At 38.4% G+C, this 71,799-nt stretch overlaps 4 protein-coding genes across 5 annotated transcripts; 3 read left to right on the forward strand and 1 right to left on the reverse strand.

The window, feature by feature from the left end:
- Positions 1-2,479: 2,479 nt before the first annotated feature.
- Positions 2,480-8,870, forward strand: LOC140935719 (mannosyl-oligosaccharide glucosidase-like). Its single transcript, XM_073385291.1, has 3 exons — positions 2,480-2,821; positions 4,666-4,921; positions 6,751-8,870. The coding sequence occupies exons 1-3, from the start codon at positions 2,532-2,534 to the stop codon at positions 8,623-8,625; spliced, it is 2,421 nt and encodes an 806-aa protein (XP_073241392.1). The 5' UTR covers positions 2,480-2,531; the 3' UTR covers positions 8,626-8,870.
- Positions 8,871-9,261: 391 nt separating this feature from the next.
- Positions 9,262-29,772, reverse strand: LOC140935720 (small ribosomal subunit protein mS39-like). The gene is made up of 31 exons (XM_073385293.1): positions 29,680-29,772; positions 27,176-27,231; positions 26,963-26,990; positions 26,256-26,301; positions 26,087-26,155; positions 25,817-25,912; positions 25,108-25,171; positions 23,884-23,946; positions 22,022-22,119; positions 21,205-21,312; positions 20,747-20,805; positions 20,271-20,358; positions 19,840-19,900; positions 18,598-18,677; positions 18,167-18,215; positions 17,731-17,838; positions 16,784-16,870; positions 16,131-16,232; positions 15,777-15,805; positions 15,202-15,302; positions 14,723-14,804; positions 14,486-14,576; positions 14,213-14,295; positions 12,975-13,039; positions 12,716-12,784; positions 12,237-12,281; positions 11,762-11,825; positions 11,518-11,612; positions 10,970-11,010; positions 10,472-10,533; positions 9,262-9,804 (listed from the first exon to the last, which is right to left on the reverse strand). The coding sequence occupies exons 1-31, from the start codon at positions 29,748-29,750 to the stop codon at positions 9,796-9,798; spliced, it is 2,169 nt and encodes a 722-aa protein (XP_073241394.1). The 5' UTR covers positions 29,751-29,772; the 3' UTR covers positions 9,262-9,795.
- A 72-nt stretch (positions 29,773-29,844) lies between these two features.
- On the forward strand, positions 29,845-36,855 carry LOC140934843 (copper homeostasis protein cutC homolog). Of its 2 annotated transcripts, none has more exons than XM_073384402.1 (8): positions 29,845-29,925; positions 31,144-31,203; positions 31,604-31,772; positions 32,012-32,052; positions 32,426-32,461; positions 34,026-34,159; positions 35,104-35,131; positions 35,435-36,855. In XM_073384402.1, exons 1-8 carry the CDS (start codon positions 29,874-29,876, stop codon positions 35,653-35,655), a joined length of 741 nt encoding a protein of 246 aa, XP_073240503.1. In that variant the 5' UTR covers positions 29,845-29,873; the 3' UTR covers positions 35,656-36,855. The 2 variants fall into 2 exon arrangements, with proteins under 2 accessions (XP_073240503.1, XP_073240504.1); XM_073384403.1 differs by having other exon boundaries at positions 29,852-29,925; positions 31,144-31,207.
- A 1,902-nt stretch (positions 36,856-38,757) lies between these two features.
- LOC140934844 (uncharacterized) lies at positions 38,758-40,431 on the forward strand. Its single transcript, XM_073384404.1, has one exon. It carries the CDS (start codon positions 39,094-39,096, stop codon positions 40,189-40,191), a length of 1,098 nt encoding a protein of 365 aa, XP_073240505.1. The 5' UTR covers positions 38,758-39,093; the 3' UTR covers positions 40,192-40,431.
- Positions 40,432-71,799: the final 31,368 nt, after the last annotated feature.

Genomic DNA, 71,799 nt, shown 5'->3' on the forward strand with positions numbered 1-71,799 from the left:
GATTGACGTGTCGAGTGTTATGTCAGGTGTTGGTCCGCCATTTTTAAAAATGTGCCTTTCTTGTTTTCTTTTTGGTGTTGAAACCAGAAAAAGAGTGTGTGTCTTTTGGACATATTTTTCCACATCCTGACTGAAAATATGAACCCCAAAAGACCTGATGACCGAAACTTGGTAAGCTTTCCGGTTTTTTTAAAAGAATCCTTTTTCCTTTTCTAAACTTAAGCTTCAACTTGAAAAAATTAAGCTTACGTTCACGAAATCTTAGCGCTGATCAAACGGTATTTACAGCGGACTTTAATACGATTCCATCCTTATAATCCTGAAAGTAACTTTGCTCTAAACTTGTTTTAATCAAATTTTAAACAGTAAATATTAGCGCCATCTGTTGGTATTGATTAGAAAAAATATGTCAGTTTCAATAGGAAAAATTCTGTTAAAATTATCTTCTCTTATTCACTTTGCCCTTAAGCTTATGAAATTTGACTTAGTACTATATATAGTAAACGTACTATATGGGTATTTTAGACTTGAATATATATATATTTTTGTCAGCTAACCTTTTTACAGCTGAGCGCTTGACTCTTTCTCTTCCTTGAGTCCTCAACTTCTTTCACGTAGTTAGCGATTTTCGCTTTCACTAAATGGGAGCGATTGCTCGGTGGATCCTCTGTGCTCTTATTATTTTCATCCAACATTGTTAATATGTTGAAAAGTTAACTCAATACGTTTTGAACAAAACTTCCACACTGCATGAAACAGCAAGTCTTTTTGTAACTAACGGTTTCCATGGCAAAAAATTGGTTTCTATGGCGAATTGTGACGTTATTTTTTATTCTGTTGCACGCGCTTGTTTGAAATAATAAAAGCGTGAGCGATAACTTGCCTCGAAAGTAAAGAAAAATGAGTGCGACTTTTCCTCTCTCCTAGTTTAAAAGAGCATATGTTTTGCGGAGTCTTAAAAATATCTAATATAACGCAAATGAAAAAGCTTGCAGAAAATACTACTTCAGTGTTGCCGTATGTTTGGATAAGGCCTATTAGAATTTATTCTGGAATGAGAACGTACAATAAGAACAGAATAAAAAAAATGACGTAGGATTTAAAGTGGCAGAATGAAAATATTTTTTGTTCGTGTGTGTGTAGATTGTGAGATGTTCCTCGAGCTCTTCTAGTTTTTTTTATGAGAATACTTTTGGCACCCAGCGTTTATATAACAATTATTCACCGAAGTGGAGGTGGCTAGTCCTGGATATTTACCGAACTGCGAAGCAGTGAGGTAAATATCCACGACTAGCCACCTCCACTTCGGTGAATAATTTTTATTTAGTATATACTAAAACAGTGAGATCATTGAGCACAAAAATGATGATTTTTAACTCAAATACTGTTGCCAACGATTACAATTTTGGCGCGTAATGACCGGGCGGCTGCGGCCGTCGCTTTATTCTTGCCGACAATTAAAACTTTTCAAGGCATTTGTTTAGCTCTTGCGGGGAAATTTCTTCAAAAGGAGTTGTGAATTCTTTCTGTATTTAAAATCATTCTATAAAAAAAGATTATTAAATTTAGTTTGAAGCTTATTTATGAACAACTCAACTAAATAAAGTAAGCAAGACTTAAACTTAATTTGCATTTGTAAACAAAAACTTTTTCACCAGTTTTATCGATAAATTAGTGTCAAAAAGACAAAGCTTTACCTGTTAAAACTTCCAATCCGAACTTCGTCACCTTCTTCGTGTATTTCGGAAACAGCTTGCTTGATTAGTTGTGAAATTTGTTTGTTTGTTTACGGCAGAAAACCGGGAAGGCATTTTGCTCGCAACTTACGCGAGTTTGGCGTTGCTCGCTCGGAGGAACTGGAGGTGAATCAGTGAATAGTGCAGGATATTCACTGATTGGGTAGCCAATCAAAGCGCTCGAAAAACACTATCCACTGTTTTAGTATATACTAAAGAGCGTTAGCTCTGGGGTGCTGGGAGAAAGGCAGACTAATGGCTCTTATTAAAGCTGTATAACTGACCTGCTGGACCGGCTATTTTGAAATACTAAGATACAGTCTTTTTTCGAGGTTACGCTATATCCCTATCATGTCCGTACAGAGATTTAGGAATAGACTCATTGGTCTAGTTGGGCACAACCTCGTCCCCAACCCAGGGCGCTTTTCCCTGGCTTCACCTCCAAAGCCAGGGAAAAGCGCCCTAAGGACGAGGTTGAGTTGGGCAGTGCTAATTAATAAGTGACATTGTGTTTACAACTGGACTGGTCTGGCGGGCCAGAACTGATTTTAGATCTCCAGAGGTTGGCATCTCTGTACAAAGTATCATCCGTGCGAATATTCATGAGAGTGACAAGTTAGTTTACTCTCCAATCTTCATGTACATGGGAATATGGGTTGCCTGTGCAGAGCAGTGTCCAGTCCCTTTCAGCCCTAAGTGCACATGGTGGCAACACGGCGGATTCTTTGTCGCAAGCGGAAGTTTTGTAGTGTTTTACAACTCTTTTCTTTGTTTTGGTTTTGGATCCTTGCAAAAATGGTCCGGCATAGGAAAGGAAAACACGCCCTAGATTCTTCTAAAGATCATGGTGACAGATCTAAATTCACACGGCGCCGAGGAAAGCAACCTTCATTGAAACCATTTCTGCTGTTGGCAGCTGTTTTTGGAATTCCTCTGTGTATATTCGGAGCGTTTAAACTTTGGAATTACAGATTATCTGCCCGTCTTTACACTCCACTTGACGCACCGTTAGTTGTAAACAAATCTGAGAATGACATGAGCCGCTTCTGGGGAACTTATCGTTCCAATTTGTACTTTGGCCTTAGGTGAGAATCAGAAATTATGTCAATTTTAGTGAAATTTTCAGGGCCATTCTAACAATAACCCCATTTGCTAAGGGGGACTTTGAAATTTATAACTGAGCGGGTGGCTAGACTTTGATATTTGGAGTATTTCTTAGGGATATGGCAAAAAATTCCCTTTTTTGTGGTTGGAAAGAAAGAACAAGCTTTTTTGAGGAGGGGGGATGGAACAGTGCTGGGACTTTCTTTGGGCTAACAGTAGGGTCTGGCTATTAAATGGAATGGACATCAATAGTTTAATGCAAGATAAACTTAGGGTGTGTTCCTTTTGGTAGATTCGACAATAGATTTTTGATATTAAAAGCCATAAAGGGACTTCACATGCCTTTAGGCAAATGCAAGTCCAGGATTTCTAAACTTGTGAATCCATGCTGGATTTGAAATCCACAATATTCACAAATTGGAACTGGAATTGCTCTACAAACTCACTTGTTGACATAGTCGGTACTTGATTGTGTTAGTACATGAAAACTCTATTTGCCACAGATGGAAGACTTATGAAGATCTTAAATTCCGATATTCATTGATTAAGAAGGATCTGCTTTTAAAGTGGCGTAAAAGGTCTTCCACATTATTTCGGCTCATGCAGTGAGATGGGTACCACAGCGAAAAAACCTCCCAGGAACTTAAGTGCTTGTCTTAACATGGCACACAAAAGTGGCTTTGACACTTATCTATTATGCTGTATTGGTGAACAACAACCTTTGCATAGTTTTAAACACTTATGCCATCCTTTCTCTGCAATTCATGTGTTACTAGTGCTAGGACTATGTTGGCACTATTTGAGTTCCCGATCACAAAATTCTCCACATCATTTCTTGAGAGGCCATCATGTTGAAAAAAAAGTTAGTAAGAGTTTCCAAGGTTATGGGTCCAGCTTTGGATTTTGTGTTTATTTTGGTTGCAAAAACTGACAAATCTACAATCCTCGCCAAAAATCCTTGAAACACCAATATATGCATGCCCCTTTCCCTCTGCAATGTTGACATGTGATTGCAAAGTTACGTGGCTACAACAACATTACAAAAAGGAGGGGGAAACAAAAAGGATCAAAATTTTCCAAAGTGTTTCAAGGTTTTTGCTGAGATTGTAGGATCAGACAACTTGTTTTTGGTTCCATCAAAAGGAACACACCCTAAGTATTAATATGATTGAAGCCTGAATAACAATAATGATTGGATGAAAGTATGTCAAACTAGAAAATCCTTTTTCAGTATGATAAGTCGATTCGATTTGATTCATCAAATGAATGTACCATATATGAAGAAAATAGGTCTTAGCTCAACGAGATTTATTTGTTGGAACTTAATGTGCGCATTAAGATACCAAGAGATGGTTGACCATTGCTACCACAGTACTACAGCTACTGAATAACGATACTTGGAATGTTTCATAAATGTAACACATGGTGAAATCTTCTCTAGCAATAATATTGATAGCCATTTGTTTTCCTACAGTAAAGTCACTGTGCTAGCAAGCATTTTTTCCTCATCTTTTTTCGCATGAAAAGATGCTCCTCAATGATTTTCTTTGTTTCCATAACACTGCTTTTCAAAACATACATACTGGTTGAAAAGTTAGACCTATTTTCACTGTTGAAGAGAAACTGGTCAGATTTTTTTTTTTTAAAAAAAGGAAATTCTAAATTTTCTAGGGATGGGTGACTTGGTTTCCCTGTAGAAGTTGTTGCCTTATTGCATTATCAGGAAGCAAATGCATTTCGCTATTGATCCACGCATGAGATGTATCTTCATGAAAGAGAGATGTTAATATTATTGTAACTCATTTTAATAATATTTTTTCACTAGAACACGCAGTCTTAAGTCCTTGATGACAGGATTCATGTGGTTCCCTCAGTATGCTCCCGATGGACAGTTAACCATTCGCCACACTTGTGAACAGTCTGATGGGTTGCTGAAGTATGGTTGGCTTAAGCATGATGGCACTAACTTTGGATCTCAAGAGATAGTCGACAAAGATTTTGCTTTGGTGACAGACTTTGTAAAACGATTAGGTGGAGATCATGGAGGGGATTGGACTGCAAGAATTTCTGGCAAAGAAATGGTTTGTCCAAATTTACTATTAAAGTATAATATCTGCTTTATCCCAGAAGTATTCCTGTTGTCTTTTAATACCCGTTATGTACATGTGTATGTATGCAACAGGGATAAAGTAAAGTGGAAAATGGTAGCTTGAGAAAAAAGCCAACTTTTAAGTTTTTGCCATATCACCACTGGTTTCCCCACAAAATAATGCCTGAAAAACAACTGCAGAAATCCATACTAATGAGGCGTAACTACCCAGATCTTTGTAATGTTCCTGATTGGTTGAAATTTGCTTCAACCAATGAGAAGCACTACCCAGATCTGGGTAGTGACACTTCATCAGTGTGGCATTTAAGCGGACGTTTCTCTCAAATTATTTTGTGGGTAAACCAGTGGTGGTGTCACAGAATGTCAGTTATTGTTTTCTCAGGCCAAGAAAATGGCTGCCGGGCCAGAAAGTGATGGGGGTAATTTCTTTCGGAACTTTGTGGTAGTCAATTATGTGGGTGTTGGTTAATATTGTTGGTAAACAAATAAATCTTACCCTTACAGGGTAAGAACTCTGTCAGTGAATTTTAAGATCAAATGGTCATGAGCCCAAAATGTTAAAATTACAACTAAGTCAGTGTCCAATAATATCTGTGTCTTATCCTGTTCCAGGCATTCAGATAGCGGAATGTAGCGCAAAGTGAGAGAATGGGGAAAAATAAGAAGGGAGAGAGAGTGAACACCCCCACCCCCTCACTGTTTTTGCTACTCACATCTTTTTGCACCATCCCCACAATCTGAATTCCTGGCTATCTGTGTCTCTGCCTCTTGTTATTTTAGTTCTGGAAACATATTTCACATTGCTGTGTTTTAAGTTGATGTCAGTTCTGATGGTAATTAAGGACCAAGTGAAGTAATAGCAATCTCAGGCTATGTTCACACTATAGGAGCTAGATCTTCATGCCAACATGAAAAGCTATCCTGTATAGGATAGAGTGGTCTCTTATTGTTCTTTTGAGTCACAGTGGATCAAGAACATGCGTAGGGGACTGGCGAGCAACGAAGTAGCAAGCAAAGAGTCTCTCCTCCTTTTTACCATTAATTTGCATAATTTTACTTTTTCTCTCACTGCACGCGGCTCTGTGGAAAGAAGGATGACCGCTCATGGTCTATATAAACACCTATCCAATATCTGAATCTCAACTTTAGAGACTGGCACAGCACAGCTTTGCTCTATTACAGAAATGGCACCGAAAATCACCATTCTTGTGTGTCAACAGAAGCTCTATCCTGTATGGTTTTCAGTGTTAAGGCTGATTTAGATGGTATGATTTTTGCTTAGGACTATTGTGCACGACTAGCATATGAAATGACTTCAAGACAGATCTATCGTGTAAATTTAATTAGACCCAGGACATTCATACGACACATTGCTGGATGTCGTAATGAAAATTGGGCATGTGTGCTGGTTGAAAGTCATGGTGTATGCTAGTTGCACACAATAGTGGTAAGCAAAAATCATACCTTGTAATTCGGCCTTTAGGAGTTTTATGCTTTTGTTGCCATTTCACCCACAACGTATAATTATCAATATTATTTTAATATTTATTATTAAATTATTATTATAAATAAATTATGACAATATTGATTAATTAATATTTTCATATTACTTACGAAAAGAAATTGAATACCACCTCCAAATAGAAAAAGTTACTCAAAGTTAATATGGGGTTTTGTGAAGAATATTGTCCTAAAGAATTTAAAAGGCCACAGGGTTTCAATTTTACTAGGGTCCACCTGAGTAACCTTGTAGACCCTTCCCACAACCTTTTACCTCTTTCCAAATCTTTCCTTTCGTAGGGTAACCCATCCCAGATTGTGTCACTGCTCTTTTATGTGACTCATGAAGGAGAGAGCCACTTTCAACCTGTCATCCAGAAAAATGCGCTTACAGCACTCCATGGCAATACACCGGAACTTGGTTCGTTCACGCTACACTTTGCGCGCCCAGCTCGAGTGGTGTTCTCGTCGTTTCTTGCCGCTCACACGCCAAACGTGCACTCAGTAAAGGATATTGTGATGCAGAACATGCGAATGGCTAAACTCAAGAATAAAGTACAGCTTCTTTCATTGGGCGGCCATGTGACGAGCCGTGACCAGGAAGGGCGTGAATTGCCGGTGAACTTGTTTGTTCAGCAATGGACACTTGAGCTCCCTTTCGATATGGAGGTTGCTTTTGAATCTGGAAGTTTCGTAACCAGAGGGGTACGGTTACTAGGGTCAACATTTGCAAGTCTCAAAGACGAGCTCAGCTCTGAGTTTGACAGAAAGTTTGAGGAGAAGTTTCCTCTCTCTGCTGAAGGTTTCAGCACTGATGAGGTACAGTTCGCCCAAGCGGCGCTGAGCAACATGGTTGGAGGGATCGGATATTTTTATGGAAGCTCAAGAGTGATTTCTCGGTATTTTAAAGAACCAACAGATTACTGGAACAGTGCATTGTACACTGCGGTTCCTTCTCGCCCGTTCTTTCCTCGGGGATTCTTGTGGGACGAAGGTTTCCATCAACTGCTCATCAGCCAATGGGATGCGAAAATCAGTAAGGACATCATCGGCCATTGGCTGGATTTGATCAATATCGAAGGCTGGATTCCGAGGGAGCAGATCCTCGGCGACGAAGCACGAACGAAGGTACCCTCGGATTTTGTCGTGCAGCACAACGAAAATGCAAACCCACCAACCTTGATTCTGCCAATCAAGTGGATGCTGGATAAAGGCGTATTGGACGATACGTATCTACGAAAGATTTTTCCTCGGCTAAAGGCTTGGTTCAATTGGTTTAACACCACTCAACTGGGTAAACTTCCGTCAACGTACAGGTGGCACGGACGAGATGCCAAGACTGACAAGGAATTGAACCCCAAGACACTCACGTCTGGATTGGATGACTATCCACGTGCGTCACATCCCTCGGATGACGAACGTCACGTGGATCTGCGATGCTGGATGGCGTTTGCCGCTGGTTTGATGGCTGACATTGCTAAAGCTGTTGGTGAGAACTCAGACGCTGTGCTCTACAGATCGACTAGTGACTATCTCTCTGATAACAAGCTGCTGGATAAGTATCACTGGTCCTCGAAGGCGGAAGCGTACAGCGATTATGGAAATCACACCAAGCTTGTCAAGCTTGTCCAACGAGCTATTCAACCATCTCAACCAGGCAGCCCCAAGAAAACGGTCCGTATTGTGACTTCCAAGCAGGGACCTACTCTTAAATATGTTAATGCTGTCGGGTACGTAAGTCTGTTTCCTTTCCTGCTTCAAATATTGGACCCGGCGTCGCCAAAGCTTGAGAAAGTCCTGAAGGATTTAAAAGACCCTGAACGTCTCTGGAGTGACTACGGTTTGAGGTCTCTAGCAAAGAGTGATCCAGTCTACAAGAAATACAACACTGAACACGATGCTCCTTACTGGCGAGGAGCTATCTGGATCAATATCAACTTTTTAGCTGTTAGAGCTTTGAATCACTATGCTGGTACTGCGGGACCTTATCAGGAGAAGGCGAAGGAGATATACACCGAATTACGGAACAATTTAATTAAAAACATATTTAGTGAGTACACAAGGTCGGGCTTTATATGGGAACAGTACGACGATACCACAGGACGCGGAAAAGGTTCACATCCCTTTACGGGATGGTCCTCCTTAGTGGTGCTCATGATGTCAGAACATTTTTAACGGTTACTTTTTTCTATAATTATACTTCTCTGTGTGTGTACTGTGAGTTCACATTCGATCACATTTTTGTAAGAATAAAAAATATAGGTATGTTCAATTCGTAAGTTATTAAAAATGAAATCACAGATTAACTCTAATGCCAAGTATATCTAAAGCCCGTTGTATTGGTTCCTGGGACGGTTCGCAATAGGTCATTTCCGAGTACCCCCGGGCCTCTGTATCAAAATCAGGTTAAGTGCTCAGCCTTTGATATGGAGAAGATTCTTCATTCTCATGAAAATAAAACTCATTATTTTTCAAAACACCCTTTTTTTCAAGGCTATTCTTTCGTACTGAGGCACCTCTTTAGAAACAATAGATTCTTAACCGGCATTATTTGTCATGTTTACGTTTCTCCTTTCCCGCATTCCTGTGAACAAAGGCACCAACTCGAGGCTTGGGTTGACAGAATTAAGAGATTTCTATGAAACTGGGGAAAGTGATCTCGCTGTCCTCGGATCTTGAGGTCCCAAGTACAATCGTATGATGAGGATAGGAGTGAGACTGGTTTAGGCATAACGGCATATTTACAACCTTTTACTGATAAATGGATCTGAACCCTTTTCCTTCTAACAATGGCGAAAGAAAAAACTCACGATGAAATCCTAACAAATATACAGTACTGAATAAATAGTACCATGTGAAAGTACGGTTGAAGAGGTTTCATTTGAAAGGTAACACCATAGGATTTCGTCCACAGATTTAAAAGTTAGTGTGAAAAATGACCTCGCCATAACTTGAACTAGGAGACAAAACGGGATTAAATTGTCTTCGCGGCGGTTGCGCGATCGTCAGTCCACCATTATTAAAATGCACAAGGACGAACGATTTCCATGCAAGACGGATCATCTAATTTTCCTTGTGCTATGATCTTCACAGGTTTGCACAACTGAGTTCAATGCTTTACGTTTCCAGTGCTCGTGTCAGATACAACTGAAAATTGCTATCATTGGTCTTTCCTTTTCAACTCGAGGTAAAAGGAAATCGTTCTCTCTCCATCTCGGTCGTCTTGGATACCACATAACAAAGGCGGAAAGAGACGGAAAAGCTTCCTTCCATTCTGCTTTTCCTCTCAGTGCCTCAGAAATGCATTTACTTCAGGATGTCTGCTCAGCTGGACGGAGAATATCACTAGTTGAACTGAAAAGAAAAAAAAATCAAAAGTGCAAGCTCATGTTATTGTATGTCTGGTTTACTGTGGGTATAGGGGTAGGGGTACGAAAAAATACCACTGAAAATGTGCCCTGACTCTGTGTAAAAAAAAAAGGGTTGCTATTGATTATAAATGAAGTTTTACCCTACTGAAAACTACAGACAAAATTCAGCTGCGTTCATACCAGTAAAACTATGAAGGCATCCAGTAAGCGTTACGTTTTAGCATTTCTTTCAGTATGACTAGCTCAGCTTTGAAAAAGGTTTTTTTCCTCAGTATTCACCAATTGTTGTTGACAGCCTTGATTTAGCAGCCCTACGCCGCGTCCTATGTCTCGTCCCAGCCTCATTAAGAGTTTACTACGGAAGCATGCTGTCTAGAACTAACTTTTGATTATGGACTGTGGACAAATCTGTTAGTGAGACTATTCAAATAAATCCTCTTGAATAGGAGTTTTGCATGGTGTAAATGTTTCATGGAATCCTACAACTCAAATGAAATGCGTTACCTATGTTTTAAAATTATGGATTCGGACATCTCTTAACTGGGAGAGAAACGGCGCCACATTCACCAGCAATCCGCGTTAACAAACTACAGATTAGTTTTCTACAATAATTTGATTAACAGCGTTTTCGGAAACAAAAATCAACAGACCAGGTGAAACTCCTGAGTTTGCTCCTCTTGCTTCTGAGAATAATGCTGCCTTCGTCGCTCATCTTTCAAACAAAAAAGAAAGAAAGAATGAGAACTAAATAAAGTTTCCCTTGAAGTAAAAAGTGATGTAAAAAAATGAGGTTAAGGGTTGCGCTTGGGACTGGGTCTGTGTCGTGTCTAATGGCATTATGGGATTGATTCGGGTACAGTGGCGCTTCTTTTCTCGGCGATTACTTACCTAGTTCCTGTACGGCGTTTTCCCAGGTATTCTCGGTCCATACATTTCGATGACGTATTCGAAACGAACGGCCGGACCACGTGACCCGAAACGCGTAGGCCGCGCTGAATCTATGAAGCCTAGGGACTATGCATGGCTATTACGAGTAACATGAAAATTCGTTCCCCAAAACAGTCTCATAGTGCAGCTTAACACTAAAAACACCGTACCAGCGTCATGCGCAACCAAAAAATTGATAAGAGTCTGTCTAAAGCGCTTACCGAGAATTGACAAGTCACTAAACATGATGTCTATACGTTTCCTGTCAAGAATAAAACAACAAGAGAGAATTAAAATGTGTTTAAGATTCAGTTTCTGAGGGAGTTCAGGGATGGTACTCTTTTGGGCTCTTCAATTTCCATTACTTTCAATGACTTTTTCTATGACCTTGGGCTTAGCTGTCGGCACTTTCACTTTCCTTGTTTTAGGGTATTTTTTGACCTATTAAACTCTGTTCAACAGACAAAAACTCTGGTGTTCACCATAATGGTTGCCGCTCGCGCTGTTTAAATAGTAGTCTCTACCTTACATTACCCTCGCTTTGACATCTGCAGTAACAAATCTGCCAAACATAACTTGCACTTCCCATGACTTTCCAGGAACGACAATTAAATGCCATGACTTTCAAGGTCTGGAAAATGAAATTCTTAAATTTCATGACTTTACAGGTTTCCCATGACCCTTACGAACCCTGGGAGTTGAGGAGCCACTCCACTACAGCTCATTGAACAGTGTGTTACGCTCTTACGAACGAAATTTTTTTACTCACCTTTCGGACGTAGGAAGCTTACATACGTCATAGATCGTTAAACGCCTTTTCCTGTTTAAGTTGTATCCATACTTGGCCATCAGTTCAAAAACTTGCTGAGGATAAAAGGAAAACACGTTTTAAACATTCAGCGGTGCTGTTTTATTTAGGAAAGTCAAGATTCGACTTTTTGTGTGTGTGTGTGAGCGTAGCAGCCAATAACGCTCCCGAACACCAGTCATAGTGGACTAGGGTCAAAACTCACCACTACTCTGTCCTGGTCACCATCGTTCATAGCCTTTAGTAAAATGTCGTTAAGTGCGGAGTATCTAAAAAGAAGAAACAATAGGTTTTTGCGGTTGTCAAGTTATCTAAGTCATGTACGACACCCCTGTCTCTTTTAATGTGTTAAAGACAACGAGCGACGGCAGAATTAGCTCAGTTGGTAGAGCGTTTGACTGCGGAGCGGGAGGTCGCGGGTTTGATTCCCGGGACCAAACCAATACTCAAGGTCGTAAAACAACTGAGAAATGAAGCTACTCCCTTTGCACTGCAAACAGCTAGACCTTCGCGTGGCTACGATAACCACGCAAAATGGCGGTCCCGTCTCCAGTAGGAGACATTAATATAGTGTCCTCAATTAGTACTTTCATGCTTAATACATTAGCCACCAGGGGAGGTTGTTCGACACACTAGGCTACTGCTGAAAAGAGTTGAAAGAACATTCTTGAAGTACTTACATTGGCACTGGGATTTTGGTGCTCTTAAACATGTCCAGTGCTTTCCTGAAAAGATACAAGCAATTCAGGCTCTTCTGCAGCGAGACCTTCGCGTTTCGCGTATAACGGTACCTTAACTAGTAAACAAGCTACAGGAACCCCATTCTCCAAAGAGTAACCGTACAGGTATTCACGTGCCGAAAATTGACCAATCACAGAGCTAGGAATGACAACCTTACAACAATGTGACGATGCAAAAGAGTTCATTGTCGTTCAAAATGAGACATATTCACGCTCACATCTTCTCTTTGCTTCCAACAACACAAAAGAATGCATCTCCCAAGAATATCTGGGGATAAAAATCAGGCAACAGAACAAACAAGCGGGTAGCATTTGCTAATTAACCCGGCTGCTTTAGGCAAAATGTGCATACAAGACGCCAGATGCTCGTGGGTCTGGTGAAAACGCAACTCATGCACTTCCAGGGTTGAAAAACTCACCATGCTTCGTCGAGTTGATCATTCTTACAGTACATTCGGATGAGCTGTGCGATGATAACATGAGTGATTCTACAATAAGAAAATGTACGGTCGGTGAGTTTGTTTGAACAGTCGAACCTCCTGTAAGCGACCACCCAAAATGCGAGGAGGAAGTGCTCGCTTACAGGAGGAGGTCGCTTTCAAGAATTGAACAGGTGTCTGAGGGACGATAACAAGACACTGCAATAACAAAGTAATAATGAAAACCAAGGGAACTTACTCTAGTCTGTACATCTTCATCCAACGTAAGACATCGAGCATTGTGGAGAGGTTTGACGGGATATGCTATACAACAGAATCATGAAGAAACTATGAAAATAGGAACTAAACTGAAAATGGCAAAAGACAATGTTTCGATCGTTAGCTCCTCGTGACTGGTCACTCGTCAAGACTGGCGTTGATCATACTCAGGGACTTACCACGCCTAAAAGAAGGCTAGCCCTGAAAATGCCAGCTTTTGAATTACTAGTCACCTTACAGACCTTAGATGGCAAAACCAATTTTTTCACATCCTATAGACAGACCTATTTGGGCTTTAGGCCCACGACAGGCCCGGCATAGTACCTACCCCCGACGCAAGCAAAATAATGGACAATAATCGCGGGCACAGTGATCCTCTAATCATCAGAACAATTCCTTCCGATTATCTCTTAACAAAAATTTTTTTCTCAGCACTTTACTGAGTCTGCGTAGGGTTGTTTGTGGGTATTTGCACACAAGCCGTTGTCTTCTCAACACAGGCCCCTTCGGCTACTTTGCGTCGTACGGAGACTGGGGAGAGGGGAAAAAAGAAAGCGCGAGTTGAACAAAAACACGCACCAACTATCGTTTAAAATTACGTTCATATTTGCTTTTTCTCCCAGGGGGAACCTCTGCGGAGAGAGAGTAAACAGTTGAGAGATTTAGAGTCACGTCTGCGGCAAATGGCAAACGTCAATTTGTACCACGTAACCAAATTTTGCCGTTACTTGTCGTTTTCTGTTCATTACTTCTACCCAAATATTAGTAGTTTCACGACAGTTTTATCCAAAATTATTGGTTAAGACTGTTTTTGTCAGCTCATATTCTATTTTTAGAAATTCTCAACTTGAATCTGAAGCTTGCGTGACTCAAAATAGAGAGAATCTATTAAGCATCGCGTTTACGGCAAACGGCAAACGTGAGATTCAAGTTGAGAAATTTTCAAAATGAGTAATGAGTAGATAAAAACAGCTTAAAACAATTCTTATGGATAGAATTGGCGGGAATCTACGGATTTTCGTGTAGTTATAACAAACAGTAAACGACAAGTAGATGGAAAACTTGGTCGCGTGCTACAAATTCACGTTTGCCGTTTGCTGTAAACGCGATGCTTCATCTCTCTAATATCTCTAATGTCTGAGTGTTAACGCCCAAGTAGTATCCTTATCCTGAACATTGACTGATGAATTAAGACACAATTATTGACAATTAACCGACCTCAGGATCTGTTGTTCCTCCAAGTGCTCTGAACAGAGCTGTGGCTACAGTAGTGGTCAGCTGTACTCGATGTGTGCGCATGTCTGTTTAATACAAGAACAACAGAAACTTACAATTGAATTCCCTGATTATCACCTTAGTTGAATAGTCAAAGGCATCTTTGTGTTAGCAGCCAAAGACGAAGAATGATTTTCTGGCAAACAGCAAGTAACACGATTAAGTGAAGAGGAGATTAATGATTTCTGATAAGGGTAAAACAGGTTAGTAAGTCACCTTCATAGAATCTCTTCACCACTCCTGGGTTGTTGGTCCTGCTTGCCAAGTTAAACAGAGAAGTGTAGATGTGTTCTTTTGGTCTAAATTTCTAAGGAATAGTATGAAACAGATATTAATTGAAATTAGTACTTGGTGAAAGAACTAATACAGACAGAGATCTAAAAGAACTGGCTATTTTCCTCTTTTTTCCATAACGTTTTTGCTAAAAATAACGAGAAAACCCATTTAACTTACATCTGGTACGATTTCTTTGTAATAGTTGTACAGGAGATTGAAATCAGCTTCAGCTGTTGTTAGGGTCAGAAGGAAAGCCGAGCTGCAAATAAAATGGAATAAATAAATTCAATAATTAAATCTTCAAATAATGTGAAGTAAAATTAGGATAACACGATATGTATAATGTTCTAACGACTACGTACTGCTCCCTGTACAAGAAAATTTAAGTAAAAAAAAAATAGCAATAATGAAAAATTGGCCACGATCGCCTCCTAGCTATTCCTGTTGTCATGTGAGTCTTACTAAGCAAAGGGCTAGCTCTTATATGTTCAGGTTTAGGGTAGTGTCTCTGATACTGGGGCCACTTAACGTTATACATGTAAAGTCAGCCTTTCACAACTCAAATAAGCTAATTAATTTAGTAATTAATTGCCCTGCTTGCATGCTGGTTTCAACCGACGCGCGCTAAACACTGCAATAGCTCCACGCATACTTACTAAAATGGAGCCTGTTTTTCACTGAGGTAAGCTGGGTTGTTTTGTTTCTCTGCCAGGTTGTATATACGGATTGCTAGCTTGACATCGACGCATAATAGAGCCTTGAAGAAATCAAATAATCCGGTTGAAAGGAATTAGTAAAACAAATCAGACAATACCAAGGCAAAAATAACAAGACAGAAAGGGCCATTTGCCGGGATGTCTTACGAAGATCCTTTAAGAAACTAAACCAGAAGATGAATCAATATTCAATAACTTTTGAAATTGCTACATGATTGGGAGACTTCTTCTCTGTCCTGCCAGCGCATAACACACGAATGTGGGAGAAATGTAATGTGTTTAAGAAGTCAATCTGCATCTTCCCAGAAGGAAAGCGGTTTCAGTGTGACTATTGGTACTTTGTTCCTTGTCAGCTAAGTGCGTCGAAGTTAAAAGAATTGAAAACGGACACCTCAGCACAGTCAAATTCCACTGAGGAATAAAAAAGGGTATGAGAGGGTTGCATCTTGCTTTCTTAAGGGAACATCAGCGCAACCGTGTTTTAAATTAAAATTTAAATTATTAAGATGACCTACCGCACTCATCGCTGTACGGAAGAAAAACGCTGAAATAAGAAAAGAAAGAGAATCAAACTCCACGGTATCCACCACGGCAAACATTGCCACCAGAACTAAGACAAAAGCAAATCATCATTTGGTTTACGCACGCTGCGTTGGGTGCCGCGCTTGAAGCCGTGGTTGTACGGCTTTTTGCCTTTACGATCTAATTGGTGTGTCGTATTTAACGCAATTTTTATGACTTGGCCTCAGTATTAACGCAGCGGGCCAATCTCACCATAGAATTCCCACAGATTTCGTACAGCACAATCTGACAGCACAGTACAATTTAGGAGACTCAGCAAATCACATTTAATAAGAATTATTGCCTACCATCCTCTGGGTCTTGTAGGGGCGGCAGTTGAGGTAACGATTCCAGATGTGTAATGACTTTGTTCAGTACCTCAGGACTTATCATCATCCTCATTCGAGGTTCTGAAAAAAATCAAGCCAGAGATAAAATTATTTATTATTTACACGCGGCGCGTGTCGCCTTTTCTCGCGTGGGGTGATTTTCACGCGCGCTCGCGTTTCGCTCGCTCTACTATCCCTGAGGAAAAATGGGGGACTACTCGTAGTCTATGACCAGCTAGACGTCTTAGGGTAAATGAAAGAGTACCTGATGTTAGCAACCCGAATTATAGACCGAACAGACAGATCAGGCCTCAGTTGTTCAAGTTGTCTAATGCTACAAAGTCAGTAAATCACTGTCTATTAGATACGTATTAGCAAAACTGACTGCACTGGATAGAGATTTACGTAGTGGATATTGAACAACCGGGGTTGGAATGCGACCTCTTCAGCTGCTAGTGCGGGCGCTGACGCCTTGGTTAGAAAATCGATTTTCATGGTATGCTTTGCGTTGTAAGGCCCCATGACTGGTTTTCAAGTCAGTGAGTACAGTCTGTAGGTGTATGGCGATTTCCGTTTGAAGTTTAATTCTGGCACACTTACCAAAAGTGCCCCTACCCCTCCCCACAACTCACCATCATTCAATCGTTTTCGTTTCTTGGTTTCCCAATACTTGATGTACTCAGCTCGAAGCAACTGATTGTAGGTTTCCATTGATGGCTCTGAAGAGTCAGTGTATTAAAAACAAACAAACACACAAAGTTGCTGCAGTGCACGAAGGCTCAATTCAAAACAAGTATCCACACGCTTTGGTGCAGCCTCTCACGCAGGCGTTTTTAGTGGAGTCGTATTTCCTCTAATTCGACTCCCCTAAAAACGCCAGCGTGGAAGGCTACTTTTGGTGGGAAATGCGTGCTCTTGTGCAGTGGCGGATCCTTATTTTTAGAACAAACTGAAAAAAATTTTTTGGAGACCGCCCCCCTTCCTTTTCTAACGGTCTTGATGACCGGCCCCCGCGCCCCCCGCTTATCTCAAGATCTGGATCCAGCTAGCACTGCCTTGTGCACAATGTACACGGAACAAATTAGCTTCTTAGCTTTTCGAACAAGTTTAGGATAAATAAACAAGTTCCGATCTATACCAGAAAACACGATATTCAGGGCGGACATCCTAAGCCAGTGTTCCTTCTTTTAACTGTAATTTTTGGATTTCAAGTGCGTGAAAAAGCGGAAATATCGGTGACAAAACAAAACATTTTTTCCGCAGAATTTGCACGAAAATTTTTTTGGAAAGGTCAGGCACTTCCATAAGGCGACACGACAAGATAGTCTCTACTTTTTTTCATTCGTTAATGATTTCATCTCAATTGAACTCCCTAAAAGACGGCCACGACTCAATGGCAGATCTCTAAAGTTAATGTCACGTTATTGTAGCTCGCACCATAGCTGGACAAGTTTTACTACTCAGATTTAATAAGGTAAGGCAAGGACTCTGTTTAAATCAAGCTTCAAGCTAAACCAAATGTTCCTGTATAAATGAATAAATAAATTAATTAATTAAGGAAATTTATTTTGTAGCTTACCCAGTCCAGCAGCCATCATATCTCTGATCAAACCAAACGCTAGTTCAGTAGCAGAAATCTCTTCATTTGCGCTTACCACAGCTACTTTCATAAGAGCGTTATAGGTTTCTATAAAAACAAATGAATAAATGAATAAAATAAAATAAAAATGCACTTCATTTGAGTGTTGTGTTCAACAGGAAAGTAAATAAATAACTGGGGACAATATTTTTACGACTCCACTGAAGACGGGACCGCTAGCTATTTTACGTGGTCATCCGAGCCACGCGAAGGTCTAGTCGCTCGCAGGGCAAAGGCAGTGTCTTCATTCTCCGTTATTTTAAAGCCCCGAGTGTTGGTCCGGTCCCGGGAACTGAATTGATGCGAAGACGCGTTTTAGCTTTTTGAAAAAATGGCAAATAGCGTGATGAAGCCCCTTTAAGGGGTATACACTTACTGAGGTTGGGCAAGACAACAGGCTCTTCACCCATACTCTTCACCAAACCCTGTCAAAGAAAAGAAACGAAAACAGAAGTATTAATCATTTTCATAATATTTGATTTCTTAGTCAGCATGGCCGCTTAGGGATAGGGAATATCTCTTTGAGTTTAACATGAAAGAAACGTTTACGAACGGTGCGGCAATGTTTGGATAATTTTTCGGAAGATTTTTCTCGAAAAAAACATCAAGACCTTCGGACAATTCCCGGGAAAACCCAAAGCTTTAACTGACGTGACAGTATTGATATTTTCAGTCTTTGCAGCCCGGACGCGTTCACATCAAACTTTATAATGTGTAATATTCATTTCGCTATAAACTAGATAGACCAGGAGGGTGACATGTCGCCACTGCAGTTTTTACTAAATATCACACAACTCTTAAACCAACCTGTGCTTTTTCCCATTTTGAATCAATATAATTAGATCTTGAAATTGCTTTGAACAGCAAGTTGTATGTAAACAGCGAAGCTACCGGAAAACAAAATAACATAAAAATAAATGCAAGTATAAATAGATCAGGAATGAGCTGATCACTGCCTAATTAAATAGAAAGTAAGAAAATTAGGTCCATAATGGCCTGCATGGCATCCCTTTTCCCTCTTGCTAACTTTCCCACCCTCCCCCCCCGCCTCGCTCCCCTTTTTGCGCCTGACACATTACCAAAACTAAGTAAATATACTGACGTAGAGTGTGATAAACTATTAAAAACGTTAAAGCTTAGTAACGTTAGGAAGTTTAAGCAACAACAACGGCGACGGCTACGAGAATGTCACTTAAAATGTGAATTCGCTCTGCCTCTAACTTTTTCGCGCTCATTCCATCTCGTTTAATTCGTCACATGTAAGCAAAATTTTTGGAGTTGAAATCTAAAGGACTGTATTAAAGTTTAGGAAAAGAAAAAGAAAGTTGTTGTCTCGTGTTCCCGTCCTCAAAAAAACCTGAAATTAGGCACCTTCACGTTGTAGTCGTGCAACGACGGCTAGGAAATGTACAAAAAACCGTGATGCACGTGCAAAGTTGTTGTTTTGCCAATCTAAACCTATTACGTTTTTGGAGTTCTTGTTGCCGTTGCCGTAGCCGTCGCCGTCGTCGTCGTTGCTTAAGCTCCCTAATATCTTTGTAACAGTTACCTCCGTTTAAATGTAAATGTGAAAAATGTAAATGGGATAGGCTAAACTCTCACTTTCAAAACGAGGCTAAGTGCAAAACCTTTTTCGTGAAAATGAGTCTCATTTGCATGAGAATAAAAAATCATTTTCATATCAATGGGATTCGCACTTAGCCTCGGTTTGAAACATAGGCTTGGGGCTACTCGGAAATTGCCCATTTGCTCATCCACGAAACACTTTCCAGGGCTTTGTACTTGCAGTGCCCAGTGGCTTCTGGCCACTAACATTTGCCCCAGTCACTAGAAAATCTTAGTTTTTTCATAGAAATCACAGACTGGGCACCTTGGATTTCACAGTTTCAGAGCACTGGGCTCATTTCAATTTTTCTTAGAGCACAACCGTGACTAAGGAGCATTGCAAAAGCCATCTGAAAAGCTTCATAAGTTCTATACTGAATATTCCATTGGAAGTTAGAAAGTAAGTGTTGGGTTTTGAGAAAGGTGGAAAGCCAGAGTGCTCACCTTGATGGCCATGATCACGCATTTCGATGAAGAGATCATATGCATCACGGTAACATCGATACTGTAAATGAGAAAAGTATCTTGTTAGTATTTTATTAACACTGGCTCTTAACTTCTAAGGAAAAAAGATAGTTTTGTTTCCCGAGAATTGCAATGTTTTTTGAGTTTAAATCAAGGGAAACACTTTTTAAGTCCGCCACTGCAGAAATGTCCGTACATTTTGTGACCTTGTGGGGCTTTGGTCTGGCATATATAATTTTCAAACTTGGCACGATTACCAACTGATCTTTACAGCGCTCTTTAAATGTAGTGATACTCAAATTCTCTAATTAGCAACTGTCAAAAGTTGAAAAAGAAGGGTTATTTAAACCACACTATCTAAACTGTACATTATGCACTTCTTTTTATTTAGCTTTCAGGAAATACCACACCTTTATAAATCCAAGAATCATTGCTTCATACGTTGTTGCATTTTTGGTTGTCATGCTTTGAAACATCTGCATGGCATAGTTATCATTTCTGTAAAGACAATATCACATTTTGTTTTGCCTTGTCCTGCTAAAAGCTTTTATTTCATTAAGAAATCATGCAAGTTAATTTCTTCAGCAAATTATCTATTGCTACATGTACCATCACGCAATGCACTACAAATAAAAATAACAGATCATCACAAAAAATAATCAGACTGCCTCAAACAAACATAATGGAATGATTTTCTGGAACATCAAAATGTTCTTTTTAAATAACGTTTTGTATTCGTAGCACCAAATTAATATAGATTGAACAGAAGACTGGTGATGGTTTTTATATTTATTTATTAATGGTGATGGGTATTAATGAAAATGTGACAGATGTAATTATGGGTGTAGTCACATTACTTCACTATTATTTTTAATATTCTATTTACCTCCACTCAGGTGTCACAGTTTTGCTTGCAAGCATCTCATTAGATGCTTTAGCAGTATTCTACAAGAGAATGAATAAACCAAATCCAATACATCTAACTACAGTCAAAACCTCTTTAATAAGGATATGCTGTGCACAAAAAATACAAATTAAGACCATACTATGTGGGTGTTTAGTGCCCTTTAGGGGTAAAATAAAGCCTGAGATATGCCTAGTATCCTTTTGGGGTTTAATTCTTTTTTTTCGTAATGACAATTTCTATGCTTTTCATATGGGGATCCCCTAGGAGAGTCAAATGGAGAAAACGAAATGTTGTAGTGGTATGCATTACAGCCAAATAATTATGAATGATCAGATAGTGAACCTTCCCATGTTGTTTGGGACCTCAGAGAGAATTTTCCTTTCAATCACTATTTGAAGTTTTAAAAATAAATAAATAGAAAAATAACAAGTTATCACCTCTTGTTGTATTAAATCTGGATCTGAACCAGTAACATCGTCTACACTTTCTATATTGTCTTCTTCAGAATCACCGCCCTGCATCTTTTCATCAAATTTTACTTCTTCCTGCAAGAATGACAAGGCATGAGTGAAACAAACATCCTTGAATGTTGAATGTGTTTTGTTGACTCCAGATAGCAGGTGAGAGAAACATTTTAGAGAGTCCAGGACATAACATTTACAATGCACAACACTTATCATACACTGTAATTCCAAAGAGTCTGTCCTGTGTTTACCAGTAGACAGGATGTTATAGAAAATAATTTGCTACTTGAAGAGTTTTTAAATTGCCTTCACTTTTAAAAATGTACTCCCTTTTCTCAAAGCCAGTATGGCAAAAAATCTCGGGCAGCAAACAAAAAATAAAATATATTTTTAACAAACAAAGTGAGCAATCTGCCAGGGGGCAAGTTCCTGTTGGGTTGCTACAATGAAAAGGCAAGCAATAAGTATTGTTTGAAGAATCTCTTAAGAACCTCAGACTTGCCAAGTCTTACAGTTTTGTCGTCAGTCTCACGATTTTAGGACCGGTCTCACACTCTCACACTCTCACAAGTTGGCAACTGATTTCTCACACTTTCTAGAAAAGTCAATCTCCAAAAAATTTTTGGAGAAAACCACCTCTTAATGATAGCCTTAGAACTGGATATAGGGAAGGCCCCACCCATCTCAAGGTCTGGATAACCACCACAGCCTCAGCCATTCCTCCCTCCCCTCTGTTCCACTACTGCCTCAACACTCATTGTATTTTAAGAATAAATTGTTTGACACACACCATATTAGGTTTTAAGACTAATTCCACTGGTATGTTTCCCAACTGGTTGGCAGCAAGATCCAGTAGGTCATTCTGAGTGTTCAGTGATACTTCAACTCCTGAAATATGACCCACACATCACCAAGATCAAAGACATAAACTTACAAGTACAACTGTATAATGTTCACTGCAGTGCTTGACCCAAATTGTGTGAAAAAATAGGGATTAGAAAATTTTATCATTGTTCATTTAGTTCTATTGATGCATTGGGGGGACATGCATGTAGTAACCATAGAGTACTAAAGTGTGACGTCATAAAAATGAAATTTCTGAAATTATGGGATTTGTCAGGATATTCTGAAAGAACAATGTCCAAGAGGCCTACTCGCCAAAAATGAGCATTTCAGGGCAAATTGTCTCTGAGATTGTAGTCCAGTTGTGCTTGAAAAACTCCATACAAACCCTTCTAAATTTTTTTTGGGTCAACCCAAAAAAAATTTAGAAGGGTTTGTATGGAGTTTTCTGAGTATAACTGGGCTAAGATCTCAGAGACAATTTGCCCCGAAATGGCCATATTTGGCAAGTTAGGCCTCTTGGACATTGTTCTTTCAGAATATCCCGACAAATCCCATAATTTCAGAAATTTCATTCTTATGACGTCATCACTTTAGTACTCTATTGACGGTATTCTTAAATGGTCAAGGACAAGTAAGCATCATTTGCACCACAACAAAAAAGAAAGGAAGCAAATTGTTCTTTAAAATATGATGAATGATGAAAAGTCAACTCAATTTCTGTGAAATATTCCAAAGGTGCTTAATGATGACTTTGCATCCTAACTGTACCACAACATGCTAAATTAAATGGCTTTGAGAATGTTCAAAGGTCACCAGAACATCTTTGGACATTTTCAGCAATGTTTGGAAGTCTTTGGAAAATCATCATAAATCTTTGGAAGTCATTGGGACATTTCTGGAAATGAAAATCTCATGCATTTGACTCGGAAAAAGTTGGCAGGTATTAACATGTATACAGCTTTGGTTGGGTTTGTTATCAAGTGAACTGGAATGTACATTTGTACCCTAACAGAATTGAAAATAGCTATGTTCTTTAATTGAAAGCACTGTGTTGGATACAATGTAGCATATGCATGTACATGTACCACAACTGTATTTTCTTTTTGAACAACTGGGGCTGTAGGTTGGTCAAGATAAGAAGGAGAAACAAATTAAACAAAAGTATTTTGTGGAAGGACAGAACAAAAGGAACCAATGCAAGGTCTCAAAGGACTGGCCCAGTTTTCTCAAAAATTGATTTACCATAGTTCTCTCCACTCAATAAATCACTATCCAGTAGATGAGTATTTGGCAAACCATTAATGTACCACTCACTGAATAGGAAATATATCCAGTGAACAACACCAGCACCATCCACATTTAGAAAAACTGGGACCTTATGTCCTTGCCAACCAGCACATATCACATACAGCTATTTCAAGAAAGGTTGTCAGAAAAAATGAGCACAGGACAATCCTGAAAGGTAATATGTGATATGATCAATAATCTGTTCCTGACACTGTAATTAAGCCATCAGACCTATTTTTTTTGCTTTCCTTTAGCACTCACAAACATACATCCATGGCCTCTTGTGTCATTTTTTCAAATTTCTTTGAAGAACAGTGAACTCAAAACCACCCATCATACCTTTTGGGATTGTCGTGTGCACTTTTTCCGACAACCTTTCTCGAAATAGCTGTATTCAACTACAGCATACATGTACGGTTTAAAATGACATACAGTCAGAAAGAGAGTAGTGCTGATAAAACAACATGGATCAAGCATTTTTTACAAAAGTAGTAATTAAAACATTTTAAAATGCCTAACCTTGCTCTTTGAGACTTTCATAAGACAGGATAGCATTCCTAGCATCGTGTACTTTGATAAAACCTGCAAACAATACCGTAGATTAGAATGCCAAAAATGTCTTTGAATTTTGGGTTTTTCTGTGACGTCAATCAAAATCTGAAGGCTCGATGCTTTCTTAGTGGACCTCTTAGGAAACAGAAGTTTACCTCAAAGGGTTCAAAAGGTGATGGTTTGCGATTTGTGATTCTGGTGAATTTGATCTATTTTGTGTGTTTCTGTGTTTCAAGGTTTGTTGCTTTTGAACTTTAGAGTTCCAGTGTTTTCATGTTTTCAGAGCTCTTAAGATTTTCTACCTTCTTACTGAAACAGGGCAAGTTTAGATTCCTAAGGTGAAATTGTTCCTTTTGAGCCTCCAAATCCAGATGAAACACAGATACATTGTACGGTGTAGGTGGGATGAAAACAAATCAGAATGTTCCCGCCAACATTTAATTTTGCAGCTTCTTATTGATATTGCTGCCTTTATTAGACAAGCAAGTATTGGATGCTATGGCAACAGTTTGATTGGCATAGAAGAAAAACCTACAATGCCGAAAAGTTTTTGACAACACAGTTCACCTGTTATGCGAAACAGCTGTACATAAATAAAACATTTACTACCACAAACATCATAACGATAGCCCGATCCAGAACAGACTGTCATCAGTAACTTTTAAGGCAAGCTGGATTGATTACTAATGAAAAACGTTTTGCATTCTTACTACAAGCATTCTTAAAAAGTTAAAACACATGGCCACGATCAGGGTTGTCACTAAGATTTCAAGTTGCCGGGTAAATACAACAAGTAGGCGGGGAATCAAACGGCTAGGGATTTCTTTTGGTTCAATTTTTCTTCTATTTTTCAATAAAAGTAGCCGGGGGTCACTCTCTTAGTAACCGGGGAAAATCCCCGGCCCCTAGCTCTTAATGACAACGCTGCCATGATATTGATTTGTTGACTATTTACTACCAGCTTGGCAAATTTATTCAGTTCTTGGCCTGAAAGTAAAATAGGTGGAGAAACAATAATTACAGTAGTTCTAGAAATTCATGTGGGCTGAACTGAATAAAGCAAAACAAAGTTGCGTGTGTTAAATAACTCACATTAAAACTACTAGGGGAAATTATGATTCTTAACCCATTCACTCTTGAACTTGACCATACAAGGAACATGTCATGTCACACATTGATTTGTCAACTCACCTTTTAAATCTTTTTCAGTTTTTACATCAGTAACTTTTTTAACCAGGTCCTCTGTGATCCACATCTACCATGGAAACAAGAGTCAAGGCCCTGGTTGTTCAAAAATTGGATAGCGCTATCCACCAGGCCCCGGTTGTTCAAGCGTTGGATAGCGCTATCCACCGGATAAATCACTATCCAGCGGATAAGTATTTGGGAAACCAATTGCGTTATACACTGGATAGATTTTTATCCGGTGGATAGCACTATCCAGCATTTGAACAACCGGGGCCAGATAAATCGCTATCCAATGGATAAGTATTATAAAGACTAATTGTGTTATCCACTGGATGGTTATTTATCCAGTGGTTATATTATCCACCTTCTGAACAACTGGGGCAAGAACTATAGAGATTGGGATATCATCAGTTAGATCATCAGTGCACTAAGATTAAAGTGGATAAAGAGATTCTTTTATGATTGACAGTGATCAATAAATCCTTACCTGGTATTCTGTAACTACTTTATTATAACTTCAAAGGTATATTGAACAATTCATGTACAAATGGAACCCTGACCCACCCGGAGCTTTTCCATGACAAGGGTAGGGAATTAAAGGACATTTATTTTTCTAGTAAGGAGTTATAATAATGTACACCTGTATGTAATAGGAGATTGTACAATGTCTAACATTCAATTCACATATCTCTAACAAAAACAACAAACTTACAGGATTTGGTTCTCTCAGGGGAAACATCTCGGGACATCTAGAAATAACAAATGCTGCTGCTTCACGCCCTGACTGTTTTGCGATTAAACAGGCCTCCTACACAACAAAAAGAAAAGTGAATATCGATCATGGCTCTAGTCAGGACTGGCAGTCGAAAACGTTAGCACCTTAAATTTTGCCACCTTGTCAGCCATGGAATTTTGTTTTATATACACCTTGCTTATACAAAGCCTTAAGTCCTGGTAATGAGTATAATTAGTTTAAACAAACCTGCTTAGCTTTGGACCTTGGTAACAAGAACATGTCTTCAATAAACTCAGGATTTGGTAAATTAGGTGCCTACAAAAAGGACACAAAATAAAAATGTATTGCAGCTAGGGCATTAAATAAAGTTGACATATTCATGGATTCTCTTAAAAATAATAATAACAGTACATACTGGTTTTACAGTTGATGCCAGAGCTTTAAGTACAGCCAGAGGATCTCTGAAATAAAGCAACACTCCCATTGTCAAAAACTATAACAAACTTTCCTAATAAGGCCAAATTTTCCTCGGATTTGCCACCATAATTTGAGATGTTCAAAATGAAAATAATTTGTACCACATGTAATGCAGTTTGACAACATAACTGACATTAATTTTGAGTTTTTGTAACAAGACATATTTACAAAGAGTATATACAGGTAGTGTAAAGTGTAAACCCATTTCAGCCTACAAATCAACTTTGAAAACTCTTAAAGCCTCATTAATTGGCTTTTGAATCACACAGAAACAGGGAACTGGATCAATAAGAAGTGCAGAGCGGCTGTTGTTAACTGGCTTTCAGATATATAGCTGAACCTGATGATCAATGAAAGGATGTCAATGAATCTCAGATTCTCAGATCAATCACGCTTTTTTCATACCTGAATAAACCCTAGACAGTTCATGGGTGAAGATGCTCAAAATAAGTTGTAAAATAATTTGTATGCATGTAAACTAAAATCAAAGGTTATTACTACCTTGTGGCTATTTAAAATGTACCAACTTATGCTTTGTAAATTTCTTTCTAAATTAATCTCAACAACAGTGTATACGACAGTAAAGCTTACACTTCATTGTAACATATATTCACTACAGTAACTATATAACATCAATTAACTTACCCATTCTTGGAATATGAGGTCCCAATACCTGAAACAGACAAAAACTTCCTTGTAATAATGCAGTCAATGCTGGCTTTTTTAAACTTGCCTTACATGTAGAACAAAACTTTGACCCTGTGTACAGGGAATCTTAAATGCTTGTGATACTAGTAAGGACTGGACTTAAGAGTACAGTAATGGTAAAGAACAGAGTAATAGTAAGTCTGAACTCACTTTGTTCTTCACTGACTTCGAATGATGGTGACTTGGATGGTGCTGTGCACAATAGTCTGAAAGAAAATAATCTCAATACATAATTTAATTCAGATTTAACCCTTTCTTTCTAATAGTGGGCAAACGAAAAAAAGCTACAAAAAATTTAAACAAATTTCATTTTGTGAACCCTAGTAAGAAATAAACAGTACCAACAAGGCTGTAATTAAGTTTTGAAGCAACCATAGCAAATGATGTTTCACCTGTAACATCTCACAAAACTTTATAGTGCCACTTTTCCAGTGATGTAGCATGGGGAGGGGCCTAGGCCCCCCAATAATTTTGACAGGCACGTTTAATTTGGTCAGTGGCCATGCTCTTTATGCTGCTCTTCTGTTCACTGTGTTCATTTCGGTTCGATAAAGCATGAAAATTATTTCTTTATGGCTTCAACAAAGGAAAATCATGCTCTCGGAAGGCTGAAAGTGCTATTTCAAAGACCCTATATTTAAAAAATCTTACGGGGGAGCATGCCCCTGGACCCCTCTAGAAGCTCGTGTCTTCGGTGCTCGTGATTGGCCCCCCCAATAAATCTAACCTTGCCACAGCACTGCTTTTGCTTTCCACTCTGATCACCTGTAACATCAAGTGAGCTCAGCCGTAACAGGTGTTATGGGTTATGGTCCTTAATGACAGCTTTGGTACCACATGCATGCAAAAGTTCTACCAAAGACCTTTCATTTGAATAGTAACATCACAGGATTTTGTTCACAGTTTTGACAGATAGAATGATAAAATGTTGCAATAACAGCTTTTTTTTTCATTAAAGGGTTAATGAAAGAACACAAGAAACATAACGTGTGCTTATTGCACTTGTAGATGAAGAAAAAATAAGTACCTTCCCAACTCATAACCGACCTACTAATTAAAGCATTCAAATTTAATTTCAGGTGAACTGTATTGCACAATCCAATTTTCCAGTATGCAACAGGTTTAAGTGAAGATGATGATTTTTTTTAGTTCTGCCATTGACTACATGCACAAGTTCATGGAAGTAACTACAGTACAGAATACAGGGTCACTCAGTTCCGCCTTGTCCAGTTGTAGGAAGGCTTCGAAGAACGAGTCAATAGACAACAAATGCTTTTGTGATTTAGTAATATAGTAATAAATGACCCTGTCTTCTGTAGTTTAGCCAGTACATGAAATACAGGTAGTAAGGTGTTTATGATGCTGCTCAATATTCTTCCTAATTATGGCTTCCTGACAATACAATAACTCATCAATAATTCTTAACATTGTTGCCTTTATATTTCTTCAACAACTACAATCAACAACAATCAATCTTAATTAGTGCTCTGGGGGAAAAAGAGAACTAAATTACATCATGTTGGCAATTAGCAAGATAGAGAGAACAGCCACTTGGAAGTCTTAGCATAAGAAAGCAAATGCTACTAGCTACAGCGCTAAATGGCTGTGTTCCGTTTGTGGACATACATTATATGGATTGCCAAGAGGCAAGATTTTTAGTGGAGCTCCACCCGCGCGCAAAGCGCGCGTGTGGGTGGAGCCCCATAGCTAAGGAAATGTGGTAATCTACCCATCCCAGAAAATTTGGTAATCACGTGACCGTACACCGAGCGAGCGACCGTCCGTCCGCACCACAGGCATACCAATGTAAAATAACTCAATAAACAGGTATGGGAACCCAAATGCAACTCAAGGTTTTATTTGGAAGGAAATCACATGGACTTTTAGAAAGAAAAAAGTCGTGTCTTTTTCGGCGCTATTTTTTATGTGTACACTAATGTGGATAACAGAGAAAGAGCTAGAGCGAGTTATTGAAAATTCGTTGGAAGAAAAACATGGAAATTCAAAGCGGCGGTGAGAAAATGAGAAATGCTAGCAGCCAGCAAGGTGAAAATGAGCATCAGTGAAAAATAAAAGCGAACATGAACACTGGAAACAAAATATTGGGTAAGCACAAACGACAATTTCTCCATAAAAATAGTGTGTAACTAGGAAGTTTGACGTTTTAGTCGTACAAAACAGTGTTGTAGTCGTGTAAAACAACGGCAAGGGAAAGACAAAAAAGCGTGCTGCACCAGCAAATTTGCTTTTTCCTACTTAGAAGAAAAAGTGTGCTGCACGTGCAATTTGTGTTTTTTTTGCTAATTAGATCTATTAGTCTTGAAGCCATTTTCATTGTCGTCCCCCGTTTGGCGTTACACGATTTAATTTTTTTTGTTTACACGTATTATTAACCAGAGCTTCGCTTTTAGCCCTGGCTAAATCTATATATTAGGATATAATGACAATATTTTTTGAAAGATAAGCTTAATGGTAAGCTCAAGGGAGGTTCAACAAAATCGAACAGTACGTCAGCTGACAGCAGATGACAGTAACTTTGGGTCCCTTTTCGAAAGCAATCTACAAAAACTCCTGTCCTACATATCCTTCCACCTAAAGATGAATTAAAGCTCAGAGTTATATTTAGCTTTAAAAGCATTAGATGAACATTTTACCTTACAGAGGGGTACAGAGGTGTACGAACATAGTACAGTTTTCTTGCACATCGACTACACATGGCCGCCATCTTGATCCAAGTGAGCCCGCGATCTGAGATACTGCTGACTGGCCACCAACTCTCTTCTCTTTGTTATATAACGCCTGTCGTTTTTTAGCAAAAGACAAATTGAAATTTCCTTGCCTCAATTACATGGAGGTTTGCATAGACTCTGTAGAAGCAGCCCTGAACGCCGAAAAAGGCGGTAAGTTTTGGGTCTATAAATTGCATTCTTTGTAAATCGCAAAAGTCGTAAGACTAGAAATCTGTCAAACGTGCATGTCTGCAGATTTATCCTAGTGTTGTGTCTGATCGCATTTAAAACGCATTTTTGACTTTCTGATTAAAGTAGCATTACTATAAACCTACTCTAACAAATCTAGATTTATAAGCTGAGATCTTATGCATCAGTCAATTCCAGCTGTGCCTATGCGCCCCCCTGGCTAACCTCCGGGCATTAGCATTTTGTTGCCGAATTCCAGGGTGCTGGGACAATTTAGCTTTCAAATGCCCCGTGGTGGGAATGAAAAATGAGAGCAAATAAGGGTGGCAAAAGGGTTTGCCATGATGTGTGATGGGACCCAAATTATCAGTGTCATGCATGATCTGGCCCAAATTAGCCTCGTGAGGTGTGTTTAGGCATAGCAGTGTGCTGCATGATTTACTTTTTTCACAACATGTGACGCGTGCTTTTCCTTTGAAATTTTTGTGATGGTTAATATCATTTTAAACTAGAAGCAGGGACGTCAAAAATACATAGTTATAACACCAACTTCTTGCCCTTTTTCTCGTTCCTCGACCTCTGATTTCCTCAGATCAATTGATAATAGAACACTTGTTCATGTAGTTAATATTTTACTTTATTTTTCAATGGTGCATGATAGCTTAAAAAAAATTGGCGTGATGCGTGATAGGTACCCTCCCCCCCTTTGCCACCCTGGCAAATGCCCTGCCCTCAGTCAATACTGCAGCAGTTTTCCTTAGTCACACACAGTCGAGTAGTGGGCCATTTAAAGCACAGGAGGCCTGACTCTGTGGGAGTTCGTTTGCCTTCGCCCAGGAGCAGGCACAGTGTATCCCGAGTAGCATGGTGGGAGGGTCCTTTGGTCCATTTGACCGTGACAAAGCGTGCCAAAACATCACACCAGCGCCTAGCTATTTGCACAACTCTGTCTGCAGTTTGCTCGCACAAAAAAATTGCACAAGCAAATTGCAGACAGAGTCTGATTGGCCTAAAACAATATTGTATTTTAGCTTTATCTAAAATGCCTACATATACTGCAAATTACAATTTCCACGTTAACAAAAAATTGCATGAGGTCATGTCTAATAGCTTCTAAAACGTGTAGTAGTGGAGGAGTAGAAGACCTCAAAAATGTTAAGAAAATGTTGTACACTTTTTCATTCAATCTTTCATGTGCAGGTGCAGTCAGGGTGGAACTCTGCTCAAATCTAATGGAAGGTGGAACAACTCCATCTTTAGGCAGGTGAACTTTCTAACATTATCCAGCATATTAGAAGTTAAGGTGTGACTATAAATCTCTGTTGTCTTTGGGTGACTAGGAAACCTTTAGCCTTTACACTTTCCCTGCTCTTTGTATTGGGCACACTGCATTTATAGGTTCAGAGCTTATTGGCTGCTTAATTTTTGAGAGCACTGCCTTTTTGAAAAGCATAACAAAATAGTGAAATGGCTAGAAATGGGTTAAGGATGTATACCTTTTTCCTTGCTCATACTGGGAGGCCACTGGTCACAAACTGCAGGTACTACCCACACTCATCTTATAATTTGCTCTACCTTTATATAAGTAATAAATTATAGATATGTACCAGTAGTTTTTATTTTATTTCCATAATTTTTCTTTCTTTTTTCTGCATAATAGGAATGTTTAAAATCATCAAAGAGAAATCACCAATTCCAGTGTTTGTGATGATCAGACCAAGAGGTGGAGACTTTCTTTACTCAGCAGCGGAGTTTGAGGTTATGAAACAAGATTTGAAATTATTCAAGGAGGCTGGGGCAAATGGTGTTGTATTTGGGATTCTCACAAGGTGTTGTGACTTTAATATAATTCTCATAATAATAATAATTATTTTATGTGAGTAGCTGACACTTCCATGATGACTAGAGATCAATTTTTGCTGGTTTAGGAGCTTCTGGAGAAGTCTGAATACAGTTAATAATAACGTTAATCACAATAAATTATGTTAGTTAAGTTGTATTAATTTTATTATGACATATTATTATGTCTCTACATATACACTGTAACTTGATATGTGTTTTTCTTCAGTCATGGTGAGGTGGATATCTCAAGATGCAAGGAACTCAAAGGTTGGCATACTATTTAAGAAAAAGATGTAACTATCACAATGTCATCACCAGCATACAGGAACAAAAAAATTTCTTGACTCTTTCACTGGTAATAGTCATCCACAGATTTAAAAGTTAGAATGACAGAGTCACATTTAACTTGAAGCAATGATCTATCTCCCAAAGACTGGTTGGATGCTCTTCCAATATGGAGCTATGGAGAAAACAAGAAGGGCAATTAAACTAGGTCAGGCAGTCTGCATACTGTTGTATAGTGAAGCCTGTTCTTTAGTACTACCTGATTGCATAATGTTTTTGAAAAAAAAAAAAGTGTTTTATCGCATAAAAATTGTAAAAACTTTCATACTGAACAAACTGAATTTTTTCTTCACAGAGCTAGCAAGTCCATTGCCAATGACTTTCCATAGAGGTACATTTAATTATTTATGTATTTAGCACTTATTGGACTACTTTACCTGCCCTGCAAAATGGTTTCTTATTTGGGCATCCAATGACATATTAGTTCAATTTAAACATTTACCTTAGATTATTTGAATTACAGTAAGATTACTTGATATGCCTTTCGGTATTTTCAGAAGAAAAAGAGATGTTTTCTAGAGCAGGTTTTCCACGGCAAGTTTCCTTTTCTCTTTTTTTGGTAATTTAGGTGGAAAATGTGACAAGTTTTTCCTTGGAAAGGAAAAGCACGGCCAATTTTTTTTCCTCCTTAGTTGTCAAATGGTACCACTTATTAAGGAGCTATTCCTAAAGGCCCGGCCAAACGAGTTTAAGATTTTCCTACACTAAAAGCGCTTTTTCCACTGGTGTCGACAGATTTTCCTTAAGTTATCCATGTCAAAAGTTGAAAAAACCTTGAAAAGGTCTATTTAACATTAGTTAACTTACGCAACTGTACGGGAGAGGAAAGAAGACGGCAAACCTTGTGTGAAAAGCGTGACAATAATGTTGTTTGAAATAACTTTTCGCCAAACTTAACTTTCCCTCTAAACATACCTTTTTGTAAAAGACCAGAAACATTAATGTTAAGTGTGGCCTGCGTACAAGCGTTCCGCGCGAGCTCGTCGAGAAAGTTGGGATGAGAGCTCTAACTTTCGCGCAATAACTCGATTGGAATAACGCTTGCTACGCAGGCTATGTTAAGTGAAGATCACGACAAAAAACGCTATTAATAGCCCTGTCCTGTTTGTCACGCACAAGTGTTTTGCCATCTTCTTCTTCCTGCCGTCCTGTTGCGTAAACCAGCTACTGTTGAATTTTATAGGGTTGAACTCGGTAGCCAAACGAGTTCAAAATTGTCGAACTTTTTGAGTCGGTTATTTATGCAAGGATTTTCATTATCTGTTGGGACACGTGTTCAGGGCGTGGTCAGTACTCTTGACAACGCCTCCTGCAACTTGTCTGGCCACAAAATTGTGTGGGAAGTTGCAAGATAAATTAGCTGGTGTAACAGGACGGCGACGGTAACGTGCGTGTAAGCATCGAAAAAGCAATGTTTTTAATGAGCAAAACAAACCTCACCAAGTGCATTATACTTTTTTTTACATTTATTTTTCTCTGTCGTCACTGCACAACTACTATAGTAAGCCAGCACATGCAGATGTGTTTCCGGTCGTCGCCTCTGTCCAAATACGCATGCGTTCGCAGGCTACGACTTGTCGACTTTAATTGTCGACTACGACATGAATTTGCCTGCCCGTACGTTAGCACAAAGGCGCTAACCTGCATGGGGTGGGAAATCGGGAGGAAGGGGTGTACATGTATATATGCTCTTAACAGTGTTAAAATTAAGTTTTACAATTTGTCGACTTTAATTGTCGACTACGACATGAATTTGCCTGCCCGTACGTTAGCACAAAGGCGCTAACCTGCATGGGGTGGGAAATCGGGAGGAAGGGGTGTACATGTATATATGCTCTTAACAGTGTTAAAATTAAGTTTTACAATTTGCTGTGTCATGATTTTTGAATTTACAGCATTTGACATGGTAAAGGATCCCTACACGTCATTAGAGATTATCATTAACTTGGGTTTTGAACGTATTTTGACTAGTGGACAGGACTCTTCAGCGTTGGAAGGATTACCAACCATAAAATATCTTATTGAAAAGGTAAAAATGCGCTTTCCATTTCATGTTCTTTCTTCGCATGCGCAGATAAAATTAATAGCTTGCAATTTTCGCAGCTACTTAAAGGAGTATCACGAAAGTTAGGTAAATTTGGACAGTGAAAACTTGCTACCATATTGAGCGATACATAAAAACCGCTCATAACACAGCAAAAACAAAAGAAGGCAGGGTGGACAAATTGAAGGAAGTTAAAAAGACTGAAGTACAATCGAAGTTTTAGGGAAGTTGTTACACAAATGACACTTTTTACTTAAAATCGATCGCTGCTAAGTACACATAGAAGTCCACACAAGCTACAGTGTCTCAAGTATTTTCACAACTGGTTGTAGCAAATGGGGAATGTTATTGTGGGCGACAAGAGAAGCCCGCAATCCTAATCTCCAGGTTGCTATTACGCATGCTTGGCAAGTATGTAGTAAGCTTCGTTTGGACTTCCACTAAGAATGAATGGAATGTACAGAACGCAATCTGATCACGCGCTTTTGGACCTTCTGTCACTCGTTATGTGATCACGCGTGTTTTGACCATCTATTACGTGAAATTTAAGCAAAGTACAGCGTTGGAGCAAAGGCGTTTTGACCTTGGATCGTTGTCGCCCAGTTTTTACTAGTTCTTTATGTTACCTTAGTTGTGGCTATTTAATAGTTGGACCTCTTATTTACAAGAGTAGATTGAATTTCAGTAATCAACAGTTTTATATTAAAATTTCACCTCCCGTGGGCTAGTTTCAATCCCACAATTCAAAAAGCGTTTTCGCTTGTTCTTTCAATGAACTCTTGACAATTTCCCGCTAGCAGGAAAAGTTATGAAAGCTAGGGAACGAAAGCATACAACTGATAAAACAGAAGGGGACGTCTTAAGAAAGATTTAGACGATGTCCACCTGGCGAAAAATTGAAAGTATTGTTTTGTTTCTCTCTTACGTAGGCGAAAGACAGGATCATTATCGTCCCGGGTAAGATTTTACTTTCAAAGTACAATAGGTATTATTTTTGATACGACGAGTTAAAGAAAATTCTTAATAGGGGAGTGAGCAATGTCGCGATGTGTCATTATGTTAATCCGCCATACCTGTTAAAATGGAAGATAAATGTTACCTGGGATAGAGGCAGCACTTATTGGAAGGAAACTAATAATGAATCGCGGTTTTGATGTTCCATTGTGTTACATTTTAGAAGAAAAGAAAATTTAATTTATAGTTTTTAAGTTGGAAAACCTGGTTAAACAAGAGTAATATGGCGCGGACTTATTTTCGTAGGTGGTGGGATAACCGAGCGCAATTTGGAACGGATATTACGGGGGTCTGGTGCCAAGGAGTTTCATTGTTCTGCACGACACTCTGTGCCTTCATTCATGGAGTACAAAAACACCAACACTTTCATGGGTGGAGTCCTTCGTCCGCCTGAATTTGTCAACAAAGTGACAAGCTACGAGAATGTGAAGAACTTTGTTTTTGTGGCAAGATCGGTGTTGACGTAGCAAAGAATTAACAAAAGAAATGATATAATTGAACTTAATATAGAGAAAAAATTCGAAGTTCTTATTAATTGATTCCTCGCGGTTAAGCAAATTCCACAGAACTTATAGACGATACGTAGTATACCATAGTGATGTACGTTTCACCGTAGTCAAGCGAAAGAAATTTGCAAAAGCCAAGCTTTCACGTTCATAGTTTAAGGTATTACCAATATACTGATAGTTTACTAAACTTTTTGAAAGTTTACTAAAAAATTGTAAACGTTTGAAAACCGAAGTTATTGTTATTGTTGGCGCCATTTTCCAGCTTGATAATCTTTCAGCGTGAAGGGTTTTCAACGAAAAAAGCTTGAAACTTAAAGATATTTATGTTGAGAACTGGTTTATACATCTTTTCGCATGTTTACTCTTACTGGTAAATGGAATCCCAGCGATTAATACAAAAGTAACGCCTTCGACGTTTGACCGCGGTGGAGATGTATTAGTGACTAGTAACGAAACACAGTTGTCATGCGCTATCGTTTGTCAGTTTCAGACAGGTCAGTCATAGAAGGCTCTCTCCACATTAATATAAATTTTAATTTCACCTCTTCAACCTCCAATCGAGAAGAGAAACTTTGAATAATACTAAAGAAATCTTTAGAGTCTAAGACTCTTTCCGTACAAGTATAACAAAGAACATTTTATTGTCAGCTCTTCAACCACCAGTCGCTGAGACGGAAACTTCGAATACTGCAAAGTACGTCTTTTGAGTCTCAGGATATAACTTAATTTAATTCTGTTTAACTTTTGTTGTTCTCTCCAAAAGAAAACTGTGTCTATCATAAACAGGCTTTCAGTTTGAGGATCAGCTTGTTATTCAACATAACTCAGCCTGTAAGCTTGACCTTAAAAAGAAGGCTATTCCATCTTCACTGTTTCTGCTTATGTGATGAAGCTCTTTTAAGACACTACACGAACCGAACAGTTGGACTATAGTTCACATTCGCGACCACTCGCTAGCTTATGACACCCTTGCAAAGGGATAACCACGGTCTTCTTTTTCAAAATTTAATATATCATGCTAAATGTAGACTTTCTAAAAGACCTCAATTTTTTTTCCCTCGCGACCTCATTGAAGCTTGCTTTTAAGAACTCATGAGAGGTCGACTTGTAGCAAGTCTATCCTAAATGTTTAATTCATTAAAGTATTATTGTAAAGACTTTAGAAGCCTCTTGCTTGCGCTCCTCTATCTACGACCTCTATCTCCAGCTTCGCAATCGGTTTTTGCACTGTTCTCACATTCCTCGCTCGACTTTCACATATTTGCGAACAGCCCAATAGTGGCGCTCAATATTGCGATCTATAGGCGCTTTTCGGGTCACTGAAACGTGGATCACTGGCCAACCTTAGACATCTGCACCTGTGTTTTTCTTTCGTAATCTCCTGTAACATTATCAAGGATAAACACAGTGCTTTTCAAATTAATGCATCGGTAAATAGACGTCAGAGAAAGAAGGTCAGTAGGTTTACATGGTGCACTCATGATCAGATTAAAAATAACTGGTCGCAGCGTAGCCAGAAGTTATACTAACACTTGTATTGTCTATAGTGCGCGGTGTTAAAGTAAGCAAAATTCTATGCCGAGTCCGTATGATCAATAACCTCTGAACGCCTTTCTTCTCGCCCTTTCCTTTTCAAACCTTCAAACACATGCATGTATCGGTGGTTATTTTGGTTGCGGTATACGGCAGCAGTGTTGTTTTTGTTGACCGTATGCCAGTGCGGAAACTTGTTCCTTACGTCAATATTTGATCGACACATAAAGCCTAATCGCAATATATGGAGGATTTACAGCCACTAGTATTTGGACAGATCATTTTCTCTTCTATGATAAGATTATTAGATGCGAGAAATTCTAAGTGTGCTGTTCTTTACACCTTGACAACCTAAGACGCTCTTGTTATATTCCAGAGCTTTTGTTCTGACAACAGCTTAAAACACCTGCAAAAGGTTTGCTTTACGATCGCAAAGTTTAACGATATTTTCTAAGGAATGAAAATCCTTCTACTATGTGAAACGTGTCTGAGTCATGTAACAGTATCGCGTAAATCCCTGTGTATATAACGTAAATTCTATTTTTGAGTCCGAGTGTATTTTTATTCCACTAACTTTATTATAATTACAGTCTTTTTAGGCCATGAGAAAACCTAAAGCCTGGACCAAGCTCCAGTGTCATTCTTCAATCTGCAGTCCCTCTGTGTTGCTATCTATTTTCTTCCAATTAAATCTTCAAACTATTTTTTTTAATTTCCTTTTTATTTTTACTGGAACCAGTAAAAGTGCTTCTTCGAATATCCTTCGTTCTTTGGCGTCTAACCTATTTAAGAACACTTCACTCTGTCAAAACAGTCAATTAACTAATTGATCCGCAGTACTTAGGTTCTATAAGTGGAGCGATAAACGGCGTTATCAAAACTGCTTTTAGTCTTTTCACGAGTATTATTTGCAGATCTAAGCGTCTCGTTCTGGATTTTTTTAAGACATGCAGCCATCCTGTAGCATCTGTTTCGTTATACTGAATGACCTTCATAGCTCTCAAGATGTTCTGAAGAATTCAAAGTCATAAGTTTCACTTATTTCCTTCTCTCTGCACTACTAATACTGAGTAAAATCCAGGCGAGATGTTCTCACAATTATGCGTGATGAAGTGACTTTCAAAACTGCCTTTTTCAGTGTCGAGAGTGTAGTTTTAGATCATTACACTGTCATTAACAAAAATAAGTATTATGACCTAACAGGCCTTTTGAAAATTTCGATTTAACGTCTTGTTTAAGGTCTTGAAGGTCATTTTTCCTTTACGAGTCGAGCACACTTTGCAAGATGGAAAGATAAATAAATAACAATAATAATGATGATAAAAAATATAATTTTTATTTCTTGTTCGAATTATAGTTTCCGCTTCACTATGGTATATTCTGATCGCCATTCTCTTGTGCACCGAATTGTGAAATTCCTAATGACGTCTATTAAGCTTTGGTAACAGACGTAAACGGATGGAACAATAGGATTACAACAATACCCGTTTACATGCAAATCGTCTCAATCAGTTCTGTTTATGCGGCCGACTAACTTCGTACTCTTATGAAAGTTTAATTTCGTTCTACGTTGATATCAGCATGTACTTAGCTAGCCGCATCACTGGACGTATCTCCGTGTGAAGCTGTGTGATAAATCCTATTTCCGACCCTTCACATTTTAATATCTGCACACGTGATTGCATTCTACAAGTGAAGAGGGAAGACGTTCATATCAATTTGTCTGTTTTGTACATCCTTGCGAAGAAAACAAAGACAGAGCTGGCTAATTAAGCAGTCAACATATGCTGTAAACCTCAAAACGTACCAACAGTGAACAACAAACGTTGCACTTTTAAGGGGGACTTTTCTCCATTTATAGCTATGACAAACGAAAGACTCCTTTGTGTTGAAGATGCAAGGTTTACAAGTTTTGCATTGCCACCGACTGATATAAAGAACTTGGATAATGGCATCGCGGATCAAAATCGATTGGTGCTGGACAACACACAAAAAGACAAATCTCCTTCAGCAGTACAGCGCATTTTAGGCTCTTTAAAATTGTCACCGAAAACCCGACGCGATTCACCAGTAAATGACAAGGACAAGCTGCAAGTGCCAAAAAAACCAAACGCTAATGGTGGGTCAACATGCGGTCACTTAACGCATGAATACCGTAAACACGCAACAATATCGACGTCCAGTTCGGACTATCCCGAGACGGACTCCTTTTCGGATTCTACCTACTCGCAAAGCTCAGATGCATCGGTCAATTCAAATACGACCTCCACCGATTCAGACAACAATCGGATATTTCAGCAAGGTATTGCAGCCAAAGATCGGATTTCCCTGAAGCAAAAGAGTGATATTATAGACGTGGATGAGGGATTTTTAAGAAGAGTTTTGATGTTAATGAAAGTTGTTTTATATTTAAGGCACAGCTTTCCTCTTAATCTGCTGCGGAGAAGAAAGGTTTTTCCCGAGAGCAGGAAAAGAGAAATAAAATTTCCTGACAGTTTGAGTGTCAGTTCCTATGAATCAAGCGACTCGCAAGATTCGAGTGTTTTCAGCGGGAGGAGCCCGCGGGCGAGAAAACGCATATCTTTCAGTCCAATTACATTATTATTTTCCGCTATTACAGAAAAAGCATTCACTGAGGCCAAAGCTATTTTAGAAGAACAAGAGCTAGACATCAATTCGCAAACACCAAACGGACAATCGTTGCTTCATATTGCTGCTGCAAACGCAGATTTAAAATGTGTTCAACTTCTTCTCCAACACGGTGCTGACGTGAACGTGAAGGACACAAATGGTTGGAGCCCGCTACACGCGGCAGTGAGGCGAGGCAACTGGAAATGTGCTATTCTTTTGATTGAAGCTGGGGCAGATTTCGGAGACTATGCGCAAGCAAGAATTCAAGAATACAATCAAGTACTTCAAATGTCGACGACCTTTTACAGATCAGTGGAGATTTTTGTGTGATTTATGAATTTTTCCCTAATTGTACATATGTATTTCAAATTTATGCATTTTTAAAATTTTATATTTGCATTCTCGAGGATATATGATAAAGTTTCGTCAAAAGCCAGATGTGTATAATATTAATTAAAATTGTCCCTAATTTATCGAAGGAATATTAGATAATAAAAAATGCAGTTTTGTGCAACTGTTTTAATGTTTGCTGTGCATCACAGTTCACTTATCCGTACAAAGTTTTTACTTACATTTAGTAACTGTCTCTCTATATGTCAAACACTTTAGGTCGGTCAAGATCAAGGATAGTGACTTTTTGGTGTTCTCGTGAAAGTCATTAGAAACATGCAAAACATGAATGTCGCCTAAAGCCACCTCAGAGCCAGAGGTACAGAGGAGCGTGCTCTATTGAGGAGTAAATATTTACAATTTTTATGAACCTCAAACTGAGTAAAACAGATAGCCAACAGTAGATGAACGTGGATTATTGAAATATTTTCGCTGCTTGCAGCCGCCTTTTCGAATTCGAAAGAGAAAGGTAATGGGTTATATAAATGTGATATTGTTCATGTGGTCTTGAAGATACAATCAGATATTGAGATAGGTTAATGAGTTTATTCACCAAAACACACTGTCGTAATATGCAGCGATGCAGAGACTTTTCAAGCAACAAAGTGACTGATTGCTTCTTACACCGTCTAACAGCCATTGCTGGAAATTATTGAAATACCCAATTGGTGAGGAAAAAAAACCGTCAACTGATTCATCACCACGTTCAAAGAAACAGGAATCACATAACTGCAAGAATTAGCTCACGATTTTGCAAGTGCTTGAGTGGAAAGGAATTTGAAGAACGATAACGAAGCCCGTTCAGGCAAGGTCATAACCAAAGAGTTATGTAATTGGTTTTATGTGATTAACGAATAGACTCCAGTGGTATCTGTTTATGGTCATTAAAATAAGAGAATAAGAATAAGCGTTAATCATATAACATGTCTTAAAGTATGCTTTTCCACTTACAATTTTCAATCACGTGACTTCTAGTTTTAGTACTGCCTCATAACATCGGGAAACTCGTAAGCACGTGAAATTGTATTACATTATTGATAGACCCTACAAACATTTTACAAACATAGCGACCGCAACTGCGCGTTAGCTAGGATCACGATGTGCAATGAACCTGAAATGATTAACCCTGGTGCAAAATTTTAATTCTCGTTGTTGTCCCATCGCATCTCCCTCGGACGTAATTGGGAGAAGTTGTTAAAGTATCAGCTTAATTCATTCTTCTGTGATCAGGTCCTTAATTCTTGTGACCACTTTTTTCCCGCCTATAAAGTAGAGATATCACAAGACGAAATTTGATGCTGAACATTCTAATAAGGTCCTAAAGGGTTAAAGTTTTTAAGTTTGCAATTTACCGACTTCTTGTAAAAACATTTGATGCTTCTCAACTGGATTTATGTCACAACTCTCTCTCACCTAAGATCTTGATTTTATTTATTTATCTCTTTAAGAAGTCTTTTTTTGGAGCCTGTGTTTTTTCACCGGTGAGTGTGAACTTTGATAATACTAGCGTAGTTTACTCGAAAACGTTAGAGAATTTTAGTGTTACGGCCCTCGATTCACATGGTATTGTAATAAAACTCCCTACTTCTTAGACTCAAGATTAGTCCGAAGTGTGGAGCGTTTGCTTTCCGAAGAGGGTGTCATCATAAGATTGCACGAGTGTACAATGTCATTAGGAAGTAATAAAGGGGACTGAAGCAAAAAAAAATACAGATGATAGTTTGAATAGCATTTTATTGTTAATTTAACAACAAGAAGCTTACAATAAATTATAGTCGTTAAAACATCTGTGACAGATTACAGTATAAACTGACCATGGTCAGCTACAAACAATGATCTCAATATGGACTTTGTCGTTAAACTCAGATAACTAAGCTACTTCGTGCTGTAAATGACTTCACAAAAATTGAAGTTACTATAATTTAGTCGACAAGGGCAAGATAAGCGGGAAAAAATGCGGTCAAAAATAGTACAGTGAATCTACAGACTCATCAACTTATTCCTTTTTAACTAACATTAAGGCCATTAAGCTAGACAGAAGACTACTTAGAAATGATTGGACCTCTCAGAGATCATTTCATTTCTGCAATTCAGACATGAGCTTAAACGCTTCTTATTTTAAATAACATTAAAGGTGCTTTTTAAATAGAATATCAAATTTTTTCCAAACGTAGTCTTATGGATTCCTTCATGAGTAATAAATAATAATGACGTCCTATTTTTGTAATCCACGGTGCAACGCAATCTATTTTTTCTTCATAAATTGTACACACAAACGGCGGCCTCCTTAATGACGCCACTTAGCGAGTAGAGTACGACGTAATTCCTGTAAATCGTCACCTTGTCATCGGTAATCGGGCCTTTCTGTAAAAAAGAAGGGATTTCATTTCAGACATTTTTGAAGACATTTTTTTTCATCTCAGGCAAACGCGATAAAGCATACATTAGCATGAATGATCAACAGGTCCCTGCCCCAGGCCTAGGGAGAGGCGGGGGTGGGGGGGGGGGGGGGGGCTACTCCCATATTTAAAGGACACACACTGAGCTGAGCCGAAATTATTACTAGTTTTCTAAGGGATCTTTTTCCATACTGATGACATGATTCTATCAAAAGAAAACCATAGCATGATCGTTTTTTGGTCTTTTTTCGACAACTCAGGAGCTTTACTTGAAAAAGGTGGCCCAATTTTATCAAGTAGCGATCCGTCTCCATCCTGGCCATAGAAAATCATTTCATACTGACTTTTAGATCCAGTACAGTAGGAGAGTGATTTTGAATAAAAAGGAACCATTATTTCAGGATCTTTTCGATCCCAATGTCTTTTTAGGGCCGGGTTTTAAAGTAATAATAGTTATATTATGTGATAGCTTACCAGCAAGTTGCTATTAACAAGGGCTTGGAGATATACGCGAATATCTCGGTTCATCTGCGCCGTAGAATTTCCGAATGCAGTATTGGGTACAGGAAAGCCTTTGTTTTGCATCTGAAAAGTTTGTAAAAAATCAAGTTGTTAATGGAAAGTGTGTCTTTTATACTTAATGCGCCTAACATGCAGCCTGTGTACAGGGGAGGGTGCGTCTGTGCAAAGACTACGTAACATGCTACGTTTCCTAAAAGTATTTCATTTCGAGTAGGTTTGAGAAGTTTAAATTCAGCTGTAAATACTAGTGTATTGAATTCAATAGATCAGGATTATATTCTTATATTCAATAGATTCTTTATTTCAGTGCCCAGTTGTTCAAAAGGTTGATAACGCTATCCACTGGATAAATCTCTCATGATCCAGTGGATAGCACAATTGGTTTCCCTAATACTCACCTTCTGGAGACTGATTTATCCGATGGATCGCGCTATCCCGACGTTTAAACAAGTGGGGCCAGTAGTATTTTTAAGAAGCGTAATACTTCTGACTTTTCTAGGTTGTAAAACACGACCAGTTGGCTTTTGTGATCGATACGGAACCGGAGAAATTTGGGAACAAATAAGCATGATTTAACCCCTCTATCTTCCGTGCGAAGATAGCTGGGGGAAGAGGTAAAAAGAAAGCGCGCGAGGGACGATGGGAAGGGAAAGAGAAACAGAGCTCCCTCTTTCCATCGTCCCCCGCGGGCTTCTTACTTTTGCTTTACAGGGGAACCTCGATAAACGAACCTCTAGGTGCGGAGTCCTCTTTGTAACGCCCCAGCAATAGTACAATATACGAAAAAAAATTCGATATAACGAACCCTCTCACAAATTTTCCAGTCCGCTGTACAACGCTTTTGGAATATCGATAAGAGCCTCAGTGGCGGAGAGTGAAATTTCCGCAAGCTTATTTTACTCTACCAATAAGAAGCTAATTTTAACTGTCTTCACCTCACGACTAAGCATCACAGATGAAGCATTGACGTAAGTGCTTATGTCCCAGAGCACCTGAGCCAGCGAATTGTGCAGCGGCCCTTGGTTTTCTTCATAAGATAAGGCCATGTACATTGGACTTTTGAAGGCATCTATCTTCTCGTACGCGATTGTTGCATTGTCTTTCAATAGCTGTAGACAGAGGGTTGTTATATTAAAATGCACATCTTACAGAGAGTCTAGAACTGTATAACTTATTCAATATTTTGTTGCATGCAAAAACTTTCAAACGCCCTTCAATAAAGGCTTGAAACCTCCTTAAACTGGGAAAATAACTTTCTGGAAATCAAACAAACAAACAAACAAACTGTTCATAAGTACATAGCTGCGATGGAAGTTCCGGTGGTACCTGATTTGATGTGCAAGATTGTGTGTTGATTTGTGGTGGAAATTTCGCGAAAGGTGGCTCTTTAAGAAAGCTTGTCGATGTGATGAACTGATAAAGGTTTTTCATCTGAAAAAAAAAATAAACGGTTTTTCTTCAAACAAGACAAATATTAAAGGGTTTAGTTTATCGTTTGTCTCACGATTGTCACTTTGATATCGATCGCAACGTTTCAACCGCACACTGAAGGTCATCATCATCGCCTGATGACGACCTGCAATGTGCGGTCGAAACGTCGCGATCAATATCGTGAGACGAACGATAAAAGCTGAACCCTTTATACGCATTATCCACGATAATTAATATCTTTCATGACAAGACCGAAAAAGAAAAGTATATTGGAAAAATATTTGGCAAATATTTTTTCCAACATACTTTTCTAAACCATTCACGCCTAGACGTATCTCCAAAAAAACCTTTGCGAGCTATACTTAGAGACGGACCAATAGAAAACTTATGGGGGAGGGGGGGGGGGGGGGCAAAGTACAAAAAGAATATTCGCGCAAGGGAAAATTAAATGAAAAAAAAAATCATGCACGCCAATTAACACTAAAAAATATTCATGCAATGGCCTAAAAAAAATTCATACAAAGTATTTGATACCGAAAAAAAATTCTTGCGGCTCGAAAATTCCCCTCCCCTCCCCTCCCCCCCCATAACTTTTCTAATGGTCCGTCCCTTAGAGGGGCTATCCAGTCACCAGGATATTGCGGCGGTTTTAGGTCAATTCTGTGCTGAAGTCATTGCTTAGTTCCTCTACCCATACACAAAATGCTCCTATAAAGTTACGAAGAAGATATCAAACAAACTTCATCAGCTGTTCATCAGGGATAACTAAGTATTTTTCTTTAGCGATTTTTGGATGCATAGCATTGAATCTTGAAAAAGTTGGCCCAGCCTTTTTCCAGTCTTAATCCATGACCTTCCTTGCCATCCATTGCAACAGTAGGCTCGATTACCAGCCGATGTTCTGGGAAATGAGCCTGCACTCAAACCCCGAAAGTCTCTCTTCGGGGAGGATCAAAGAACGGACCCGAGAGACGGCAGAAATCGAGCGTATTGCAATAGACGAGAGGAGACAGTTTTTATGCCTAAACATAGTCTTCGATAATAAAACTGGACCATTTTTTTGGCCTAAAATTGATGCCAAAAAATTTTTCGCTTTTTAAAAAAAAAGCAAAGGGTGTGACATAGCCCTTTTAAGCAGTTTTCTTGTCATGTTCGAACAACAACAACAACAAAGAAACAAAAGTAACCCAATATTTGTTTACAATTTCATAACTACGCTCTTTCGCTTTTCGTGGTGTGAAAATACAGCTAATTTTTTTTTGCTCGCCTATTTCTTTACTCTTACTGATTTTTAACTTTGTTTGTGGGAAAGGCCTTCGTGCAATTACCGAAGAACATAGAAATTTTTTGAAAGAAGTCTTTTATCGTCTTGCTCTTTCATACCTCTTGTGTGGCGTTGGCGGTTTTCTGAGGAATCAGATAAGTGACAAGGCTTTGTAGCGTACTTGGTGTTGAATACATTGGAGCACCTAGACTTTGTGATCTCAGTGTTGTCGCAATAATTGTAGTGATAAGGATCTTTAGGAGTTCCATTTTGTTCTGTAAAATAGGATAGAATACAAATGTAAAATACATTAAAAAATTCGGAATACACATCATCATATGTTTAAAAAATAGGTACACGCATATCAGTGTATTTTCTCCTTAACATGAAAGCGAGTGTATCTATTTGCGTTTAGAAAAGTAGGCCAATAGAGAAACAGAGTGATGACGTCACAAAAACTAAATTCGTGAAATTACAGGATGGGTTAGTATATCCAGAAAGAATAAGATGAAAAATTTTCACTTGCCCAAAATCAGCTTGTTATTGCAAATCTGCGGGAGGATATAAGTATTGTTACGCTGCAATCACTCCTGGGGTTATCAAAATCTATGACATTAGAGGGTAACAGGGGACTGTTATCCACGAATGTTGACCGACGACCGCCGTTACAGCGAGGTTTAATGAATTTCCAGCTTCAAAATTTCCACCTGATCCCTCGGGAAACAGTTAATTTTGTTTCCCGAGAATCTCAGGGCCAGTTATTTAAACGGAGTTTAGCCAGTGTTTAACAAAACCGCGTTCTAAGTCATTTTCAGTTCGACAATGCTTCCGTCTAAGCACCATTTATTGTGAAAAGATTCATTAAAGCATAAGGCGTATACAGGACAACACTTTTTTTCTTAATATTACCCACTAAGGAAGACATCTGGAGGTCCAAAGATTTGCTAAACCGCGGCCTAGGGTAGACTTCGTTTAAATAACCAACCCCCATTTTTTTCCCGAGGCGGATGAGATTCTAGGGAAGCAAAATTAACTGTTTCCCGAGGGACCAGTCATTAAACGTTTATTGCTCAATGAAATATTTTGATGGAGTATGCGAGCAGAGCCCAACACATAAGAACAAATTGAGAAACTGTTCAGCCCAATAGTGCGCGTCACTTTAATCGCATATACACACAGGGTACCCAGAATAATTTAGCGCGGAGATACATAGCGTAAAATGACATTTTACTTACCTTTCACTCAGTTGATTTTAGGTTAACTTCTTTGCAGTGAGAGGTTGTTTGACTGAGAGTTAAACCCTTGATCCTCTTTATATGCCAACTGCAGAGGAAGACGTAACCCGTCTTCCATCATTTTCTGTAAGGGTGAATTTTGATTTATTCCTGTGACAAATCTTTCCCTAGTCGATTTACTTCCAATCATATCATATTCTGGGAAATATTCTTTCCTACGATCACATATGGTATATTCTGTAATGCTGTATAGATATAGATTATATGGACTCCGGAATGGGTGGTGTTATCGACTACAAAACTAGTTCGTTCAGTGGAAGAAGTAACTCGATGCAGGGTCGCATCATTTTGCGGTAAGGGTAAATTGTCTTGGTTTATTCTTGTAACACATCTTTCCCTGGCTGAAATACTTTCAAAAATCATGTTATATTCTCAGACGTATTCCGCTGTAGTATCGCGTGTCGTTAAACAGAAAACATTCAATAATTTTCTGTCCAAAAGGAAACTTATTTAAGAACACATTACTTCTACTTCAATACCAGAAAGTTCGTTTAATGAAGGATACCTTATTTTGAGATTTTTTCTTAAAATTTACCCTTCCTTTCTTCTTAATAATATACTAATAGCTCCTCTTTTAATTTCTTGCGATTTCGTCCGTAAGGTATCTCAATCCTTGGGCGAAGTATCAGGGGAATTTACGTTGTCCTTTAAATCCAAAGTGAAAGGTTTTGAACGGAAGATTGAACACTCGTCGAAGGTAACGTAAAAATCTCAACTTGTCACAGCAAGTCAAATTCCTTTTAAGTATATATCAGGAAATGCCGCTAGATATGATATTCGATATCTGTCTGAGAACATTCCGTTTTGCTTAACTGACGTAATAATGAGCTTTATTGAGGAAACGAATTGAGCGCGAAAAACTGTTTCAGAGCTTCTGTTTAGCTATAAAGAAATGTCCTTGAATTATGCAAAGCAAGCTTTCTTGTGCAAAGCCAACCGTCTTTAAAATAAAAGAATGAAAGCATAGTGAATGAAAGTGTGGTCGTGTGAGCAACAGTCTGTGATACACAGAGCCCAGAAGGGAGGGGGGTCAGGACGGTACTCCCTTATATAAGCTGTATCGGTATGTGCAGCTCTTCCTTTTGAAATTGCAGCCGCCTTTTCGAATTCGAGAGAGAGAGGTAATGGGTGATCTAATGTGATATTGTTCATGTGGTCTTGAAGATACAATCAGTTATTGAGATAGGTTAATGAGTTTATTCACCAAAACACACTGTCGTAATATGCAGCGATTCAGGGACTTTTCAAACAACGAAGTGACTGATTGCTTATTACACCGCCTAACAGCCATTGCTGGAAATTATTGAAATACCCAATTGGTGAGGAAAAAAAACCGTCAACTGATTCATCACCACGTTCAAAGAAACAGGAATCACATAACTGCAAGAATTAGCTCACGATTTTGCAAGTGCTTGAGTGGAAAGGAATTTGAAGAACGATAACGAAGCCCATTCAGGCAAGGTCACAACCACAAAGAGTTGTGTAATTGGTTTTATGTGATTAACGAATAGACTTCAGTGGTATCTGTTTATGGTCATTAAAATAAGAGAATAAGAATAAGCGTTAATCATATAACATGTCTTAAATTATGCTTTTCCACTTGCAATTTTCAATCACGTGACTCCTAGTTTTAGTACTGTCTCATCACATCGGGAAATTCGTAAGCACGGAAGTTTTGTATCACATAATTGATAGACCCTACAAACATGGCGACGATGTGCAATGAACCTAAAATGATTAACCCTGATGCAAAATTTTAATTCTCGTTGTTGTCCCATCGCATTTCCCTCAGACGTAATAGGGAGAAGTTGTTTAAGTATCAGTTTAAATTCATTATTCTGTGATCAGGCCCTTAATTCTTGTGACCACTTTTTTCCGCCTATATTAAAGTAGAGATATCACTGGACGAAATTTGACGCTGAACACTCTAATAAGGTCCTCAAGGGTTAACATTTTTCAGTTTGCAATTTACCGACTTCTTGAAAAAACATTTGATGCTTCTCAACTGGATTTATGTCACAGCTCTCTCTCACCTAAGATCTTGATTTTATTTATTTATCTCTTTAAGAAGTCTTTTTTTGGAGCCTGTGTTATTCACCAGTGAGTGTGAACTTTGATAATTCTAGCGTAGTTTACTCGAAAACGATAGAGAATTTTAGTGATATGGAACTCGATTCTCATGGTATTGTAATTAAACTCCCTACTTCCTAGACTCAAGATTAGTCCGAAGTGTGGAGGGCAGTTGCTTTCCGAAGAGGGTGTCATCATAAGATTGCACAAGTGTAAAATGTCATTAGGAAGTAATAAATGGGGATTGAAGCAAAAAAAATACAGATGATAGTTTGAATAGCATTTTATTGTTAATTTAACAACAAGAAGCTTACAATAAATTATAGTCGTTAAAACATCTGTGACAGATTACAGTATAAACTGACCATGGTCAGCTACAAACAATGATCTCAATATGGACTTTGTCGTTAAACTCAGATAACTAAGCTACTTCGTGCTGTAAATGACTTCACAAAAATTGAAGTTACTATAATTTAGTCGACAAGGGCAAGATAAGCGGGAAAAAAAGCGGTCAAAAATAGTACAGTGAATCTACAGACTCATCAACTTATTCCTTTTTAACTAACATTAAGGTCATTAAGGTAGACAGAAGACTACTTAGAAATGATTGGACCTCTCAGAGATCATTTCAAATAAAATTTCAAATAAAATTTAAATAACATTAAAGGTGCTTTTTAAATAGAAATATCAAACTTTTTCCAAACGTAGTCTTATGGATTCCTTCATAAGTAATAAATAATAATGAGGTCCTATTTTTGTAATCCACGGTGCAACGCAATCTATTTTTCCTTCATAAATTGTACACACAAACGGCGGCCTCCTTAATGACGCCACTTAGCGAGTAGAGTACGACGTAATTCCTGTAAATCGTCACCTTGTCATCGGTAATCGGGCCTTGCTGTAAAAAAGAAGGGATTTCATTTCAGACATTTTTGAAGACATTTTTTTTCATCTCAGCCAAACGCGATAAAGCATACATTAGCATGAATGATCAACAGGTCCCTGCCCCAGGCCTAGGGAGAGGCGGGGAGGGGGGGTTACTCCCATATTTAAAGGACACACACTGAGCTGAGCCGAAATTATTACTAGTTTTCTAAGGGATCTTTTTCCATACTTGGATTTCTGAAAGAAAGACATTAGATGATTCTATCAAAAGAAAACCATAGCATGACGCTTTTTTTGGTCTTTTTTCGACAACTCAGGAGCTTTACTTGAAAAAGGTGGCCCAATTTTATCAAGTTGCGATCCGTCTCCATCCTGGCCATAGAAAATCATTTCATACTGACTTTTAGTTCCAGTACAGTAGGAGAGCGATTTTGAATAAAAAAGGAACCATTATTTCAGGATCTTTTCGATCCCAATGTCTTTTTAGGGCCGGGTTTTAAAGTAATAATAGTTGTATTATGTGATAGCTTACCAGCAAGTTGCTATTAACAAGGGCTTGGAGATATACGCGAATATTTCGGTTCATCTGCGCCGTAGAATTTCCGAATGCAGTATTGGGTACAGGAAAGCCTTTGTTTTGCATCTGAAAAGTTTGTAAAAAATCAAGTTGTTAATGGAAAGTGTGTCTTTTACACTTAATGCGCCTAACATGCAGCCTGTGTACAGGGGAGGGGGCGTCTGTGCAAAGGCTACGTAACATGCTACATTTCCTAAAAGTATTTCATTTCGAGTAGGTTTGAGAAGTGTAAATTCAGCTGTAAATACTAGTGTATTGAATTCAATAGATCAGTATTATATTCTTATATTCAATAGATTCTTTATTTCAGTGCCCAGTTGTTCAAAAGGTTGATAACGCTATCCACTGGATAAATCTCTCATGATCCAGTGGATAGCACAATTGGTTTCCCTAATACTCACCTTCTGGAGACTGATTTATCCGATGAATCGCGCTATCTAACGTTTGAACAAGTGGGGCCAGTAGTATTTTTAAGAAGCGTAATACTTCTGACTTTCCTAGGTTGCAAAACACGACCAGTTGGCTTTTGTGATCGATACGAAACCGGAGAAATTTGGGAACAAATAAGCATGATTTAACCCCTCTATCTTCCGTGCGAAGATAGCTGGGGGAAAAGGTAAAAAGAAAGCGCGCGAGGGACGATGGGAAGGGAAAGAGAAACAGAGCTCCCTCTTTCCATCGTCCCCCGCGGGCTTCTTACTTTTGCTTTACAGTGGAACCTCGATAAACGAACCTCTAGGTGCGGAGTCCTCGCTGTAACGAATGGTATTCTTCGCCCCAGCAATAGTACAATATATGAAAAAAAATTCGATAAAACGAACCCTCTCACAAATTTTCTAGTCCGCTGTATAACGCTTTTGGAATATCGATAAGAGCCTCAGTGGCGGAGAGTGAAATTTCCGCAAGCTTATTTTACTCTACCAATAAGAAGCTAATTTTAACTGTCTTCACCTTACGACTAAGCATCACAGATGAAGCATTGACGTAAGTGCTTATGTCCCAGAGCACCTGAGCCAGCGAATTGTGCAGCGGCCCTTGGTTTTCTTCATAAGATAAGGCCATGTACATTGGACTTTTGAAGGCATCTATCTTCTCGTACGCGATTGTTGCATTGTCTTTCAATAGCTGCAGACAGAGGATTGTTATATTAAAATGCACATCTTACAGAGAGTCTAGAACTGTATAACTTATTCAATATTTTGTTGCATGCAAAATCTTTCAAACGCCCTTTAATAAAGGCTTGAAACCTCCTTAAACTGGGAAAATAACTTTCTGGAAATTAAACAAACAAACAAACAAACAAACTGTTCATAAGTACATAGCTGCGATGGAAGTTCCAGTGGTACCTGATTTGATGTGCAAGATTGTGTGTTGATTTGTGGTGGAAATTTCGCGAAAGGTGGCTCTTTAAGAAAGCTTGTCGATGTGATGAACTGATAAAGGTTTTTCATCTGAAAAAAAAAAAAAAGAATAAGGATACGAATAAGAGAGACAAATGTTATCAATTTGCGATGCTATTTTCTACAGAAAACTAAACGGAGAAAAAAGTTGTAGTCAAGGTTCTGGGAGGTTGAGAAGTCAGTTAGGCTAGCATAAACGGTTTTTCTTCAAACAAGACAAATATTAAAGGGTTTAGTTTATCGTTTGTCTCACGATTGTCACTTTGATATCGATCGCAACGTTTCAACCGCACACTGAAGGTCATCATCATCGCCTGATGAAGACCTGCAATGTGCGGTCGAAACGTCGATCGCGATCAATATCGTGAGACGAACGATAAAAGCTGAACCCTTTATACGCATTATCCACGATGATTAATATCTTTCATGACAAGACCGAAAAAGAAAAGTAAACATACTTTTCTAAACCATTCACGCCTAGACGTATCCTCAAAAAAACCTTTGCGAGCTATACTTAGAGACGGACCAATAGAAAACTTATCGGGGGGGAGGGCGGGGGGGGGGGGGCAAAGTACAAAAAGAATATTCGCGGAAGGGAAAATTAAATGAAAAAAAAAATCATGCACGCCAATTAACACTAAAAAATATTCATGCAATGGCCTAAAAAAAATTCATACAAAGTATTTGATACCGAAAAAAGATTCCTGCGGCTCAAAAATTCCCCTCCCCTCCCCCCATAACTTTTCTAATGGTCCGTGCCTTAGAGGGGCTATCCAGTCACCAGGATATTGGGGCGATGTTAGGTCAATTCTGTGCTGAAGTCATTGCTTGATTCCTCTACCCATACACAAAATGCCCCTATAAAGTTACGAAGAAGATATCAAACAAACTTCATCAGCTGTTCATCAGGGATAACTAAGTATTTTTCTTTAGCGATTTTTGGATGCATAGCATTGAATCTTGAAAAAGTGGGCCCAGCCTTTTTCCAGTCTTAATCCATGACCTTCCTTGCCATCCATTGCAATAGTAGGCTCGATTACCAGCCGCTGTTCGGGAAAATGAGCCTGCACTCAAACCCCGAAAGTCTCTCTTCGGGGAGGATCAAAGAACGGACCCGAGAGACGGCGGAAATCGAGCCTATTGCAATAGACGAGAGGAGACAGTTTTTATGCCTAAACATAGTCTTCGATAATAAAACTGGACCATTTTTTTGGCCTAAAATTGATGCCAAAAAATTTTTCGCTTTTTAAAAAGATAGCAAAGGGTGTGACATAGCCTTTTTAAGCAGTTTTCTTGTCATGTTCGAACAACAACAACAACAACAAAGAAACAAAAGTAACCCAATATTTGTTTACAATTTCATAACTACGCTCTTTCGCTTTTCGTGGTGTGAAAATACAGCTAATTTTTTTTTGCTCGCCTATTTCTTCACTCTTACTGATTTTTAACTTTGTTTGTGGGAAAGGCCTTCGTGCAATTACCGAAGAACATAGAAATTTTTTGAAAGAAGTCTTTTATCGTCTTGCTCTTTCATACCTCTTGTGTGGCGTTGGCGGTTTTCTGAGGAATCAGATAAGTGACAAGGCTTTGTAGCGTACTTGGTGTTGAATACATTGGAGCACCTAGACTTTGTGATCTCAATGTTGTCGCAATAATGGTAGTGATAAGGATCTTTAGGAGTTCCATTTTGCTCTGTAAAAGAGGATAGAATACAAATGTAAAATACATTAAAAAATTCGGAATACACATCATCATATGTTTAAAAAATAGGTACACGCATATCAGTGTATTTTCTCCTTAACATGAAAGCGAGTGTATCTATTTGCGTTTAGAAAAGTAGGCCAATAGAGAAACAGAGTGATGACGTCACAAAAACTAAATTCGTGAAATTACGGGATGGGTTAGTATATCCAGAAAGAATAAGATGAAAAATTTTCACTTGCCCAAAATCAGCTTGTTATTGCAAATCTGCGGGAGGATATAAGTATTGTTATGCTGCAATCACTCCTGGGGTTATCAAAATCTATGACATTAGAGGGTAACAGGGCACTGTTATCCACGAATGTTGCATGACGACCGCCGCTACAGCGAGGTTTAATGAATTTCCAGCTTCAAAATTTCCACCTGGTCCCTCGGGAAACAGTTAATTTTGTTTCCCGAGAATCTCAGGGCCAGTTATTTAAACGGAGTTTAGCCAGTGTTTAACAAAACCGCGTTCTAAGTCATTTTCAGTTCGACAATGCTTCCGTCTAAGCACCATTTATCGTGAAAAGATTCATGAAAGCATTAGGCGTATACTGGACAACACTTATTTTCTTAAAATTACCCACTAAGGAAGACATCTGGAGGTCCAAAGATTTGCTAAACTGCGGCCTAGGGTAGACTTCGTTTAAATAACCAACCCCCATTTTTTTCCCGAGGCGGATGAGATTCTAGGGAAGCAAAATTAACTGTTTCCCGAGGGACCAGTCATTAAACGTTTATTGTTCAATGAAATATTTTGATGGAGTATGCGAGCAGAGCCCAACACATAAGAACAAATAGAGAAACTGTTCAGACCAATAGTGCGCGTCACTTTAATCGCATATACACACAGGGTACCCAGAATAATTTAGCGCGGAGATACATAGCGTAAAATGACATTTTACTTACCTTTCACTCAGTTGAATCTTGATTTTAGGTTAACTTCTTTGCAGGGGTACCGAGAATAATTTAGCGCGGAGATACATAGCGTAAAATGACATTTTACTTACCTTTCACTCAGTTGATTTTAGGTTAATTTCTTTGCAGTGAGAGGTTGTTTGACTGAGAGTTAAACCCTTGGTCCTCTTTATATGCCAACTGCAGAGAAAGACGTAACCCGTCTTCCATCATTTTCTGTAAGGGTGAATTTTGATTTATTCCTGTGACAAATCTTTCCCTAGTCGATTTACTTCCAATCATATCATATTCTGGGAAATATTCTTTCCTACGATCACATATGGTATATTCTGTAATGCTGTATAGATATAGATTATATGGACTCCGGAATGGGTGGTGTTATTGACTACAAAACTAGTTCGTTCAGTGGAAGAAGTAACTCGATGCAGGGTCGCATCATTTTGCGGTAAGGGTAAATTGTCTTGGTTTATTCTTGTAACACATCTTTCCCTGGCTGAAATACTTTCAAAAATCATGTTATATTCTCAGACTTATTCCGCTGTAGTATCGCGTGTCGTTAAACAGAAAACATTCAATAATTTTCTGTCCAAAAGGGAACTTATTTAAGAACACATTACTTCTACTTCAATACCGGAAAGTTCGTTTAATGAAGGATAACTTATTTTGAGATTTTTTCTTAAAATTTACCCTTCCTTTCTTCTTAATAATATACTAATAGCCCCTCTTTTAATTCTTGCAATTTCGTCCGTAAGGTATCTCAATCCTTGGGCGAAGTATCAGGGGAATTTACATTGTCCTTTAAATCCAAAGTGAAAGTTTTTGAACGGAAGATTGAACACTCGTCGAAGGTAACGTAAAAATCTCAACTTGTCACAGCAAGTCAAATTCCTTTTAAGTATATTATCAGGAAATGCCGCTAGATATGATATTCGATATCTGTCTGAGAACATTCCGTTTTGCTTAACTGACGTAATAATGAGCTTTATTGAGGAAACGAATTGAGCGCGAAAAACTGTTTCAGAGCTTCTGTTTAGCTATAAAGAAATGTCCTTGAATTATACAAAGCAAGCTTTCTTGTGCAAAGCCAACCGTCTTTAAAATAAAAGAATGAAAGCATAGTGAATGAAAGTGTGGTCGTGTGAGCAACAGTCTGTGATACACAGAGCCCAGAAGGGAGGGGGGTCAGGACGGTACTCCCTTATATAAGCTGTATCGGTATGTGCAGCTCTTCCTTTTGAAATTGCAGCCGCCTTTTCGAATTCGAGAGAGAGAGGTAATGGGTGATCTAATGTGATATTGTTCATGTGGTCTTGAAGATACAATCAGATATTGAGATAGGTTAATGAGTTTATTCACCAAAACACACTGTCGTAATATGCAGCGATTCAGGGACTTTTCAAACAACGAAGTGACTGATTGCTTATTACACCGCCTAACAGCCATTGCTGGAAATTATTGAAATACCCAATTGGTGAGGAAAAAAAACCGTCAACTGATTCATCACCACGTTCAAAGAAACAGGAATCACATAACTGCAAGAATTAGCTCACGATTTTGCAAGTGCTTGAGTGGAAAGGAATTTGAAGAACGATAACGAAGCCCATTCAGGCAAGGTCACAACCACAAAGAGTTGTGTAATTGGTTTTATGTGATTAACGAATAGACTTCAGTGGTATCTGTTTATGGTCATTAAAATAAGAGAATAAGAATAAGCGTTAATCATATAACATGTCTTAAATTATGCTTTTCCACTTGCAATTTTCAATCACGTGACTCCTAGTTTTAGTACTGTCTCATCACATCGGGAAATTCGTAAGCACGGAAGTTTTGTATCACATAATTGATAGACCCTACAAACATGGCGACGATGTGCAATGAACCTAAAATGATTAACCCTGATGCAAAATTTTAATTCTCGTTGTTGTCCCATCGCATTTCCCTCAGACGTAATAGGGAGAAGTTGTTTAAGTATCAGTTTAAATTCATTATTCTGTGATCAGGCCCTTAATTCTTGTGACCACTTTTTTCCGCCTATATTAAAGTAGAGATATCACTGGACGAAATTTGACGCTGAACACTCTAATAAGGTCCTCAAGGGTTAACATTTTTCAGTTTGCAATTTACCGACTTCTTGAAAAAACATTTGATGCTTCTCAACTGGATTTATGTCACAGCTCTCTCTCACCTAAGATCTTGATTTTATTTATTTATCTCTTTAAGAAGTCTTTTTTTGGAGCCTGTGTTATTCACCGGTGAGTGTGAACTTTGATAATTCTAGCGTAGTTTACTCGAAAACGATAGAGAATTTTAGTGATATGGCCCTCGATTCTCATGGTATTGTAATTAAACTCCCTACTTCCTAGACTCAAGATTAGTCCGAAGTGTGGAGGGCAGTTGCTTTCCGAAGAGGGTGTCATCATAAGATTGCACAAGTGTAAAATGTCATTAGGAAGTAATAAAGGGGGATTGAAGCAAAAAAAAATACAGATGATAGTTTGAATAGCATTTTATTGTTAATTTAACAACAAGAAGCTTACAATAAATTATAGTCGTTAAAACATCTGTGACAGATTACAGTATAAACTGACCATGGTCAGCTACAAACAATGATCTCAATATGGACTTTGTCGTTAAACTCAGATAACTAAGCTACTTCGTGCTGTAAATGACTTCACAAAAATTGAAGTTACTATAATTTAGTCGACAAGGGCAAGATAAGCGGGAAAAAAAGCGGTCAAAAATAGTACAGTGAATCTACAGACTCATCAACTTATTCCTTTTTAACTAACATTAAGGTCATTAAGCTAGACAGAAGACTACTTAGAAATGATTGGACCTCTCAGAGATCATTTCATTTCTGCAATTCAGACATGAGCTTAAACGCTTCTTATTTTAAATAACATTAAAGGTGCTTTTTAAATAGAAATATCAAATTTTTTCCAAACGTAGTCTTATGGATTCCTTCATAAGTAATAAATAATAATGAGGTCCTATTTTTGTAATCCACGGTGCAACGCAATCTATTTTTCCTTCATAAATTGTACACACAAACGGCGGCCTCCTTAATGACGCCACTTAGCGAGTAGAGTACGACGTAATTCCTGTAAATCGTCACCTTGTCATCGGTAATCGGGCCTTTCTGTAAAAAAGAAGGGATTTCATTTGAGACATTTTTGAAGACATTTTTTTTTATCTCAGCCAAACGCGATAAAGCATACATTAGCATGAATGATCAACAGGTCCCTGCCCCAGGCCTAGGGAGAGGCGGAGGGGGGGGGGGGGGGGGAGGGTTACTCCCATATTTAAAGGGCACACACTGAGCTGAGCCGAAATTATTACTAGTTTTCTAAGGGATCTTTTTCCATACTTGGATTTCTGAAAGAAAGACATTAGATGATTCTATCAAAAGAAAACCATAGCATGATCGTTTTTTGGTCTTTTTTCGACAACTCAGGAGCTTTACTTGAAAAAGGTGGCCCAATTTTATCAAGTTGCGATCCGTCTCCATCCTGGCCATAGAAAATCATTTCATACTGACTTTTAGTTCCAGTACAGTAGGAGAGCGATTTTGAATAAAAAAGGAACCATTATTTCAGGATCTTTTCGATCCCAATGTCTTTTTAGGGCCGGGTTTTAAAGTAATAATAGTTGTATTATGTGATAGCTTACCAGCAAGTTGCTATTAACAAGGGCTTGGAGATATACGCGAATATCTCGGTTCATCTGCGCCGTAGAATTTCCGAATGCAGTATTGGGTACAGGAAAGCCTTTGTTTTGCATCTGAAAAGTTTGTAAAAAATCAAGTTGTTAATGGAAAGTGTGTCTTACATGCGCCTAACATGCAGCCTGTGTACAGGGGAGGGTGCGTCTGTGCACAGGCTACGTAACATGCTACATTTCCTAAAACTATTTCATTTCGAGTAGGTTTGAGAAGTATAAATTCAGCTGTAAATACTAGTGTATTGAATTCAATAGATCAGTATTATATTCTTATGTTCAATAGATTCTTTATTTCAGTGCCCAGTTGTTCAAAAGGTTGATAACGCTATCCACTGGATAAATCTCTCATTATCCAGTGGATAGCACAATTGGTTTCCCTAATACTCATCTACTGGAGATTGATTTATCCGATGGATTGCGCTATCTAACGTTTGAACAAGTGGGGCCAGTAGTATTTTTAAGAAGCGTAATACTTCTGACTTTTCTAGGTTGCAAAACACGACCAGTTGGCTTTTGTGATCGATACGGAACCGGAGAAATTTGGGAACAAATAAGCATGATTTAACCCCTCTATCTTCCGTGCGAAGATAGCTGGGGGAAGAGGTAAAAAGAAAGCGCGCGAGGGACGATGGGAAGGGAAAGAGAAACAGAGCTCCCTCTTTCCTTCGTCCCCCGCGGGCTTCTTACTTTTGCTTTACAGTGGAACCTCGATAAACGAACCTCTAGGTGCGGAGTCCTCCCTGTAACGAATGGTATTCTTCGCCCCAGCAATAGTACAATATAGGAAAAAAAATTCGATAAAACGAACCCTCTCACAAATTTTCTAGTCCGCTGTATAACGCTTTTGGAATATCGATAAGAGCCTCAGTGGCGGAGAGTGAAATTTCCGCAAGCTTATTTTACTCTACCAATAAGAAGCTAATTTTAACTGTCTTCACCTTACGACTAAGCATCACAGATGAAGCATTGACGTAAGTGCTTATGTCCCAGAGCACCTGAGCCAGCGAATTGTGCAGCGGCCCTTGGTTTTCTTCATAAGATAAGGCCATGTACATTGGACTTTTGAAGGCATCTATCTTCTCGTACGCGATTGTTGCATTGTCTTTCAATAGCTGCAGACAGAGGGTTGTTATATTAAAATGCACATCTTACAGAGAGTCTAGAACTGTATAACTTATTCAATATTTTGTTGCATGCAAAAACTTTCAAACGCCCTTCAATAAAGGCTTGAAACCTCCTTAAACTGGGAAAATAACTTTCTGGAAATCAAAGAAACAAACAAACGAACAAACTGTTCATAAGTACATAGCTGCGATGGAAGTTCCAGTGGTACCTGATTTGATGTGCAAGATTGTGTGTTGATTTGTGGTGGAAATTTCGCGAAAGGTGGCTCTTTAAGAAAGCTTGTCGATGTGATGAACTGATAAAGGTTTTTCATCTGAAAAAAAAAAAAAAAGAATAAGGATACGAATAAGAGAGACAAATGTTATCAATTTACGATGCTATTTTCTACAGAAAACTAAACGGAGAAAAAAGTTGTAGTCAAGGTTCTGGGAGGTTGAGAAGTCAGTTAGGCTAGCATAAACGGTTTTTCTTCAAACAAGACAAATATTAAAGGGTTTAGTTTATCGTTTGTCTCACGATTGTCACTTTGATATCGATCGCAACGTTTCAACCGCACACTGAAGGTCATCATCATCGCCTGATGAAGACCTGCAATGTGCGGTCGAAACGTCGATCGCGATCAATATCGTGAGACGAACGATAAAAGCTGAACCCTTTATACGCATTATCCACGATGATTAATATCTTTCATGACAAGACCGAAAAAGAAAAGTATATTGGAAAAAATATTTGGCAAATATTTTTTCCAACATACTTTTCTAAACCATTCACGCCTAGACGTATCTCCAAAAAAACCTTTGCGTGTTATACTTAGAGACGGACCAATAGAAAACTTATGGGGGGGGGGGGGGGCAAAGTACAAAAAGAATATTCGCGCAAGGGAAAATTAAATGAAAAAAAAATCATGCACGCCAATTAACACTAAAAAATATTCATGCAATGGCCTAAAAAAAATTCATACAAAGTATTTGATACCGAAAAAAAATTCCTGCGGCTCAAAAATTCCCCTCCCCTCCCCCCCATAACTTTTCTAATGGTCCGTGCCTTAGAGGGGCTATCCAGTCACCAGGATATTGCGGCGGTTTTAGGTCAATTCTGTGCTGAAGTCATTGCTTAGTTCCTCTACCCATACACAAAATGCTCCTATAAAGTTACGAAGAAGATATCAAACAAACTTCATCAGCTGTTCATCAGGGATAACTAAGTATTTTTCTTTAGCGATTTTTGGATGCATAGCATTGAATCTTGAAAAAGTTGGCCCCGCCTTTTTCCAGTCTTAATCCATGACCTTCCTTGCCATCCATTGCAATAGTAGGCTCGATTACCAGCCGCTGTTCGGGAAAATGAGCCTGCACTCAACCCCCGAAAGTCTCTCTTCGGGGAGGATCAAAGAACGGACCCGAGAGACGGCGGAAATCGAGCCTATTGCAATAGACGAGAGGAGACAGTTTTTATGCCTAAACATAGTCTTCGATAATAAAACTGGACCATTTTTTGGCCTAAAATTGATGCCAAAAAATTTTTCGCTTTTTAAAAAGATAGCAAAGGGTGTGACATAGCCCTTTTAAGCAGTTTTCTTGTCATGTTCGAACAACAACAACAACAACAAAGAAACAAAAGTAACCCAATATTTGTTTACAATTTCATAACTACGCTCTTTCGCTTTTCGTGGTGTGAAAATACAGCTAATTTTTTTTTGCTTGCCTATTTCTTCACTCTTACTGTTTTTTAACTTTGTTTGTGGGAAAGGCCTTCGTGCAATTACCGAAGAACATAGAAATTTTTTGAAAGAAGTCTTTTATCGTCTTGCTCTTTCATACCTCTTGTGTGGCGTTGGCGGTTTTCTGAGGAATGAGATAAGTGACAAGGCTTTGTAGCGTACTTGGTGTTGAATACATTGGAGCTCCTAGACTTTGTGATCTCAATGTTGTCGCAATAATGGTAGTGATAAGGATCTTTAGGAGTTCCATTTTGCTCTGTAAAAGAGGATAGAATACAAATGTAAAAAATACATTAAAAAATTCGGAATACACATCATCATATGTTTAAAAAATAGGTACACGCATATCAGTGTATTTTCTCCTTAACATGAAAGCGAGTGTATCTATTTGCGTTTAGAAACGTAGGCCAATAGAGAAACAGAGTGATGACGTCACAAAAACTAAATTCGTGAAATTACGGGATGGGTTAGTATATGCAGAAAGAATAAGATGGAAAATTTTCACTTGCCCAAAATCAGCTTGTTACTGCAAATTTGCGGGAGGATATAAGTATTGTTATGCTGCAATCACTCCTGGAGTTATCAAAATCTATGACATTAGAGGCTAACAGGGCACTGTTACCCACGAATGTTGACCGACGACCGCAGTTAAAGGGAGTTTTAATGAATTTCCAGCTTCAAAATTTCTACCTGGTCTCGCGGGAAACAGTTAATTTTGTTTCCCGAAAATCTCAGGGCTAGTTATTTAAACGGAGTTTAGCCAGTGTTTAACAAAACCGCGTTCTAAGTCACTTTCAGTTCGACAATGCTTCCGTCTAAGCACAATTTATCGTGGAAAGATTCATGAAAGCATGAGGCGTAGACTGGAAAAGCACTTATTTTCTTAAAATTACCCGCTAAGGAAGATATCTGGAGGTCCAAAGATTTGCTAAACCGCGGCCTAAGGTAGGACTTCGTTCAAATAACCGACCCCCATTTTTTCCAGAGACGGATTCCCGAGGCGGAGCCGAGGGAAACATTGAGATTCGAGAGAAGCAAAATCAACTGTTTCCCCGAGGGACCAGTCATTAAATGTTTATTGTTCAATGAAATATTTTGGTGGAGTATACGAGCAGAGCCCAACACATAAAAACAAATAGAGAAACTGTTTAGCCCAATAGTGCGCGTCACTTTAATCGCATATATACACACAGGGTACCCAGAATAATTTAGTGCAGGGATACATAGCGTAAAATGACATTTTACTTACCTTTCACTCAGTTGATTTTCAGGTTAACTTCTTTGCAGTGAGAGGTTGTTTGACTGAGAGTTAAACCCTTGGTCCTCTTTATATGCCAACTGCAGAGGAAGACGTAACCCGTCTTCCATCATTTTCTGTAAGGGTGAATTTAGATTTATTCCTGTGATAAATGTTTCCCTAGTCGATTTACTTCCAATCATATCATATTCTGGGAAATATTCTTTCCTACGATCACATATGGTATATTCTGTAATGCCGTATAGATATAGATTATATGGACTCCGGAATGAGTGGTGTTATCGAATACAAAACTAGTTCGTTCAGTGGAAGAAGTAACTCGATGCAGGGTCGCATCATTTTGCGGTAAGGGTAAATCGTCTGGGTTTATTCTTGTAACATATCTTTCCCTGGTTGAAATACTTTTGAAAAATCATGTTATATTCTCAGACGTATTCCGCTGTAGTATCGCGTGTCGTTAAAAAGAAAACATTCAATAATTTTTCTGTCCAAAAGGAAACTTATTTAAGAACACATTACTTCTACTTCAAAACCGGAAAGTTCGTTTAATGAAGGATAACTTATTTTGAGATTTTTTCTTAAAATTTACCCTTCCTTTCTTCTTAATAATATACTAATAGCCCCTCTTTTAATTCTTGCAATTTCGTCCGTAAGGTATCTCAATCCTTGGGCGAAGTATCAGGGGAATTTGCGTTGTCCTTTAAATCCAAACTGAAAGTGTTTGAACGGAAGATTGAACACTCGTCGAAGGTAACGTAAAAATCTCAACTTGTCACAGCAAGTCAAATTCCTTTTAAGTATATTATCAGGAAATGCCGCTAGATATGATATTCGATATCTGTCTGAGAACATTCCGTTTTGCTTAAGTGACGTAATAATGAGCTTTATTGAGGAAACGAATTGAGCGCGAAAAACTGTTTCAGAGCTTCTGTTTAGCTATAAAGAAATGTCCTTGAATTATACAAAGCAAGCTTTCTTGTGCAAAGCCAACCGTCTTTAAAATAAAAGAATGAAAGCATAGTGAATGAAAGTATAGTCGGTTGAGCAACAGTCTGTGATACACGGAGACCAGAAGGGAGGTGTGTGTGTGTGTGTATGTGGGGTGGGGGGGGGGGGGGGGGGGGTCGGGACGGTACTCCCTTACATAAGCTGTATCGGTATATGCAGCCTTTCCTTTTGAAATTGGGGATTGAATTTAACCGTGTGGATGTAAAATATGGTAAGGGTTTGTGTTCTTTGAAACCCAGCCCTCTTAACAACTTATAGCGCACACCCTACCCCCACCAGAACTGACCAGGACAGCACCCCCGGAACATAGAGAAAAGCTTATGCAAATTACTGACAGTAACAACAGTACAACGACTGCTTTGTGTAAAATATCGGTTCGGAGAAGCAAAAATTGGCTGGAATTTTCTATAGCTTGAGGAATGCTAAAAATTTCTAGATGACTACTAATTTTAGAAGCTTATTTAAGTAAATTTTCCTACGCCCAGGTTAAGCTATATTTCGTAGAAAAAGGAAACCTAAAATTTTCGGATTCGAAAAGGTGATGGAGAGAGGAATCACAAGAATTCTCAGTTTCGTAAAACTTTAAATTGCATTTGGAATTTTCCGGAAAATAATACTGAAGCCTTTATAATAATTTCGAAAAGACTCAAGTTGCTCCGAGGATGACCGAACAGATACCGTATTTTTATAGCGCCGCTAAAAATGCCGGCTTTCTAGAGATCTAGGGTACTAGATAGCCTAAAAAGTGTTTTTAATACTTTTAGCAGGAAACCGTCGTTGGGTGCCCCTGAAATTATTTATAGAGTTTGCGATTCAGTGACATTATTAAATCGAGCCAAGTATTGATAATGCCCGTCTACTGAAACTATGCCCGTCTACTGAAACCAATATTCCCGGATGGGTTGTAGGTATACATATTGGATCTCTATTATGAGTTCTGTTTTTAACTGCAGTTCAGTTAGAATGTTAGTTATCGTACTGTCGAACAAGGTATCGAACACGATAGCGTTCAGGAGATACGGAGTGACGGCACCAGTGACTTTCACTACAAGTTTAGGAGCATCGTCGTCGACAGTTCAAAATGACGGTAATGTCAGACGTGGACAGAAAAAACAAGAGATCTATTCCTGAGATGTTTTTTATGGCAAGATTCCGAACAGGAACCAATTCTCCAGCTACATTGCTAAACATAGGTTAATGTCTTCCTGTTGATATTCAGAAACTTTGTGCTTAAGATAAATGTTGATTTTAACTCTGAGCTATATTGAAACAAACAAACAAACAAAACAGAACTAAAGCAAAGCAAGCAGACGAGGCGTCCTAATATTCCTAAAGGATTGTTTAGCTAAAAAGTAAAAGCATTCTAACAGCACGTCTACGAAAAAAAATCCTGAACATCAGAAGTTTAAGAGTTACGATGTTCTTTAGCGAGGAATCTAACTTTTTAACTGAAAAACGGTTGTGACATCTACTCAGATTGTCTAATTTGGGATTTGTTACGTTGTATACAGGTATGTATGGCGCCATGATTTTTGAGCCCTTTTGGTTCGAAATAACAGTTTAACTTAGAGTAAAATAAAGTTTTGTGTTCTCTGGATCGAGGGTTTCGGGAAGTGGGTATTGGGTATTATCAAAAACTAAATAATTGGATAATGCATTCTAGAGCTCTGATTGGCTTAGCCATCATGGTATATGAGCCATTATACCACGCACTCGAAATACGATAACTGTGCCGGCGCGTCTGCTCAAAATTAAAAACAAGCTGAAAATCGGTTTTTTTTACAAACAAAGTCGGGAAGAATTCTCGATATTTTATGGGCGTTTAATTAAACAATTTTTCCACTCGCTCTTGTTGGATATGAGATGTTTATAGCCATCTCGACGCTAAGCTCATATCCAACGCGCACTCGTGGAATAATTGTTAATTATTATCATTCATCTCTCTAGAACATCTGTTCAGTTATGATAAAGGGTACAAGAATTACTAGGAATGGTCTTTCCCAGAGGTAAAATTAGGCTGAGTCACGTCTGCATTGGTCTGGGCGGAACAAAAAAGAAGCAGCGGAGAAACAATTTTATTTTCAAGTTATCTTGATTCTTAAATTTGAAGGTAGGGTTTGCAAAACGTTCTGTCAAATTAAAAAAAGTAAAATTTTTGAAGGAAATCAGTATACTTGATTAAATACAACTTAAGTTTAGAGACTCCCTCTCCTATACAAACCAGTGCAACTATTGATATAATTATTTGTCATTAAAAGCATATTTGAAGTCAGTCCTATTACAAAAAACTTGGTCTTTTAACGTTTAGGAAAGTTGTACCATTATTTGAAGGAGATTCTTGAATGAAGCTTTTCAAAACCATCTTGCCCTGACCTTCATGCAAACGTCGATGAAATTGTTAAGTGTTGTATCTCCAAGAAGTTGACATTTACACAACTTCTTTAGAAGGAAAATAATCATAACAAATGAAAAATAAGCACAATTCTTCTTTTTTCAAAATTTTATTGTTAATTTAACAAAAAGACGCTTACAATGATTTCTAGGCGTTACAAATCTGTGACAGATTACAGTATAAACTGATCACGATCAGTTATAAACAATGATTTCAATATGAACTTTATTATTCAGGGAAGTTTCTCTTGCTAGCTTCGTTGTACTATCTACTATCATCAAGTAACTAGGCCTGTTCACAGAAATTATAATTAATTATTATGGAGAAGAGGTGAAAAAGTAATTACAACGACAAAGTAAAGATATCGACTTAAAGTCTCAGTGGAAATTAACCAAGAATTTTGTTCATTATTTAAACTAGAGGGATAAACAGGTAGGTAGGAGATCGTAACATTCCATCATATCTCCTAAAGAGGTTATGTGACCAAAGGGAACAGAAACTGAACAAACGAGATTCTTTCCCTTTTGACAAAATTCGAAAGCTTTTATGAGTTCACCTTCTCTTCACTTCAAACAGAAGCCTGATCAATGCTTCTTATAAATAACATGAATTGTCGGCTCTTTAACAAGAACATCATAAATAGAGCAATTTATTTTTATAGTTTAAAATCACAATTTTTTTTAAACAGAGCTATATCGTTTGGCCAATAAATAATAAATAATGAACTGGTCTTGGTAGGATATTCCAGGGTGCACTGCAATCTTGTTTTTCGTTTTATAAGTTGTAGACACAAATGGCGACCTCTTTAATGACGTCACTTAGCGAGTAGAGAACGACGTAATTGCGGTAAATCGTCACCATGTCATCTGTAATAGGGCCTTGCTGTAGAGAGAGATATTATTTCAGGTTAACGATTTTTCTATTTTCACTCAACAAAAATATAAACAAAACAGATAGCTGAAAAATGTGGAAGTTTTTTTCAACGAAAACCTAGTAGGTTAAAAAACGTTAACTAAAAATTCCAGATTTAACGTAAGATATTATTTTATTCACAAATTGATGGTTACAAAACAAAACAGGCAGAAATTAGTTCCTCACATTGTAAATCACATTTGCATTCAAAATGAGGAAAAATTGAACAAAAAAAAAAAATTTCGTTGCACGTTTTTCAAATTGGATCTCCATCATTGTCATCGTCGTCTTTATTTTTAAATTTAACTTTCTCTTCATTTTATCCTCAATTTTTGGTTTTATTCAAGCTGTTCCCTGTTTCTTTAATTTTATTTCACTGTTGAAGGTTTTTGCTTTGTTTTGTTTTGATTTTTTTTCACAGGAGGAAGAGTTACTTTAAATATTGCGACCAGTTCAGTGAAATTCCTAAAGCAGTGACCCAGTCCCGCGCTTGGCAACACCGACGCACCTCAGAATCAATAAGCTATAGAAGTTAACTTTGTTCTCAAATTGAAGGTCTCGGGGTATTTTCTACTCTCAGTTTCTTAGATAGTAATGGAAATAATTTGTATGAGTGATAGCTTACCAATAAGGTATTGTTAACAAGTCCTTGCAGGTGTGCGCGAATGATCAGGTTCATCCGAGCCGAAGTATTTCCAGTTACTGCTGTGGGTACAGGAAAGCCATTTTTCCGCATCTGAAAAGTTTGCAAAAATGTTATTGTGATAAGATTTTTTAATGTTTAAAGCCATGGCAATCTCCGCATTCCTTGAGCCGCATTTCACTTCCAGTAAAAGTTGTGATAGACTATAAGAGGGCGCGTTTTTTAAACGATAAAACTTCCCTTAAGCGACTACCCAAAATGCGAAGAGTTAGTGGTATCTTACGAGAATCGGGCCACAGGGCGTTTCTTCCAAGAGGAGATCTCGATACATATACTTTTTGGTAGAGAATTAATCGCTCATGTGTATAGTTCGCTATAGGCTCTTCACAATGTCTGAGTAGCGCACTGCACACAGCGAACATAGAGATCAAACCATGAGTCAAGCGGTCGCGTACAACAGGTTAAAAACAATGGACAATTATAAAACTGTCAGCCCAAAAAGTGGTCACGGCCCTGGGCCCGGGGGTCACGGTAACCCACAAGATGTGGTCGGTTACGGGTGGTTCTAACTTTGACTGGAAAAATTTTGGTATTTATATAGATGGTCGCTTATGGGAGGTAGTCGCTCACGAGTGGTGGGCGCACATGGAGGTTTTTTGACTGTATATACTTGGATGTTTGGCATATATGTCATATATAGAAAAGGTATGAAGTGACGTAAGAACAGCAAGGGAGGCTCAAGGCTACAAATGATTAAGGGTGCTAAATTTTTCTCTGGGGTTTCATTTTTTACTTTTGTCAAAACCTTCGCTATCCACAAAACAGTGATGCTGGGAAAGCTATTCATGATTTTTTCTATTATTTTTTTTACTTTTAATACAGTGAAATTTCCGGCTGTATGCGTTACCTCACTACTTAGCATGACAGATGAAGCATTGACGTCAATGCTTATATCCCTGAGCACCTGAGCCAGCAGACTGTGCAGCGGTCCTTGGTTTTCTTCATAAGATAAGGCCATGTACAGCGGACGTCTGAAGATATCCAACTTCTCGTACGCGATAGTTAGATTGTCTTTTGAATTCTACAGACAGAATGCGTTATTACTTACAGAGGGTCCAGAACTGTACAACTTTTATTCGCTATTTTTGTGGCAAAAACACGTACTTAAGCAAAAGCGTCAATAAATAAATAAATAAATAAATGAATAAATAAACATCAAAGAGCAAACAAGAGATTTACTACTTTTTCACAATTCCTTTCATTTGATAGCACGTAGATGACGTGATTGTACGAATCCTCTATTGATAACCTGATACTACAATATTCATGACTTCATGAAATATATCAAACGCGAGACTGACTGTTTTAACACATATGAAGAACTGAAAGGAGCTGACAATACGACAACTTGAAGGTTATTTTAGACGAATTTTTATTAGCTTGGAATTATTTTAAAACATCTTCGAGTGTTGACTTGCGCAAATGATTTTGAAGGAGAAATTTGGGATCGACAAAAAAAGTTTTATTTGTGGTTTGATTGCTTGATCCTCAAATGAAGTAAAAACTGCCGCATTACTAACATATTAGAGGTTTAGCAACAGTACGTTAAAAACTTAAACAGCAGGGGGTTGAAAGTCTGAGTAGATACCTTATTTGATGTGCACGATTGTGTGTTGACTTGTGGTGGAAACTGGCTGAAAGGGGGCTCCCGGAGATGACTTGTCGAGGCAATGAACTGATAGAGACTTTTCATCTGAAAAAAATAATTAAAGAGAGAAATATTCTCAGTTTCAAAGAATTGTTGAAGGGTACCTAAAAAAAAACGACAACATCAACAACAAAAGTATATTTTTCACTGCCAGTGGCTAGGAGTGAAAGTTGACAAAAATAACAGAAACAGATAACCGTCTTGTATAAACACGACAAAGATTTTCTTCAACATATTTCCTAAACCAAGAGAGTTTTGTCTAAGCCCGTTCGTTCCTGGACTTTTCTTGAGAAAACTGACGCCTTTTGAAAGATACACTAAAGCCGTTTTCTGGTTATAGTAAAGACAAAAACAGAAAGTCAAAGATTTAAAGAACCAAATGATTAAACCATGCAATCTCCGTTTTCAGTCTAGAAACTGCAGTGAGTTTCTAATTTGAAACTAAAGGTTTTTGAATTTTGTTATATAACGTATAACTGACGAAATCTCATCCGGGTATACTTTGAAAAAGAAAATTAGTTTGGGCTGCGCAAGTTGTGCCCACCAGTGACGTCACAAATGCGGACAATGATCGTAGTTCACCGCGGGCAGTTTCGGGTGGTCTTTGTAGATGAAGAAGTTTCTTTAAGTGAATACGTTAGGACCTTTCATTGCAGAGATAAATGATTTCATCTGGAAAAATATAAACGCACATTTAACTCATTCCTACCTCTTGTGTGGCGTTGGTGGTCTTTGGAGGGATGTTATAGGTGACAAGGAATTGTAATATGCTTGGTGTTGAATGTAACGGGGCGCTGAGAGTTACAATAATGGTGGCGATAAGAACCTTTGAAATTTCCATTTTACAATCTGTTAAGGGAAAATGAATACAATGATAAAATTGATATAAATTTGATGGTGAATTCTATTTGACGCACATTTCCAAAACGACATTTTCTCTTCGTCAGCGACACTAAATTAGCTGTGAGTCCAATTCACATCATTTGTTGAAACAAAATTGCCCTACAGTGGTCACACGGAGTAGAGATCAAGACGTAAAAAGACACATCGTAGCTCAAAAACTAGTGGAGTGTACCGTTGACTCGAAAACACAGGGCAACAAACGTATCGCGGCTCTGCGTTGAATTGAGCGCAAAGGTAACTTGTGGTAACTTTTTCTTACCTTTCACTTAGTGGTCTGAAGACTCAACTTGTTTGATGTGAGAATTAGTTTGAATGTGGGAACTTTGTGGTGCGCTTTTTATGCCAACTGTAGAGGAAGAATTAAGTTGCCTTCCATCATTAAGGGAAAGTTTTTGATTTATTGCTGCGACAATTCTTTCTTAGTCTAAAAGTACGGTTTCAAATCATATTATATTCTGGGAAATATTCTTTCCTACCATCATACATGGCATTCATGGCATTCATGGGATGCTGTATACTAGACATAGTATTACGTCTTGTGCAAGACGTAACTCAATGCAGACGCACATCATTTTTCTGTAAATGTAATCGTTTTGGATCATTCCTGCGACACATCTTTCCGTGGTTGATTTACCTCCAGTAATCATGTTATATTGTCAGACGTATTCCACATTACCTTTGGACATGAAAAAAAATCGTTAACGTTTAGTTTTAATAGGAAGCGTTTTTAAGAACATCATAGACTTTCCAATCCCGGAACCCTCGCTAAATGATGAAAACACAATATTGAGATTTCTCCCTAAGATTTCCCTTTATTTTCTACCTAGAACTGGTTTCTATTTTCCTGCAATTTCATAATCCATCTCTTTTCTGAGGCGAAATATCAGGGGTATATTTGTTTTACTTCAGATCCGTTCCTAAACGGAAGGTTGTAATACTCGTCACGGGTAACGCAAAATCTGCACCAATTGTGTCAATTGTCACAGGAACTCAAGTTCGATTTAAGTGTATTATTAGCAAATGTCAGTGGATATGATATTGGATATCAGGCTGAGAATATTCCCCATAACATGAACCTTACTTAGTTGAATAGCATAACAAAATTTAATTAAAGTTCTTCAAGAACTTCCGTTGATTTGAGGATGGCAATACTGTTTTTTGTGAGCCTAATCCGAGAATATCTTAATCATTTTATAGGGTCCTAGAGGATTAGAGGGAAGACAGTTTAGGGAAGACAGCGGGACAGACAGGGGACTAGAGGGAAGACAGTTTAGACAGTTTGTTTATTTAAGCAACAGTTGGTGATAGGAAGAGACAATTATTAGCTTCTTGGTTATTTAAGGTTAGGTGACTGACATATTTCAATGTGGCCCAATATCGATAATGGTCGAAGTAATCTGGATCTACATTCTGTGTGGAATGTTTGACTAGTTACCACTCCTTTGGCTATTTGAACTTAAGAAAGATTCTTTTTTCTTATAAGAATTGTTGTTATTTCTACTTTGTCGTTGCTCGAGATGACAAATTATGCCATAAGGAAACAAAAATTTTGTCTGAAAAGAGACAAATCCCTTAGGATGGGTTTTTGTAGGGAAGACCCGCCAATTGATGACGTATTTGTTAGCAACAAACTTGAAAAAAAAAAAAAACAAAAA

The sequence above is a fragment of the Porites lutea genome, chromosome 4 (assembly GCF_958299795.1).
Source record: "Porites lutea chromosome 4, jaPorLute2.1, whole genome shotgun sequence".
Lineage (NCBI taxonomy): Eukaryota > Metazoa > Cnidaria > Anthozoa > Scleractinia > Poritidae > Porites > Porites lutea.

Coding starts and splice junctions, on each gene's coding strand:
- LOC140934843 (XM_073384402.1), top strand. CDS start 29,874: ATGGAGGTTTGCATAGACTCTGTAGAAGCAGCCCTGAACGCCGAAAAA. Junction 32,053..32,425: donor AAGATGCAAGGAACTCAAAG/GTTGGCATACTA, acceptor TTTTCTTCACAG/AGCTAGCAAGTCCATTGCCA. Junction 32,462..34,025: donor GCCAATGACTTTCCATAGAG/GTACATTTAATT, acceptor TTGAATTTACAG/CATTTGACATGGTAAAGGAT.
- LOC140934844 (XM_073384404.1), top strand. CDS start 39,094: ATGACAAACGAAAGACTCCTTTGTGTTGAAGATGCAAGGTTTACAAGT.
- LOC140935720 (XM_073385293.1), bottom strand. CDS start 29,750: ATGGCGGCCATGTGTAGTCGATGTGCAAGAAAACTGTACTATGTTCGT. Junction 26,302..26,962: donor ACCTCATATTCCAAGAATGG/GTAAGTTAATTG, acceptor GCTTTATTTCAG/AGATCCTCTGGCTGTACTTA. Junction 20,806..21,204: donor CAGATTTAATACAACAAGAG/GTGATAACTTGT, acceptor ATTCTCTTGTAG/AATACTGCTAAAGCATCTAA.
- LOC140935719 (XM_073385291.1), top strand. CDS start 2,532: ATGGTCCGGCATAGGAAAGGAAAACACGCCCTAGATTCTTCTAAAGAT. Junction 2,822..4,665: donor AATTTGTACTTTGGCCTTAG/GTGAGAATCAGA, acceptor TTTTTTCACTAG/AACACGCAGTCTTAAGTCCT. Junction 4,922..6,750: donor GAATTTCTGGCAAAGAAATG/GTTTGTCCAAAT, acceptor TTCCTTTCGTAG/GGTAACCCATCCCAGATTGT.